Source organism: Myotis myotis, unplaced genomic scaffold (genome assembly GCF_014108235.1).
Source record: "Myotis myotis isolate mMyoMyo1 unplaced genomic scaffold, mMyoMyo1.p scaffold_m19_p_10, whole genome shotgun sequence".
In the NCBI taxonomy this organism is placed as follows: domain Eukaryota; kingdom Metazoa; phylum Chordata; class Mammalia; order Chiroptera; family Vespertilionidae; genus Myotis; species Myotis myotis.
In genome coordinates, this window is record NW_023416314.1 from 61299360 (window position 1) to 61371448 (window position 72089).

At 40.1% G+C, this 72089-nt stretch overlaps 2 protein-coding genes and 1 non-coding gene across 13 annotated transcripts; all 3 read left to right on the plus strand.

The window, feature by feature from the left end:
* The first annotated feature begins 18532 nt into the window (after window positions 1–18532).
* FSHB (follicle stimulating hormone subunit beta) lies at window positions 18533–21231 on the plus strand. Its single transcript, XM_036326893.1, has 2 exons — window positions 18533–18691; window positions 20983–21231. The coding sequence occupies exons 1-2, from the start codon at window positions 18533–18535 to the stop codon at window positions 21229–21231; spliced, it is 408 nt and encodes a 135-aa protein (XP_036182786.1).
* A 19454-nt stretch (window positions 21232–40685) lies between these two features.
* On the plus strand, window positions 40686–51769 carry LOC118664952 (ADP ribosylation factor like GTPase 14 effector protein). Of its 11 annotated transcripts, none has more exons than XM_036325706.1 (7): window positions 40834–41076; window positions 41427–41506; window positions 41670–42555; window positions 45562–46063; window positions 46639–46752; window positions 47783–47910; window positions 48971–51769. In XM_036325706.1, the coding sequence occupies exons 4-7, from the start codon at window positions 45638–45640 to the stop codon at window positions 49197–49199; spliced, it is 897 nt and encodes a 298-aa protein (XP_036181599.1). In that variant the 5' UTR covers window positions 40834–41076; window positions 41427–41506; window positions 41670–42555; window positions 45562–45637; the 3' UTR covers window positions 49200–51769. The 11 variants fall into 11 exon arrangements, with proteins under 11 accessions (XP_036181596.1, XP_036181606.1, XP_036181605.1 ...); XM_036325709.1 differs by having other exon boundaries at window positions 42461–42555; XM_036325708.1 differs by lacking the exon at window positions 41427–41506.
* A 2007-nt stretch (window positions 51770–53776) lies between these two features.
* Window positions 53777–53959, plus strand: LOC118665617. The gene has a single exon (XR_004970709.1). It is a non-coding gene; the product is annotated as a U2 spliceosomal RNA (small nuclear RNA).
* The last annotated feature ends 18130 nt before the right edge of the window (window positions 53960–72089 follow it).

Genomic DNA, 72089 nt, shown 5'->3' on the forward strand with positions numbered 1-72089 from the left:
TGAACAAGGACTGATCCAGAGACGGAGAGGCATTGATTGGACTGTCGGGCTTTGGAGGGAGGGTAGGGAAGTGTGGGGGTAAGGGGGAAAGATCAACCAAAGGACTTACATGCAGACATATAGGCCTAACCAATGGACACGGACAACAGGGCGGGGGGGGGGGTGAGGGCATGAGCGGGGGGGGGGGGTAGAGGGTAACGTGGGGACAAGGACACATATGTAATATCTTAATCAATAAAAATATATTAAAAAAAATAAATAAATAAATAAAATAAAATAAATAAATAAATAAAATTCAATAGAAGTCCTTTCAAGAAGTGAAATACATTTAAATACTTGCAGACCTTGATCTCAGCTGAAGTAGGTGTCAAATCTCAAATTGGAAAATCTCCTTTTTTGGTTAACTCCCATTGGATTTAGCTGCAGCACTTCCTGTTATTTGTATTGTTGGAAGAAAAGTTTTAGTGTAAAAGCTTCAGTGTCAGTGATGGAAACTGACAAACCAGTAGAAAGCAAAACATAAGCACTGAAGACAGAATCGAATTCTTTTGTGCTCTTAAAAAAGGAAAACCATTTCTTTATTTATTAACTAAAGCTTTATGACAACATTGTTATCAAAGATGGAAGGAATGAATATTAAGTCCCTATTATGCAGCAGATATACATACAGCCCATGAATTAATCTTCACTGAACCTTATAACAAAAGAATATTATTCCTAAAATGGTTCAGAGACTCAGAAATGTGTGTAACCTGTGCTCACATAGCTAATGAATCCACAAGTGGATTCAATACACAGAGCCCAAGCCCTCTCAGCTATTTTAGGCTGTTCTTTTTATTTATTCAACAGAAGTTTACAGAAGTATATCGGGTTTTCCCCCCCCCATGCTTTTTATTGATTTTAGAAAGACAAGAAGCGAGAGGGAGGTGGGAGAGGACAGGTTATTTGGAGGCAGACATGATAGTTAGGAGTAATATCTGTAAAAGTAGAGTGAGAATGGGTTGTACAGAGGGAGCTATCTCTGCCAGCTCATCCAGCAGCTCTAGAGCATAGATTGCCACTTACAGGCGTCCCAGATTGAGAAGAAATGGCAGAGCCCTTATACCTCAGCCCTGCTCGGGGACTGGAAGGGAGCCACCCAGAGAAGAGTACAACCTCAGCTCACAAGCTGAGACCGCCCCTGAAGGACCTAACAGCAGAAGGCCTTAACCAACCATACTCTTGACAGGTGGGCAGCAAGTCCTTTCCTGCAAGGAGGCCTGAACGACCATCTCCATGTTGGCCACAGCAGTAATTGTCTGGGACCCTGGATCAGAAGGTATTCTGAGGAAGTATTAAAATTCAACAGACAACCCAAGTGGAGATGTCATGATTGAGATATGAGCCATGGACCTTAAGCAAGAAAGAGAGGCCCACCTACCAGGAATTTGCCCTACTCGAATAGCTTGTCTCAAAAGGTTCCGCCACCTCTGACAAAGTCAGTTATTTATTCCTTCTTCAGTGGTTTCTCTCACATGTCAAGGCTGGCAGGAGGGCCCTCATCCCTAAACATAGTACTGTGTGTACCATGCTCTTCTAAGGGTGGGAGGGGGGCTGCCAACTGTTCAGAATGCACAGAATCATGGCACCTTGCTCAAGGCCCCACCTTCAGCTTTGGCTCTGGATGTCCTTCCCAGGACCTCCTCCAAGACTCATAGCTTCTCAGCCTCATTCACATTGTCAGTCCAGATCTTGAAGAATGACAGCTTGACCTGGGCACTGCTAATCATTTACACTCCACTGTCTTCCAACATGGATTTACAGCATCTTCAAAATCAATATAACTAGGTTACTTCTACTAGGGGCTTTTATCTAAATTAATGATGCACTAGGGAGGGGACTAACAAAATATAGACAGAGTACAACTGTGGGGAAAGTTTCTGTAGAAAAGAGGGCTGGATACAAGTAAAATGCTATCAGAGAACAGAACCAGTTATCAGCTCAAACAGGTAATGGATCATTGAGCACTTAAGTATTTTCTTGTTTTGCAACTGTGCTTTCAGCGGGGGGGATCTGTGATTTAGTAATAGAGCTCATTTTTGCTGTCCATCCTTTTTCATTTTACGGGTAAGCACAGTGAGGATCTGGGCTGAGGCGGATGTTCATTCAGCTGCACCTGGCAGAGAGCAGGCAGGCTGAGCAGCTGAGGGCAATCTCTCACCTGGTGGCAGCCACCTGCAGTGCGGTAAATCTCCTAGGAAGAAACTAAAAGTCTCAGTTGCAACTTTAAAGTCTAAAACCTCCAAACTCCAAGCGCACAAGGGAATTAATTCTGAATTTCAGATTTCAAATGTGTTTAAATTTTTAAAAATATTTCTTCATGGAGCACAGTTGGTGGTCATGAACAGTCCTAGAATGGAGCTGGGTTCTCAGCTCCATAAATGCTTGCGGACTGTCCAAGAGATAACAAGGCAAAGCTTGAAGTTCATAAAGCAGATTTATTAAGTTTAAGACCAACATCCCTCATACACTATGTGTTGGGCATAATGTCTTCTCTATGATTCCAAACGATGAATTCATCACTCTTCTCCCACTTCCCATTACCCCTAAACATCGACTTCTCATTCTCTCTTATGCCCTTTAGGATGCCTGTGGCTGATCCTTGTTCCAAACAGAGACACCCATCAGAGCCCCAGATTTGAGCTTCTCACCCCTCAAGTAGCCTTGGAAATGAAGACTGAAACTCACTTTAAAGGTCAAGTAATCAAGAGGTGAACCTTGGGAGAATTCCAACTAGACTGCTCCTGGGATTACTTCAAAATGCCACAGCCAGGGCCAGGGGTGCCTTTCCTATTTCCAGGCAACAAAACACCAGGGAATACTCCATGACTCATCCTCAGCAGCCGCTTCAAGGGCACCTGAGCTCTGCAGGCTGAGCAGGTGGTCTGTCTTCTCTCATTTATTTGACAGGCTTTTTTGCATAGGTAAATGCCAGGAGAAATGAAAATTATATTACAGATCATAAGACTCTCCTAAAGAAACACAGGGTTGGCCTTGGGCAAATACGGATAGCAGATAATTGGGCTTTTAAGAGCTTCCATTTATCTTCTTGCTCAATGGTGCTCTGATTACCATACTTCATTTGCACTTTCCACTCTCCTCTAACATATATTCTCATATCAGAAAAATCCCCTATCAGAAAATCCCCGTGAATACCTGATAAGGATGCTCTGATCCTTGCTGAGACTAGCTTCGAGCTTTTCTGTGATTTTATTGGAACATACTGTAGCCCAAAGCATATTGTATTATTGCCTATTATCCATGTGTATCCTAACTTGATAGATTGCAAGATCCCTAAAGGCTGTGACCTGGTATTACCCATCTTAACCTAGCACAGAGTAATAAGCTAGCTCCGTGGTCGGCAAACTGCGGCTCTTTGGCCCCTTGAGTGTGGCTCTTCCTAAGCCTTAGGAGTACCCTAATTAAGTTAATAACAATGTACCTACCTATATAGTTCAAGTTTAAAAAATTTGGCTCTCAAAAGAAATTTCAATCGTTGTACTGTTGATATTTGGCTCTGTTGACTAATGAGTTTGCCGACCACTGAAGCTGGATTATAACTGATTTGCATTGATACAAATGAGTACTCTGCACTAAATAAATGGCTCATGTCTCAAATGTCAGCAGCCTCAGCCATGGATGCTGTTAGATACAAAGAGATGAAGCCCAGTAGCTTTCATGACAAGATGTGGGCATGCTCCAAAGAATTCCACTAATTGTATCCAGACTTAATTGGCAGCACCTCGGAGATGACATCAGCCATTTCCCCACTGTATACTACCAACTTAGGGCTAGTTTCCCCTTGATCCATCCTCTTTCAGACCTGTGTTCTGTAGAGGAAGAACCAAGGCCTTGCTCCCTAAAACCATAACACAAAAAGGAACAGAAATGCTCCTTCAGGCCTCATGCTTATACCAATAGGATTTAAAAGCTCAAGTCAGTCTGAGCCAATCTACAGGAAGCCTCCATCACCAAACATGTATATATAATCTCTTCTACATTTAGGAGTCTGAGCTAAGAAAAAAATCAGAGATGCAGATAAAGAATTGTATATAATATTTTTCACACCTCCTAAATTGCCTAATTGATATTATTCACTTCTGAGACTTTGTCTTAAACCACATTTTCAGCAGAAGTAGCTTCTGTTGTCACACAGCCTTCCCTTTTATAAACCTTTATGACTCTCTTGTTTCCCTTTATAAGGACCTTGATGATTACATTGGACCCTCCAGGTAATTCAGGATAATCTCCCCATCTCAAGATCCTTAATCAGACTTGTATACACGCATATAAGCCAAACCAATGGACATGGACAACAGGGGGATGGGAGCATGAGTGTGTGGGGGGGAGGGGGGGAGGTTGGGGATTAATGGGGGGGGGGAATAAGGACACATTTGTAATACCTTAACTAATAAAAAAAAAATCCTTAATCAAATTTTCAGTGTCCCTACTGTCATGTAAGGTAACATAGCGAGCTAAGGGAATTAAGATGTAGAAATTTTGGGGAGGATGGCGTTAATAGCCTACCATGGTGACTATGCAGCCTCAGAGATCATTTCCATGCCTGACTCCATAGAGTTCCTTATTATAGTCCCATGAGGCAGAAAGAATGCCTCTTTCTGGGCACATAGGAAGACCCCAGAGAGCTCCCTTGCAAATATCCCTTGTGAGGATACAATGAGATGGCCACCTATGAACCTGGAAGCAGCTTCTCACCAGACACCAAATCTGCCAATGCCTCAGTTTTGGATTTCTACCTTCCAGAAATGTAAGGAACACATGTCTGTTGCTTATAAACTACTCACTCTGTCATCTTTTGTTATAGAAGCCAAAATGGACTAAGAAACCCACAAAACCTAAAATATTTACTATCTGTTCCTTTTCAGATTTTTATATAATCCTAGGACTAGAGAATACTGATTTACCTCAGTATATTCATTGACCATGCTCTACCACTACTATGCCTTCTTCCACTTTGGCAACAACCACAGAAAATTCTTTGATAACTTACTATTATTAACTAGAGGCCCGGTGCACAAAATGGGGGTGGGGGGTGGGTCCCTCAGCCCGGCCTATACCATCTTGCAATCTGGGACCACTCAGGGGGTGTCTGACTGCTGGTTTAGGCCCAATCCTGCTGCAGTATAGGGCCTAAACCAGCAGTCAGACATCCCTCTTGCAACCCGGGACTGCTGGCTCCTAACCGCTAGCCTGCCTGCCTGCCTCATTGCCCCTAACCACTTGCCTGCCTGCCTCATCACCCCTAACCACTCTGCAGAAAGAATGCCTCTTCCTGGGCAAATAGGAAGATCCCAGAGAGCTTCCTTGCAAATATCCCTTGTGAGGACACAATGAGATGGCCACCTATGAACCTGGAAGCAGCTTCTCACCAGACACCAAATCTGCCAATTTGCCTCATTGCCCCTAACCACTCTGCCTCCCTGCCTGATTACCCCTAACCACTCTGCCTGCCTGCCTGATCGCCCCTAACCACTCTGCCTGTCTGCCTCATTGCCCCTAACCACTCTGCCTGACTGCCTGATCATCCCTAACCACTCTGCCTCCCTGTCTGATCACCCCTAATCACTTACCTGCCTGCCTGATCTCCCCTAACCACCTCTGCCTCGGCCCCTGCTGCCACAGCTTCGTCCAGAAGGACTCCCGAAATGACGTTTGACTGTCTGGTCTAATTAGCATATTATTATTTTATTCTTATAGATTCTTTGAGTATTTACTTACTAGTATGTCCCTAGTAAGAGCTATCTATTATCAATTATGAGTCTTTCCATATGGAACTGGAAAGGTCCTTGGGAAGCAATAAGGAGTTTCAAGTGTCAAGTTTTTAGACCTAAAGAGTGCCAAGGCAAGAGGGTTGTATGAATGAAAACCAGGCAGTTTCCAATGCTATGAACTCTCTAGATTACCTCATGACCTCTCTGCTCAAGGTACAAGTCCAAATGGGCTTTTATGTCTTTCATCATTCTATGGTTAGTGTAGTTTATTAAAATTGAGATAGCTGCCTGTCATCTTCCAGAATGCTACACAAGACTTCAAAAACCCTATGACTGATTTTTTAAAAACTCCTTAAATGTGCCATCCCACACAAAAGCACTTTTTCCCCCCAACTATTCTTTCAGGCTTGCACCTTTTAAAATAGTAATATCTGAAGAAATGTCACATCAAAAGAAATTGCTCAGAAATAAAAGTACTTAACTCAAACTGCTTTTATTAGTATACTAGAGGCCCAGCGCACTAGAGGCCCTAGGGCCTAGCATCCTGCGATCAGGGCCATCTTCTGCCCGTTCGCCAGTCCACAGGCCGAATGCCGCCTCTGCCGCCAGGCTGTCAGGCCATTGGGATCACCAGCTCATCCCCAGCTGCCCGGGGGCTCAGGCCTATGGGAAAGCAAGCGCCAGCAACTTCACCTCCATGTGCATGCGCAGGGTTGGCCGCTGATGGAATGTGCTGCCCGCTTGGGGCCACTCACGCCACCGCCGATGCCACTGCTGCTGGGGCTTGAGGCACTGACAGAAGCTACAGGGCGCGCCCACGACCTACCTGCCCCAGTGTGAGTGGCCCCAAGCGGGCAGCACGTTCCATCAGCGGCCAGCCCGGTGCACGTGCATAGGGGTGAATTTGCTGTTGCTTGCCTTCCCGCAGGCCTGAGCCCCTGAGCAGCCAGAGATGAGCTGGTGATCCCAACGGCCTGACAGCCAGCCTGGTCCTCCTGCCACCCACCCTGATTCCCCAGTTCACCGTCGCTGATCCATCGGAGCCTGCGGGCCAGGGACAGGGACCAAGAGGTCAGCCATTCAGCCAGCTCGCCAGTCCCCAGTCCCGCCTTGCCCTGCTCACGAGATGGGGGTGGGTGGGAGGGGGGTGTGGGAGGGGGGAGGGACTGAGGGACGCTCAATGCACCTCATGGTGACTGGTCATTTGGTCGTCACAGACACTGGCTTTTTATATATATAGATTAGAGGAAAATTGCTGGTTTGAGAATGAAAAAGGGACTAGTACTGAATAAAAACACTATAAATGCAAAAAGGGAGGGTTTTTTTGTTTGTTTGTTTTGTTTTTGCTGTAAAATTCCCACAATCTAAATAAGAATATTGACTGTAGTGGTTTCTTTTTGTTTTTAAAAATAATAACCCTTTTAGAGTCTCCCCAGAATTCTGGTTCCTAAATGAAGCCTGGGGCTAATCAATCAGTTGATTAATTGGCACTTATACTAGTCTCTATATGGAGTCACAGTCTCTGCTACACAGTTTTCAACTATGTCAATCCCCCATGTGCCCCTTTAGAGTTACTCACACCAGAGCTCTCAGCAGACATTGTGTCCTCACTTTCTTCCTCTTTGTCTGAAAAACCTTAAGTCTACTGTTTCAGTGAATCTCCATTCTGCTACCTTATGACTCACCATATGTCCAGATTTTGATGACCCTTAGTCCCTTCCTGTTCCCACCATCTCAGGAAGAATCCTACCACCCCCCAAAGTGTCCCCAATATTTAGGAGGTACGTAGAGAGACGCCATGTATGCCCACATACCAGTCATCCAGTTTCACTCTTTAGCCCGTTCCATTCTGACACATTTCTTCTCAGGCTCTGGATTACCCTGTCTAGGACTTGAGAGCAGTCCCCACTGCAGATGGTGCCAGACATATGCATGCCAAAGTCCTTGCCATGGACATTGTCAGTGAAACTGCTAAGAGGGAAGGATAGGGATGCTGGCTTTCCTGCTGAGGTAGGAAAATGTTCCTCTCCCTCTAACTCTATGCCACATTTTGTCACCAGAGCCCCCCCAAAAACATTTATTTTATTTTCCTGGAGCAGGTCCTCGAACAAGAACCCACACATCTTTCTCCAAAGTTGTCAACTATGCAACAAAAATATGCAACAATTCTTCCTCCTCAGAATAGTCCAAAACCAGTCACTTAAAATGCTCATTTTACCAACATGGCATATTCCTTCCAATCAGCTCCCCAGCCACAACTCCATAAACATGTCCCTTTAAAGAAATGCTTGGCTTTATGTAGCTCCTTCTTCTATGGCTCACAGCTTTGGACAGACATAAAGACAAATAAATATACTATCTATATATAAAAAAAGCCCAGCGACCGGAACGGCAGAATGACCAGAACGACCGGAATGACCGGTGGCTATGATGAGCACTGCAGCAGCCAACCAGCCTGATCTGGGCCCCAATTGGCACCCCCCCTCGGCTGACCCAGGGGCGGGGCAAGCCACCAACCGCCCGTGGCCCCTTACCCCGGCAAGCCTGACCCAATGGGCCCCCACTGGGGCAAGCCAGCCAGACCCCACCATGCACAAATTCATGCACTGGGCCTCTAGTTTGAAATAAACATCTTATTAGTCCCTCAGGAATATTCATAGAGAGGCATCTAAATACTAACATCTCTTCCCTCAGTCTGATCCCTTTTGATCCATACTGAGTCAGCCTCAGATAAGCATCTGGGAATCCTCTCTCCCTGATCTTCCTCTAGCTTCTCTCGGTTTCCACACTTCTGCCCTGGCTGATGGTTTTCATGTTCTCTCTAAAATCCAGGCCATACACACCTTTATTTCTGGCTCTCCCACAGTTGGAGAATAAAATAAATTTTTCAAATTCTTCATAGTGAACATCTATCAGCCAAGCATTCCTTTTTGTCGTTAATAACATCACATTGATACATTATGCCAAAAGAAACCTTTTCCACCAGCACCAAGAAGGAAAAACAATGAAGACAGAAAATTCCTCATGTCACTTGTATATTTGTCTAACTAAAAAAGTTTCTGCACAAGAGATGATTAAAATCTCCATACTTTAGAAGATAAAAACATACATTATGAAATGGCAATTTCTCCAGTTTTGATCTTTCCAAGATCTCAGCGCCAAGCTTTAATCTCAGGTTCACCTTAAGCTACCACAGCCATCCTTTGCCCTCCACAGACTCAATAAGCTAGTTCTTCTAAGTATTTGGCCAAAAAATCTGAGGTTGGCCCTGAGATAACTGCTTTGACCACATGAACCAGTTAAATTCATTCAGCTTCAAGTAATGGAGACCCAATATAATAATGGCCTAAACAAAATAGAGATTGTTTTCTCTTTCAAGTAAAATTCTAAAGTCATACAGTACAGGGCTGGACTGGCAGCTTTGATCCAGAAAGTCCTCAGCAACTCATGTGCTTTTCAGATTACTGGACCCCCAAGAGGATAGCCTTCACCCTCTTAGCCCCAAACACCCACATGACAAGGAGCAGAATGGAGGAAGGATAAAAAAGAAGAGGTTAAAAGTTGCTTGCTGCCTGACTCCTGAAGTTCCTAAAAGCTGTCACACATTTTAATTACATCTTTTTTTGTTCACAACATGGCCATTTCTGGTTGCAAGGGAGGTGGGAACATTTTACTCTTTGTTCTGGACAGCCATAGGGCCAGCTAAAAATTCTATTCCTATGGCAGGACAGAGGGAGAATGTCTCTGTACCACTGTGCTCCTAAAATCACTACCTTTTTCTGTGATAAAAATAAAGTCTGGAGGTACCTAAAGTAGAATGCTTTTAAATTCAATTTTTGTAAAAATTTGAGGTATGAGTCAAAATTATGTCACTCAAAGCAAATATAGGTAACTGTGGTTTCACTCTTTGCTTTATGATGTCTGTCTTGCCACTTAAAAGAATTGTTCTAAAAATTGATTGAAAATAAACTCAGATAACAAGGGTGAAAGTAATTTTTGAAATGTGAATTAAGTAACTCTCAACACAAAGCATAATTAAATCAATCAATTATCGTTTGTCTCCTTTGAATATATATGACTGTCATTCAAATTATTTCCATTCTCCTTTTAGGTTTTTTAATAAAATGTGGCAGGTAGATATCAAGAAAGCAAAGGACCAAAAACAAAGGTATGTGGTCTAATATTAGGTGGTTCAAATAGGGTCAGAGAACGAAAAGGAAATTCTCTAGAAATGGCCGTTTATGAAGACTCTCACCAGCAACCTGGCCTTCTCAACCATCCCCCTGTATTTGCTATTATTATATATGGGAGTAGATCTTCATAACAGAAGTTATTTTTTTCCGGGCAAAATTCTAGGTTCTAGCAATTGTTTTGCAAAAGAAGCTATCCTGGTCATTTAGGACAAATAGAGCAGCTATAAAATCAGCTGGTATTTTGCAATTTTCTGGAACGTTTAGTTTTACTGCCATTATTGTTGCTTCTGTTGCTGTTTGTTGAAAAGCAGTAGAAATATGGAATGTGTGCAAAGTCCTGGTGATCTGAACTGCTTCAAGGGAGGAAACAACTCCAGGCAAAGGGGGATCTTACTAAAGGTAACTTGTATAGAGGCTATGGTTTTGTCCTGCTCTGCCATTCACTGCGACATTGAGCATCTTAATGCACTGCTCTGACCCTCATTTCTTTATTTGTAATATATAAACGATAGAAATATGTACTTCACAAGGCTGTTGAAAACACTCAGTGACTGGTACAGAGTAAATGTTCAATAAAGGTTTGTACTCTGTAAAATGAGAACAATTACACTTTCCTCAAAGACATGCATGAGCTTAAGGAAACTATGAAAGCACCATAGGTGAGACTGACTTAACATATTTGTGGCCTAATATATCCATAATGTCATCTGTAGTCTAATATATCCATAATGCTTTATCAGTGTTTTCTATGTATGTCTATATGTAAATGTGTGTGAGTTTATGTATGTATATACACAGGGTGGGGCAAAAGTAGGTTTACAGTTGTGAGTATGCAAAATACATAATTTAGTCTTGCAGTATTATTTATTAATTCTTGTATTATTTTCCATATGAACAACTGTAAACCTGCTTTTGCCCGACCCTGCATATAAGATGCTCTTTCCTAAAACAAAATGATGTAAAAATAGTTGGAATGTGCATTTTGTGCTGGGGATAACTCTAGGCCCATCAGTCGATTACCTTTTCAGCATAGCCTATATCAAGCATCAGTATATTGTTAGTTACTTGGATGTACATCCCATTCTAAGTGCTTTTTGCTTTAGTTTCTAGAAACTTGCCAACCAGCATCAAAACAAAAATCATATCCACAAGTATTTACTGAATGTTTACCCTATGCAAGATACAACTGCTGCAAAGCCTAGGAAATATTTTTAGCTTCATGCATTATCAGTTGACTGATACCAAATGTACTGACTTCTTACTGGAACATCATCATGGAATATTCTGAATGCCATTACTGCTTTAAAAGGAACTATCAAGAGAATACCATGCCACTTTGCTCCACCTTGCTGTAAGGAAAAGAAAATGCGGCAGAGATGAGTATTACATTTCATTTCATTGTTCACAGTGTGTTACTCTATCATCTGATAAAATGAAGTTCCATCTGGCTGCTCCAGGGGATGAGAACAAGCTGTTTACTTGCTAATATGAAAACTAACCCTCCTGACTCCTCACTAAAAACTATAGAATACCTTATTATATTTTCATATTCATAAACATTGGCAACCAGTGGGCTTTTCCCTTTTTTTCCCCTTTTTATATCAGTTGACCTACCATGGGATGCATAATGCACAAGGGTCAGATATTAGGCCAGAAAGCAGATCTTGTGACCTCTGCAAATTTACCCAGCAAGTTCAGTGCAGAGCAATAGAAATATAATGTGAGGCACTCATGTGATTTAAAATTTTCTAGTAACCACATTTTAAAGTAAAGTACTTAAAAATTAAAAAGAATAGGTGAGATTGACTTAACATATTTGTAGCCTAATATATCCATAATGTCATTTCAATGTAATCAATACACAAATCATTGAGATACATGCTTTCTTATTCTGTCTTTGAAATTCAGAGGGTATTTTATATTTCCAGTAAACCTTACTTTGGATTGGCTGCATTTCAATTACTTAATAGCCACAAGTAGCTGGTCACTACCATATTAGAAAGTGCAACCCTGTATTACTGTTGGATAAGTTGGTAGGGTAAAAACAATAAAAAATTAGCACTTTATATGGGAATATTATACCCTACATGTTATATATTACTTTGTAATTTAAATAAAGAAAATGAATTTAAATGATAATAATGGATAAATTTAAATTAGAAAAAATTAAAGATACTGGGGTTTTTTCGAATGAGTTTATTTAATTCCAGGTGATACAGAATTCAGGGAAGAGCACACTGTGGCAGGATTCTGGACTGGGTTTCCTCTGACCTTACAGCTAAGGTTGAAATGGCAGAGTGAGAAGAACTAAAAAGATGAGCCACTGCATGATTATTATTGTTATTTTTCACAAAAGTTTATTGTTAAATGTACAACAGGCTCCAAAACAACACTTCAGTCTAGCTCTAGGTGGCAAGCAATGTTATAACAGGAAATCCAGATGTTAAAACATGAAGGGAATTAAGAACCACCAATGCCCTAGCACAAGGTACAGCTCACTTTTTGCCAGATTTCTGGAATTCCACCTGTGGCCAGAAGGCCCTTCCCCAAGCCTTCGCTTTTAGCTCCTCAAGTTTCTTCTGCACCTCTGTTTGCTTCTGCTTGAATGCTTTATCTCGTCCATCTCCTTGGCCTGCCTTTTGGGCTGTTTCAGGGGCTTCTTGCTACCTTTGTTGCTGGACACCCCTTCCCCAGAACCTGCCAAAGGAAGCTGATGAACTTTTTTTACATTAACATTACAAAACATATACAAACACAGGAAAAAGAAAAGGATACCAGACCATAAAAGGCAAGTAACTTGTTAAGATATGAGCACATATACAATTTCCTGTTTATAAATATGGACATAAAGAAATGATTTGCAGACAAATTATTTATAAATGAAAAAAGATATAGGTCATTGAGTATATGCACAGGGAGAAAGTCTCAGGATCCTCACACAGTTAAGACCATTACTTGACCAGAATTCATGAGAAGTTTGTTGTGCTTTTTTAAAAATTATTGGCTGTATTTCTTATGCTGTACTTTATATCTCCACTAGAGGCCTGGTGCACGAATTTGTGCACAGGTGGGGTCCTTCAGCCTGGCTGGCAATCTGGGCAATCGGGGCCATCTCCCCCAGTCCTGATAGGGGCCGATCAGGGCCAGCTGGCCGTGGGAGGTTGGCCGTGGGAGGTTGGCTGTGGGAGCATACTGACCACTAGGGGGCAGCTCCTGTGTTGAGCATCTGCTCCCTGGTGGTCAGTGGGCATCATAGTGACTAGTCAACCGGTCATTCAGTCGACCAGTCGTAACAGTCGCTTAGGCTTTTATATAGAGAGATGACTATTTTGCAACTGCCAATGTGTACTTCTTAATCCCTTCACCTTTTCACCCATCCCTCAAACCACATTGCATCTGGTAACCCCAGTTTGTTCTCTGTATCTATGAGTCTATTTCTGCTTTCTTTTTTTTCAATCATCATCCGAGGATATTTTTTGAGAGAGAGTGGAAAAGAGAGAGAAAGACAGAGAAATCTCGATTTGAGAGAAACACATCGATTTGAGAGAAACACATCGATTGGTTGCCTCCTGCATGTGCCCTGACCAGGGCCCAGGCCGGAGAGGAGCCTGCAATGGAGGTATGTGCCCTTGACTGGAATCAAACCTGGACCCTTCAGTCTGCAGGCCAATGCTCTATCCACTTAGCCAAACCAGCTAGGGCTCTGTTTTCTTTTTTTCACTTATTGATTTCAGAGAGGAAGGGAGAGGGAGAGAGAGATAGAAACATAAATTATGACAATCATCAATTCGCTGCTTCCTGCATGCCCCCTCTTGAGGATGGAGCCTGCAATCTGGGCATGTGCCCTGACCTGGAATCAAACCATGACCTCCGGTTTCATAGGTCGATGCTCAACCACTGAGCCACACCAGCTGGACTGTTACTAGGAATTTATCCATTTCTTCCAGACTGTGCAATTTGTTGTCATATGGTAGTTTGTAGTATTTCCTTATAAGCATTTGTATTTCTGCAGTGTCAGTTGTCACTTCTCCACTTCATTTATTTTACTTATTGGGGTCCTCTCCTTTTTTTCTTGATAAGTTTGTTTAAAGGTTTATCAATCTTGTTTATCTTTCCATAGAACCAACTCTCAGTTTCATTGATCATTTGTATTGTTATTTTTTACCAGGGGTGGGCAAACTTTTTGACTCGAGGGCCACAATGGGTTCTTAAACTGGACTGGAGGGCCGGAACAAAAGCATGGATGGAGTGTTTGTGTGAACTAATATAAATTCAAAGTAAACATCATTACATAGAAGGGTACGGTCTTTTTTTTTTTTTTTTAGTTTTATTCATTTCAAACGGGCCGGATCTGGCCCGTGGGCCGTAGTTTGCCCACGGCTGTTTTAGACTCTATTTCATTTATTTCTGTTCTGATCTTTGTTTTCTTCCTTCTACTCACTTTGGCCTTTGTTTGTTGTTCTTTTTTCAGGCCTTTAGGTTTAAGATTAGATTGTTTATTTGAGATTTTTCTTGTTTCTTGAGATTTTTTTTTTCTATGAATTTTCTATTCGAACTTTTACTGTGTTCCATAGATTTTGGGTTGGTGTGTTTTTATTTTTATTTATCTCACATATCTTTTGATTTCTTCCTTGATCTCCTTGTTAATCCATTCATTTTTTAGTAATGTTATTTAGTCTCCATATATTTGTGTTTCTCAGGTTTTTTTTTCCTTGTAATTGATTTCTATTTGCATACCACTGTGGTTAGAGAATATGTTTGATATGATTTCAATCCTCTTAAATTTACTGAGACTTGTTTTGTAGCTTAACATGTGGTCTATCCTAGAAAATGTTCCATATATGCATCTCTCCCTGGTGAACAGAAACCTTGCTGCTTTTCATAGCCAGATATTATGCGGGCACCTCTTCCAGCTCTGGTGCCCTGGAATGTGAAACCTGGTTTGGGGTTTAGACCCCACCCTTCTAGGGGGAAACCCTCACAGCTGAGATAAACCTCGAACCTCAGCCATAATCCTTGGAAGGTAGGTCAGCCCTTTTCGCATCTCTGCCCTTCCTATCAGTCTTGATGTGGCTTCTTCTGTAAATCCTTGCTTATAAAACTTCTCTTCAGCTAATCTTCAATTGTTATTCAGGATGACTGTTCTCTAATTAAGTTGTAATTCTAATTGGGGCCTGGAGGAGGTGAGTGTACCTTCCGCCTACTCCACTGCCATCTTGGATCTCTCTCAAACTATTTCTTAATTCCAGATATCACTTACATAAATGTCGTATTAGTACTTTCCATGTCAGATACTTTGCTAAGTTTTATTTTTGTCACATCTTTGAAAAAAATCATAATCCTGCATAAATCCAACTTTTGTCACCCATTTGCCTGAACCCCTGTTGTTAATTTGGACAAAAGAAAAATGTACATCCATGTTGAATGGTCTTGTGTTAAATTTTTTACCATAAACCTAAAATGGATCCTTAATGCTGATAATTTACTACACTACTCCTAACTCGTTGCTAACTCAATCCCTCTCCCAGTCTCAAACAAGTATTCTAATCTTTTCCTCTCTCCACAAACTCTGGACAATTAATTCACCATCCTTATTCTCAGATAATAACCTTACATTCTACATTACTGAGAAAATAAAAATAATTCCAGGACAATTTGCACAGAGCCTTTAACCCACTGACCACCCTCTGCACTCACCACACCTACCTACCCACAGCATCTGCATTCACCACACCTATCCAATCACCATCATCCATACTCACTACATCTCCCTAACCACCAGGATCTGCACCCACATTTGCCGCCCACCTGACATTGGGATGCACTCTCCATTTTCTTGTCTAAAGCCAGTCCCTCCAATTATGCTCTAAAACCCATCTCTTCTTACTTCCTCAAGAACACTCCAGAAATTCTCTCTTCCTCCAACATCATGATTTTTCATTCTCTACTCCATCATTTGCCTCACCACGCAAACATACCATTATTTCTCCCATCTTAAACATAAAAAGAAAATGATCTTTACCCCACTTCCACTTTATCAAATCATCCATTTCTTTACTGATCTTTGTTGCAAAACTCCTGGGAAAAGTTGCCTATGTCAACTTTTTAAATATTTATCTCTTTCCAATCACTAAAACACACACTAATCAAAGTTTTGATCCCTTTCCTCTAAAGGAACTTCTCTAGCCAAGGACACTAGTGACCTTTACATTGCCATGTACATTGCACAATTCAAGGTCCTCATCTTATTTAACCTGTCAGCAGCATTTGGCACAGTTGTCACTCATTCCTCCTTGATATACTCTCTTTTACTTGGCTTCTCTTCATTTCATTCTTTTCTTAATGGCCCTTCTCAGTTTCCTTTGGACAAAGGAAGAAAAAAACTTGATCTTATCCTTAACCTCTTGATGTTGGAATATACCAAACTCAACTCTTGGTTCTTTTACCTTTTCTACGTATACCCACTCTTCTAGGCTCATGTCAATGACTCCCAAATTTACATCTTCAGCCAATGTACTATTTCTCCCAAAATCCAGATTTAGCATTCTACTTATGTCTTAAAGACACCTCAAGCTCAACATGTCCATACTGAACTCCTTATCTTTTTCCAAAAACTTACTACCTCTATAAACATCCCATTTCAACTGACAGCAAGTTTATCTTTCAAGATGTTCAGGCCAAAATCCTTAGAGTCATCATTGTCTCTTCTTTCATTCAAATTCTTCCATCAGAAAATTCTGTTGGCTCTACTTTCAAAATATATCCAGAATCAGATTATGTCTGATTACCTCCATTGCTACCACACTAGTCTGAACAAATATCATTTCTCACCTGGTTGCTTCAATACCATCTAATAGGTCTCCTGTTTCTGCTTTTGTTCCCTACACAGCAGCCAGAAGGATACTTTTAGACCCAAATCAGATCATGTCACTCCTCTACTTAAAATCCTACAATTGGTCCCTTCTTACAGACAATCTCCAAAGTCTTTTCATTGGCCTAAATGGTCCTACATGATTTTACTCCTGTTGTATTTCTGACATCATCTCCTAATGTTCCCACCATTGTTCTTTTGCTCCAGGCACAGTGATTAGTTAATAAATATTTTAAATACATTAAACCCAGTCTCCAAGGAGCTCACAGTCTACTGGACAAAACAGAGGTAGAAGGTGGTAATTAAAGTTCTCTTCTGTTTCCCATTCAGAACTCTGGGAGGTGAATGTTAAAGGTTGAGAAATTTGCAAAGGCTGGGAGCGATGTTAGAGAACACAGAAAGGAAGGAAGGAAGGACTTTTCAGGTAAGATAAGCATTGCAAGTGCAAAGATCTGGAGAGATGAACCAGCAGCATATTTATAGAATTACAAATAAAGCATCAAAAAATAACATTTGAGATAAGGGAATCTAGATGTAGGAGGCAAAAATAAATATGGTTTATACTTTAGCTAGGAGTCAGATCACAAAACACTTTCTATTTGTTTCTTTCCTAACAGTTTTCAATATGATCACAGAGCAATTTATTAAATAACCAGGTAATTTTGATGCACCTCCTCGACAGGGCCAAAGCAATATTTGGAAAGGATTCTGAATCCCCCAAGTTAAAGATACAAAGGAAAAACCTAGAGTCACATTTAATTTGACAAGGTAAAGGAGTGGGTGTGCTACTATATCAAATTTAATTTGTATAAAATCATTATCTCTGGTAACATTATTTTTCTTGATCTATTTCGTTTAGACTACATTAGTAAGGCTTGATCTCCCTGTCTATCTAAACATCGATTCACTTACAGCAAGCTTCAGGATAACACTGGTCTTATTAATTCCTGATAAATCCACAAGGTGTTAGTTGCACACAATATTGTATAAAAGGTGAACTGAGACTTAACTCAGTCTACAGCTTTCCCCAGACAAGGCAGTGGACCACAGGTGAGTCTCAGCACCTATAGTTATCAAACGGTGACAGTTACTTTCTAAATTATAGATTTTTCAGGATCTGGAAAAAAAATCTAGAGCTTTTGAACTGTCAGGTAGGAAATTTGGGTTTGTCAACCTAGCTTCTTAAATATGGTTAATACAGCATATACTCCCTGTTAGCATGCAATTGACTTTGTAGACCTCTGAAACAAAGGTGAGTAAAAGCAAATGAAAATATTTATGAGATGCTAACAATGATGAACTAATTTTGTAGGACAGAATTTTCTTCTTATTTTTAAACAAAAATAATCTTTAAAATGATAACACAGGGACAAATATGATGATCACAATTATTTTCTTCAGAGTAAACATTTTAAGACAATTAGGAGTAATACTCTAATCTTTAAAAACTGCTTTACTTACATCATTATATTGGAGTTTTGACCTATGTTTCTACTTTGACCAAAAAAAAATGAAGAAGGAGGAGGGTAAGAACAACTGTTTGTTCAACAAACTAGGAAGAAAAATAATTGCTGCAGCAAATGTGACTGGAGCATATGAGTAAACCAATTCATTTTGGTTTGGTCCGCTTATGTAATGATTATAACTCTTTGGGTTTTGTTTTCTCATGGCTTCAATTGTTTGCTTCATAGTCCAGGATGAAGCCAGTCCAGTTGTACTTTCTTCTCTGTTGCTGGAAAGCAATGTGCTGCAATAGCTGTGAGCTGACCAACATCACCATCACAGTGGAGAAAGAGGAATGTCGCTTTTGCCTGAGTATCAACACCACTTGGTGCGCAGGCTACTGCTACACCCGGGTAGGAACTCTGCTTTCCGGGAAGTGAGGGTGCTGAGGGTCTATTGAAGACAATTTTTATTAATTCCCATTTTATTCATACTTTAAGTTTTCAAAGTAATAGCCATGAGTCCCTCAGCCAAATACTGTCTGTGTTATGATTAAGGTTAATTACCATGATATCAGTTAGATATTTGGGTTTGAATTTGATTAGGGTAAATTTAGGGATGCCTCAGATCTGATTTGATCAACCAGGCAGTATGCCAACTCTGTATTAAAATAAAAAGGAATGTCAAGGAGGAAAAAAAGAAGACATATGTAATACTCTTTGTAATACTTTAAGCAGCAAAACAAAACAAAAAAAACAACAACAAAAAAGAAACTGCAAGTCAAAAATAAAATAAAAAAGAATTCTATGATAGATTTTACATATAGAGAGGTAAATATGCAAGCATACATATATTTAGTAATAGAAGATTTACAATATTCGCCAAAAGCTAATTTCTAGGAAGATGTATTTCATGTATGTCATGTATTTCTATTTCTACGTAACTGAAGCTATATCTTTGCAATGGAGATAGTACCAAAATATGTTTCTCAGCCACATAAAAACACAAACAGCCACATTATAAACACTGCCGTATTGTCCCTCCTGAATACAAATGCCAGCAACCATCCTGAGAACACATTCAATCCTTGCAGACTGTTACAACCAAATGAATCTGCAAACCCACTCACTTCTTTATACTGTTGAGAAAACCAAGGCACAGAGGCATAAAACTACTAGTTTGTAGTCATACAGTTTCTTTGCATCAATCCAAGTAAGAAGGCAGCTCCTACTTTTTCTTTATTTTTGCTTCCTATTACACCTGTTTTTTTATGCAGAATTCCATAGTGTGTGTGTGTGTGTGTGTGTGTGTGTGTGTGTGTGTGTGTGGTGTGTGTGTTTGTTTGTTTGTTTTTCACTTTTTTAATCCTCACCCATGGATATTTTTTCCATTGATTTTTAGAGAGATTGTAAGAGAGAGGGAAAGACAGAGAGAAATATCAATGTGAGAGAAACACATAGATTGATTGCCTCCTGCACCAGCCCCAACCAGGGCCTGGGCCAGGGAGGAGCCTGCAACCAAGGTACATTCCCTTGACCAGAGTCAAACCTGGGACCCTTCTATCTGCAGGCCAACACTCTATCCACTGAGCCAAACCAGTTAGGGCAAAATAGCAACTTTTTAATGAAATATACTTTATTGGTAGCAAATAAGTATGATCAACCTCCACTTAATGTACAGTTTATTGTACCTTCTTAGGATATACATTTGGTAGCATGATACTGAAATAAACTAAGCAGCTGTGATCATTTCTTCCCTCAGTGCAAATAATTTTTTTATTCAAAAGTGTTAGGCCACACCTGTTCTCCCTGGATTAAAATGTCTTATATGCAAACCATGTACCCTTTGAAACTGAGAGCGCTGTAAAATATAAAGCACTTAAGGCAAGAAAATGTCTACAGTTCTTAGAATATTTAAAATCTTATATGAGCCTTTATAGTCATGTTAAACTAAGCATTAACATTCCACATTATGTCTCTTTGACCTTCTAAAAACACAGGACAATGTATTTGGAAATGTTTACTGAGAAATTAAACCTCAGTGTTTTATGGTTTAAGTTTTCATTAACACAGCTTTCAACTAAGTACAAAAAGTCAACTTAAGCCCTAGCTGGTTTGGCTCAGTGGACAGAGTATTGGCCTATTGACTGAAGGGTCCTGGGTTCAATTCTGGTCAAGACCATGTACTTCAGTTGCAAGCGCCAGGGCAGGTGCAGGAGACCACCAATCGATGTGTCTCTCACGTCAATATTTCTCTCTCTGTCTGTCTCTCCTCCTTCCTTCCACTATCTCTAAAAATCAATGCAAAAATGTCCTCAGGTGAGGATTAACAACAACAACAAAAAGTCAACTTAAAATGTCTGTCATGTCTCCCTTGCTCATCATTTTTCTATATTAAAAAATATATTTTGATATATTCAAAGTCTCTCTATGGTTTGAGAAATAATTAATATTTTGATATAGACAGAAGGAGGAAAAGGAATGAATTATATTTTCTGTAAGATTTCCAGAACAACCAGGAACATGGTATAGCATATAGGTAGGTCATTTATGAGATCATGTTCCCTTAGTTAGGTATTCCTTAAGTGAGCTTTAATGGGTAAATGTTAGAGCAAGCAGTATGAAATTCCTATCTCATTTTGATTAAGCTAAGCAGAAACTCCCAGAATACTGTAACCTAACTCTCTCCTTCCTAAACTCCTCAGGATCTGGTGTACAAGGACCCAACCAGGCGCAATACCCAGAAAGCATGTACCTTCAAGGAGCTGGTGTATGAGACAGTGAGAGTGCCTGGCTGTGCTCACCATGCAGACTCCGTATATACGTACCCAGTAGCCACTGAATGTCACTGTGGCAAGTGTAACAGAGACAGTACCGACTGCACCGTGCAAGGCCTGGGGCCCAGCTACTGCTCCTTCAGTGAAATAAAAGATAAGGAGCAATGGACATTTTAGGCTGCATACCCCTGTCCTGAAGGACCAAGATATCTGAAAAGTCCATGTGTATACAACATGCAAAGGCTGCAAGCCACTGTGGGCTAGGGGAGCATCAGACCCCACTGACCCCGGCCTTTCCAGAGCTTGAGAGTGCAAGAATTGAGAGTGGTGGAGCCAGGAGCCTGGCACCACTCCATCCTGTATCTACATTGGGTTCCTTAAGTTTTATTTAGTCTTACTTAACTTATAGACACATGGGTACCTTCTGTTTATTAATCTTAGAAACCCTCTTAGTCAATCCCTTCCCCTTTGGATAGGGATACCTACACCCAGAAATGAGATGGGAGTGGGTGAAAGTACTAGATGCTGCATTCTTTTGATGGACTCTTGGGCCCTCAAAAGCAGGGCCATCCCATCATCTACTTCATCATTGTAGCCTCGGTACTAACACCATGCCTGGGATTTAGTAAGAAACTCAACGATGGCTTCCTTAAGGAAAGTAAGAACAGAAAGGTAGGGGGTAGGAAAACACTGAAAAAGGATGGCTGATGAGGCTGCCCCAACAATGCCAGTCAGTCCATGGGAATGAGGGCATCAGTTCCACCCCATCTCTCCTCCTCTGGCACATGGGACAGGTTGCACCTCTATGAATTGCTCGGTACAGATGGGAACTAAGATTTCCAAGCTATTACTACCAAGCCCTTTAGATAAGGGCAAAATCAAGAAATGTTAATGTGGGCCTATGGAAATTAGCCCACATCTATTCCAACATTTAAATAAATTGAACAAATTCTGCCAGGCTCCCGCAAAACTCCCTTTGGAAAGTAAAACAAAAGAAAACAAAAATGTGTTACCCTGCCTTCTGGACTGGATTCGCTCCTTGGAATAGAAGGGAATTTGAAAGTAGGTTTGAAAGCAATTTCAGCAACTTATTAAGTGCATTTATCTTATCTACAAATACATTTGTGTAAATAAATAGCTCTTTTAGAAAGAATTTGCCATGAAGAAAAAGAAAACCTGCTTTCTAGAATCCTCTGTATCAGTCTTCTCTTTTGTTTATTCACGTTCTCCCAAATCTATGATTTCTTTCAAGAAGGTACATATTGAAACTGTTTCATGAGTTGATTTTTTTTTAAAGATGTTACCTCTCTAAGTTATGTACTTGTTTCACACTTAAAATGTTTTAACTAACTTATTCAATCCTACCTTATTTTTTAAAATAAAGATGCTAGCCACTAGAGTCATAAATTTGAATTTTTTCACAAACAGCTAACATATGTGCATGTTTATAATAGTAGCAGAAAAAATCTTAATGTATAATTCCTAATGCTTCTGTAAATATTTTATGTCCTCACCTTTGAAAATATTAAAAATGATTTGGTTGCATTTCTAAAAGTACTTCTTTAAATTTCCTGTCATTTTTTGAAGTTATTTCCTGATGTAATAGAGAAACAAAGCTAAGGGAGAATCACAGAGTGGGTGGGGACCCTGGTGATTCTCCAGTTCATTTCTCAAATGTTTGACACGGAAAAATTAAAGATCAAGGATGTTAAGATCACAGTCAACATCACAAAGACTGTTCATGGCAGTACCAGGTTTAGAACCCTGGCTTCCTAGCTCTTAGTCCACCTCTCCAGTGACTCCCTCACCATACTAAGAAGTAATCATGGCAAGGACCGATGCAAAATTGTAGGAATTAATAATCAGCTTTGTCCACTCAAATCTGGTATTGAGTGTGGTTTACAGGTATATTCTCTACAATATTTTGACACATTGAAATTAGGGCTATAATAACAAAGTTCGACAAGATGCTTTAAATTACAGCATAGTCTTTTCCTTCTCCCTATGCTTTTAGAAGTCAAAACAACTGCCTTTCCATTAGAGGTAGTATAGGGCAATGGCCCCAGAGTTGTCATCTTAATCTTCTTGACCAGATGTGTCATCTTGAACAAGTCATTTAAATTCTCTGGACTTCAGTTACCTCTATGACAGGTTTAGATGTTTCTTCCATTGACACTACATAGTAATTAGTTGTCAAGTCAGATTTCTATGAAACATTTACCACACTCTCATTCAAGCTATCTTCTGGCCTGTCCTAGTCAGTTCATACTGCTATAACGGAATACTACACACTGGCCCTCCTATAAACAACAGAAATGTATTTCTCACAGTTCTGGAGGCTGAGAAAGTCTAAGATCAAGGCATCAGCAGATTTAGTGTCTGGTGAGAGCCCACATCCTGTTTCATAGACAGCTGTCCTTTTTGCTCTATTTGCACAGTGGCAGGGAGGAAAGGAGCTCTCTGGGGCCTCTTTTATAAGAGCATTTATTCTATTCCATTGATGAGGGCTCTGCCCTATTGACTAATTACTTCTCAAAGGCCCCATCCAAATACCATCACATTGGGAATTAGGTTTCAACATATAAATATGGGGGAAAGGCAAACATTTTAGTCTATAGCATGGCCTGTGAGAATGAAATATGAACAATCTTCCTTATGCAAAAAAATGGAAAAAAATCTATAGTTCAAAATGGTTGGCAATTTCAGCATTGAGAAGACATAAACAAACAAAATCTTAGCTGAATATAATTGAGTATGAAAGTTGGGTCAATGATTAATATAAATAAGTTGCTAGAAACATTTTTAAACTGTCTTAGGAATTTGCATTTAATTCATTTATATTCACTATAACAAAAACAGTACTTTAATTTATAAGGTACCTCTAGGCATTTCATTTGTTAGGCTGATTTACAGTAAATTGGCTTATTGCAGCATAATAAAAAATAGTCCTTGCTAGATGCCACTACAATAAATTAATCAAGCAATTTAAAATTGAATTTTCACACTACAATCTTATTTTGTTTTCTCACATATATAAAATAATAGCATCTAGCTTCATTTAAAACCAATAATATGATTCGTGCTTTGCAGAAACCAACAACAAATTAAAAACCAAACCTTTGCATTAGTAGCAACAGAAACAGCCAAGAGCGTTTGAGAAATGAGTATGATTTTCCCTTCACTGTTACTATAGCACACGGAATCTGGGAACAAATGGAGCCTAGTATAATCGTGTGGTTGTTTTAAAGGCTGTAACACTTCAGGACAATGCAAATGGCTTCTCACATTAAAAAGACATTAAATCGCTCATCAATTTAGAAGAAAAGGCAAACGACTGCTCTCAAATTTTAAAATACATTTCTGTGAAAAATTACCTCTGAGCTGCAGGAGACCCTGAGGCTATTGTGATGTACCTCTTCGCGTGTGCTGGAAGTGATGGTAGCCCTCCCCAGGGTTGAGAAAGGCTGCTAGCAGTTCTGTTGTTCAAAATATTTAAAGTGAGTGATTAATTATGAGCTGTGTCATAGGCATGTGAAGTGATGGAAGATGGAAAAACTGAGAAACCAAGTGGCTCTGCAGAGGAGGTGCAATCAGCCCCTGATTAATTGTGCTAATGGGAAGGAATGTGTGGATAACACAAACATCATTAAATGCCAAATAAAAACTAGCCTGAGTTTGTCCCAAAATACATAAATTGAAATTTTAAGATAGGAAATTTTCCTCCCTTGGAACTGTTATCCATGATGGTGGGTCTATAATTTAACACAAACAGTATCTTCAAAAGAATGATGCCTTGCAGTGTTAAAGGAGTTGGAATAACAACATCTGACAAAGGGAATGCACTCCAGACACATCACCTGTAGAGTAAGCATAGTTCTCTATGTACTGCCCCAATGCCGAGCCACTAGCCTGAAGATGGACTGAATACTGCAAAGGCAAAAGCTTATTTGTTCAAAAAATGAAAGTTCTGCCAGGGTTGCCCAGATGAGTCTGATAAAACAGATGAAAGTAATCCAGGTTTATTAAAGGTTTCCTTTTACAGGTATACAAACAGGGCTGCTTCATAAAGACACTCAGTAAAACAGGGAGAACAGCCCACTATTCATCAGCTATTTCCATCTAGCCTTGCAGCATGGGTGTTTATTCAAGCTTTCAAAACATAAAAGTCGGTGGGCATTCTGTTTCAGACAGAATGCTAAATACTACTGAGAATGGACTATGGAAAAAGCATGCCTGGTTACTGCCCTGATGGAATAAAGCACCCAGCAACTCTTAGCACACAATAAATGCACAAGAAATATAACTGGATTTTCCTTTCAAATGTTCACTGATTCTGAAATCTCTCTGGGCTGAGAAGTCAGCTGCTAAAATATCAACTTAAATTTTTAAAGAAGGGTTGGGGTAGAGCATAAGTATCTCGGGCTCTATAATGGAAAGTACAAATAAGAAATCATACCTGGTATCAAATCCATGTGGAATGATAGGACTTTAGGAGTTTGAAGATTGTCAATATTTAAGAACATTTAAGAAATGAACTGAAAGGGCATCAGATTCCCAAGGAGATTGTTCTAAGTTTAGTGCCAACACAGAAGAGTCCAAAAAATTTTGGGGAAATGTCAAATAAAAAAGATACAAAATTAAAAATGATATATGATTACACCAAGTGAACTTTGGGAGTTGGGGAAGAAGGCAGGAAAATGCTTAGTCAATAAACCAGAGATTGTTCTTAAATATTTTATTGTATCCCTAATTATTCACACTTATTGGTTTTTATCACTGTAGAAATAAGAAGCACAAGAATTTTGATAACCTACACACAAACATCCATGCCTCTAGAATTTCATCTTGAGGATTTTGTTATTTCTTGTATGGGACCACTGAATTTCCCAGACTCCCACAACCTGTCATTCTAAGCATACAAATCAGTTATATTCCAAATGGTCTAGTACCCAGTTGAAATAAACACATATAGCTGTTAAGCTTATGTGTGAAGAAACACAGGTGAGAAAAAGCAAATGTTTCCTTTTTAAACTGGGTACTTTTTGAACATTTGGTTTTCAATTACAGTTGACATACAATATTATTAGTTTCAGGTGTGCAACACCCTAAGTAGATATTTATATATCTTACAAAGTGATCACCCTGATAAGTCTAGTACCCATCTGACACCATACATAGCCTAACTTCTGTCTAACCATTTTACCAACCGTGATCTTATTTAGGTCAATCATAAACTCCTGGTTTTTAAATTCAATGGTCAACTTTCAGCATACATTTTTCCAGGAACTCTTTGCTGCACACAATCTGATCATTCCCTCCTCCCTTCTTAATGTTCCTATTTCCTTTTTCTCCTATGGCACTCTACTCTCCGGGTTCTCTTGTCTCTGTCAATCACTTCTGTGTCTTCTATGTAATATCTCCCAAGGTGCTCTCCTCCACTCAGTACTCACACTTTCCCTGATAGACCACTTAATATCTTTCACTGACAACTTAATGACCAATGAAGCAAATTCTTTAGCAAAGGCTAGACTTTTTTTTAACCCATGCCCATTAACTTGCAGCTGAACACTGTCTTGTAGTCATTCCACAGGCCTCATTCTCAATATGCCCCAAATCAAATTCATCATCTCCATTGCAGAAGTACTCCAGGTCTGTATTCTCTACCAGTATCCACCTGTGATTGAAAGCTAAGAATCATTCTCGACTCCCTGCCTCTTCCTCACATTTCACTTCTAGGTGCAGTAGTGTAAATAGTATGGTGATTCAAAGATTAGTACTAAACAGGTCCTTGCTCCTGATTCATTAACTATATTGGCCAAAGTTATTGGATAGAAATTTCATATAGTTCAACCTAGTACTTCAGTCTTTTTAAGCTCATGTTTCCCATCTGTATAATGGGAAAAGGTATGGTACATATTACACAGATATTTGTTTTAAAGATTAAATAAGGTAATGCATGCAAAGCATTCAGTTTCTTGCTTAATACATAATAAATGTTCAATAAGTGTAGATAGTTTTATCAAATTCATTAAGTCCTGACTATTTACCTCCAAAATACATCATGAATTTATTTCCTCTACCTTATCACTGTTTACTCCACTCATTTGTTCACTTAGCAAATTTTTATTGAATGACCATGTATCCCAGGTACTACAATAGACCTTGAGAATTCATGATGGACAAAATAGGCATAGCCCCTGCTCAAGTGTACTTTCAGAATGGAGGGGAAGACAGACTGTTACACAGCAATTAAATGGAAGTCATTAAAAGTCATGACTGCAGGGTTTCCTCTGGTTAGTGAGAGAATACATTTTCCATGACTCACCCTCTTCCCCTAGCCGTGATCGGCAAACTGCGGCTCGTGAGCCACATGCGGCTCTTTGGTCCCTTGAGTGTGGCTCTTCTTAAGCCTTAGGAGTACCCTAATTAAGTTAATAACTATGTACCTACTTATATAGTTTAAGTTTAAAAAATTTGGCTCTCAAAAGAAATTTCAATTGTTGTACTGTTGATATTTGGCTCTGTTGACTAATGAGTTTGCCGACCACTGAAGCTGGATTATAACTGATTTGCGTTGATACAAATGAGTACTCTGCACTAAATAAATGGCTCATGTCTCAAATGTCAGCAGCCTCAGGCATGGATGCTGTTAGATACAAAGAGATGAAGCCCAGTAGCTTTCATGAAGAGTCTCAACTGGGCTAACTGGGCATTTCAAGTCTCTGCCACGTATCTGTTCCATGCCAGTAGGCTACCTCAGGAATGTCCTCATGGAAATGACAGAAACACAAGAAAGAGCAAGGCCTCTCGAGTTGTAGACTTAGAAGCACCATACTTGCACTTCTGCTTCATTCTATTACCCAAAGCTAGGCACATGGTCAAGTCCAGAGACAGAGGCAGAGGACACTTCAAAGTTAAATGCCCAAGAGGATGGATGCAGAGAGGGTAAAAGATCATTCAACCCATCAGCAAGACCTATCAATTCTACCTTGGAAATACTTTCCACACCTGTCCAATACTCCTTCTATGTTACTGCTACTACCACTTCAGTTCACCATGATCTCTCTTACCTATCACCACCTGACTGCTCTGTCCAAATCTTTCTTGTCCGTTCCTTCTCAGACCATTCTCAATGCAGCAACGAGAATACACTTAAAAAGAAAACCTGCTGAAACCGGTTTGGCTCAGTGGATAGAGCGTCGGCCTGCGGACTGAAAGGTCCCAGGTTCGATTCCGGTCGAGGCATGTACCTTGGTTTCGGGCACATCCCCAGTAGGAGATGTGCAGGAGGCAGCTGATCAATGTTTCTTTCTCATCGATGTTTCTAACTCTCTATCTCTCTTCCTTCCTCTCTGTAAAAAATCAATAAAAAAAATATATATATATATAAAAGAAAACCTGCTCTGACCACTCATTTAATTAAGTCTGCCAAGTGGTTTCCTATTGTTCTCAGGATAAAGGTGAAAATCCTGACTAAGGCTTGAATTGTTTTCAATTTTCAAATGAGGGGTTATTTTAAAGCAAATAGGTGAACCTGGTGAAAGGGAGAAAGAGAGTGAAGAGGGAGTGTGGGAAAGAGAGGGTTTGTAATGACTTCCATGTGAGGAGAGCCTAGGACCCCTTTCTCCAACCTCATCTCCTTCCTTCCTTTCTTTCACTTTATGGTTGGAACACATCATAATTTCCCAACTTGTACACTATTTCAAGCCTCTGGGGTCTTACTTGGACTGCTCTGTGTCCAAGTAGAGTTCTTTATCCGTCCTTTTGGTATGGACTCAAACCCTCTGCCTGTCCACTTTCCTTCTTCCAGGGGAAAAGTAGAGAGGAGAAGAGCGCAGATTCATTTGGCTCAGTGGATAGAGTGTTGGCCTGCGGACTGAAGGGTCCCAGGTTCAGTTCCGAGAGAGAGAGAGAGAGAGAGAGAGAGAGAGAGAGAGAGAGAGAGAGAGAGAGAGAGAGGAAGATGAGGGGGAGAGGAAGATGAGGGGAAGAAGTGATGGCCATCTCTTGTAGGAAACATTAGAACCAGAGGCTTGAATGCTGGGAGAATGGGTTCTCTCCACAGCTGTCTCTGCTTCTTCCTGTATATGTCAATGTAATTTAAGACTATTGTTATTATTGTTTCCCCCTACCAAAGACTAGAAAACAAAGTAATTGACAGTCTCAAGTTTTACTGGGTCCCATGTTGAAAATAACCTAGGGAGGCTGCAGCAATCTTGAGAAAGAACAAAGTTGGAGGTATCATGCTACCTGTTATCAAATTTACTACAAGGCTATAGTAATCAAAACAGCATGGTACTGTCATAAAAGCAGGCACATGAATCAATGGAACAGAATAGAGAGCTAAAATAAACCCACACCTATAGAGTCAATTAACATATGACAAAGAAGCAAGAATATATAATGGGGTAAAGACAGTCTGTTCAACAAATGGTGTAGGAAAAACTGGACAGATACATGCAAAAAAAAAAAAATGAAACTAGCCCACCTTCCTACACCATATACAAGAAAAAACACAAAATGGATTAAAGATATAAATGTAAGACCCCAAACCATAAATCTCCTAGAACAGTGGTTCTCAACCTTGGCTGCACATTAGAATCACCTGGGAATCTTTTTAAAATCCTGATTTCTGGGCCTCATCCCCCGGAAATTCTGTTTCTTTGTTACTAATGTTGTGGCCCCACCCCATGACAAAGAAACAGAATTTCCGGAGGATGAGACCCAGAAATCAGGATTTTAAAAAGATTCCCAGGTGATTCTAATGTGCAGCCAAGGTTGAGAACCGCTGTCCTAGAGGAAAACATAGTAAACTCTCTGACATAGCTCTTAGTAATATTTTTTCCTGATATATCTCTTCAGGCAAGGGAAACAAATGGGACTATATCAAACTAAAAAGTTTTTGTGCCGCAAAGAAAACCATTAACAAAACAAAAAGATAACTTACCTATTGAGAGAAGATATTTGCCAATGATATCCAGTAAGAGATTAATATCCAAAATGCATAAAGAACTCATACAACTTAACACCAAAACAAACAATCCAATTAAAAAACAGGCAGAGAACCTGAATAGACACTTCTCAAAAGAGGATGTACAGATGGCCAATAAACATATGAAAAGATGTTCAATGTCACTAATTATCAGACAAATGCAAATTAACAAAAAAAACCCACAATGAGATATCATCTCACACCTTTCAGATAACAAGTGCTGGTGACAATGTGGAAGCCTCCTGCACTGTTGGTGGGATTGCAAATCGATGTGGCCACTATAGAAAACTGTATGGAGGTTCCTCAAAAAATTAAAACCAGAACTACCTTATGAGCCAGCAATTCCACCTCTGGGTATTTATCTAAAGAAATCCAAAACACTAATTTGGAAAGATATAGGCACTCTTATGTTGAATTAGCATTATTTACAATGGCCAAGATATGGAAGCAACCTAAGTGCCCATCAATAGACGATTAAAGATGTGATACATATATACAATGGAATATTACATGGCCATAAAAAATGAAATAGCATTTGCGACAACATGGATGCACCTAGAAGATATTATGCTAAGTGAAATAAGTCAGACAGAGAAAGACAAATATCATATGATTTCACATATGTGTGGAATATAAAGAAGAAAATAAACAAATAAAACAAAAGCAGACTCATAGATGCAGAGAACAAACTGATGGTTGCCAGATGGAAGAGGGTTTCGGGGACTGGGTAAAAAGATGAAGGGCTTAAGAATTACAAATTGGTAGTTACAAAATAAATACAGGGATGTAAAACACAACATAGAAAATATAGTCAATAATATTATAATTACAATGTATGGCACTATGTGGGAACTAGAATTACTGAGATCACTTTGTAAATTATGTAAATGTCTAACCACTATACTGAACATCTGAAACTAATATAAAATAATACTGCATGCCAACTGTAATTGAAAAAAAAATGATAATGCAGTTGCTAAAAAAAAAAAAACTACTAGGGAGAAACACTGCCTTAGTATATTTCAGGTGTCTAATCATGGACAAAAATTTGTGGCAAGTACACTGAATGGCTGCTCTTGCCATAACCATGTAGATGGGGGACAGAAGACCCTAGAAAAGCTGAGGAAAGAGGTCAGGGCAAATTAAGAAATATATTGAGTAGAATACATCCCTACTCAACCTTTATGACTTAGTTCAGGTGGCCCTCCTCCAGGAAGCACTCCAGGTTTCCCTGACTGGGTTGGATGTCTGTGTTCTTTGCATTACTGCCCCATGGGAATGAAAAAAAACACACACTTACTCCTGTGTTTTCCTTTACACTACATAATCCTTTACTTCTGACACCAGATGTGTAGGTTTTCCACACACCAAATGGTTCTGACACCAACTGGGTGTCCTATTATATTAACTGAATTCTGACACTACCTGGAGAGAGCCTCAGATCCCAAAGGCTAAGGGTTCTGTCCTATAAGAATGCCCCTTCTGCACTTCAGACTCCAATCATATGTCCAGGTTGTTACATATGCTTCTGACCCATGGAAATTTGTCAGTTTCCATGACCCGGCCCCTCATCTCCCCTGCCCCACCCCCCGAATTAAATTACAAAAGCAGCTCAAAGAATTCAGGAAAATATTTTACTTACTAGATTACTGGTTTATTAGAAAAATATATAACTCAAAAACAGACTGATGTAACTGATGCACAATGTTAGGTCAGATCAAATAATTGAATCCATACTCCCGCCCCTGAAAACTGAACTTTAGACCACTTTACAACCGACATTCCCTTTTTTTAATGTTTTTTTTTATTGTTGATAGTATTACAGATATCTCCCATTCTCCCACCCCCCACCTTTCTGACATACCCTTTTGCTTAGACCATATTTCACTTGTTAAGACCACATTCCACTTGCTAAGATCATTATCTTTCCCCTCAGGACCTGTGAGAGAATTCCCCACCCAGATAAAGTCCACCTAGAGTCCTTTAAAATCTCAAACTCCCTGTCCCTGGGTGCTACAGCCCATCTGACTTCCAGATGACCTAATCTATACTAATAAAAGGGTAATATGTTAATTAGAACGGATAGACAGGACATCTTCCGGATGTCATTCCAAACGTCCTTCCTGACAAAGCCGGGGCCCAGCCAGGGGGAAGCCACCCGCAGTCCCAGTTGCCTGCAGCCAGCCAGAGGGAGGGAAGCCCAGATCCCAGGTGCAGGGGCCAAGGCAGAAGCAGTTAGAGGCAATCAGGCAGGCAGGCAGACAGGCAGTTAGGAGCCAGCGGTCCCAGAATGTGAGAGGGATCCCGCAGGGACTGAACCAGCAGTTGGACATCCCCGGAGGGGTCCCAGATTGCAAGAGGGTGTAGGCCGGGCTGAGGGACCTCCCTCCCACCCTCCGCCCGCATGAATTTCATGTACTGGGCCTCTAATACATTTATAATCCCTTACCACTTTGGCCTCCTGCATTCCTCCTTTGGTGACCCTAACACACTGGACAAGATATGTGGGAAGAGGTGCAGAGCCTTCCATGCCCTCTCTAGGGTACAGCACTTCTCCTGGAACCTTACATGTGTTTACTTACCTGACGGGCTCTCTAAACCCCATCCCTTTGGACTTTATCAGGCTTCATTAAGTAAGTATGATTGATTAAGTCATCGGCCATTAGTGAATGAGCTCAATCTCTTGCCCCCTCCCCCTCTCAGAGGTGGGGTGGGGCCTAGGTTCCAACCCTCTAATCACATGGTTGGTTCCCCTGGCAACCATCATTTGGGGCATTTTAATAGTCTCCTCACTAACATAAACTCTGGTATTGTTGTAAAGGTCTTTTTATGAATAACAAAGACACCTTTATCATTCTTATCTCTTAGGAAATTCCAAGAATTTTAGGAGTTCTCTGTCATGAAAGGTGACGAAAACCTACTATAAATTTTTTTATTGGAGATCACAATATCCTTCAATATATACTAGTATGTATACTAGTATGTATACACCTCCTTCATATATGCATATGTATGGCATATAATAAGCTCTCAATAACTGGTAGCTATAATTATTCTTGCTACTATTTATGGATGTCTATTATATCTGGGAACACTGGAATAATCAGCTCACACTTCATGACACGCTATATTTTAATCTTGAACGATGGCTATTACACTGAGAAGAAGTGGAGCTGTTATTTGATCCTGTATTTCCTGTCTTCCCTCCCACTTTGTATCCTCATTTCTTGCAATAGCGTTTAAGAGTCAACTGATCTAAAGAAATGTGATATAGAGAATTTAACTAGTGACTGGGCAGTAAGACAGATTGAAACTGCATTTTTGGTTTTTGGTTTTTCTCATTTGAAGCAAACATTTCAGACTGTTGTGGGGGTGGCATGGGGAAGGAAATACAGATCTGTTCACAGCTGCTACTCAAAATACTGGCCATATAACCAGGAGAGAATTTGGCTCAAATTAAAACCCCAGGGCTTTTTTTATTTTATTTTATTGTTTAAAGTATTACAGATAGTAGTACATATGTCTCCTTCCCCCTCTCTCCCCCCACCCCATTGACCTTCCCCCGGCCTCCCCTACTCCCCGGCACATGGCACATGTCCTCACCCCATCCCCCCAGTATCCATTGGTTATGCTTATATGCATGCATACAAGTCCTTCGGTTGATCTCTTACCGCCCCCACCCCCCCCAATACTCCCCAGCCCAGGGCTTTTTTTGCCATCATAATAATTATCAATTAAAATTCATTTGGGCGGGGGGATAAAATGAACACATATGTAATACCCTTTGTAATATTTTAAGCAATAAAAAAATAAAATAATAAAAAAATATAAATAAATAAATAAATAAATAAAAGCGAACTTTTGGCCTTTAAAAAATAAATAAATAAAAAAAATAAAAATAAAATAAAATTCATTTGGGTGTCCACAGTGTGTTTGGCACAATATCAAGGAAGGAAGGTGATGATAACAGGAATGGTTTTAACCATTTTGCTCATGTCTGAAAATGATCCAAATGGTATAAAGAAACAGCAGAAATAAATCATTAAATTTTTGTAATTCAACAGCACTTAGAATAACAAAATATTAGAATTAGGAAAGTAGCCAGAATTCTGTTGCATAGCTTCAGAGGTTGATTAAACTTAGAATGGTAATGTTACACAACTAATATAAAAGCAATTGTTCCTAAAGTTTGCACAACCAGTAAGAAATAAGGAAAGCCAAGACTCATAACCAAGCCTTCTAATTCAAAACTGCAGTGTTTACATATATCTCATTTCTTTCTAATTACTCTCTAGGAAAATTAGGAGTCAAGTCATTAATATCTACATGTTTTGTCTTCTCTATATTAGCCATTATTAGCAATAGTAAGAGAAGATACTGATGGCTTTGATGGGGATGCTCTGAATTGAGGGGCGAGCTTCTTTACAGAACAATATGAACAATATAAACAATTCTAAATATTCCAGGGATTCCATGAGAGAACCCTTATTTGGGATATTAGGCAGAGCTTTGAAGAGCAATACTGCCAAGAAGCCAGCAGAGGGAGACATACAAGTTTAACCATTCCAACCACTCAACTAACAGTCTGGGAATGCTATAGTAAGCCAAACCAACATGGCATCTTCTTTCATAACTCTTACCATCCAGTGACTTTCTTGACAAAATTCTAAAGTCCGTTGTCCCTTCTGATGCACCTGATTGACAATTCCTCTACCTTGAATTAATCCAGTTATTTGTCCCTCATAAGGACACCTTAACACTAGAAGAGGAATTGAAATTTTCACATCATAGATTTATGTCTCTACCTACATATTCATACTCTCTAACTTCATATAGACTCTGAATGTTGCTTTTATATGCCCCTAGTTATAGTTATCTCTTTATTCCCCTAGCCTCTAAATGAAATTGAGCATTTCATTTACTAACAAATGCAGACAACAAATTATAGTTTGCTAGCAGTACCTATTAGCACTGTAGTATTAATAACTGTGTTTACAGTACCCATATAGAATCACCAATAGAAATCACAGATTATTGTGTATGAAATTATAGTTGTTACAGATAACTCAAAATATCATTTATAGTACTCATCACTACTTTGAAAGTATGTCGTTATTAGATTTGGTACTAGACTACACCATTTTATGCATTTTGAAAACGTATCTGCAAATTGTTTTATACTTCTTCCATCAAGAGGTAGAAGCTATGTTCCCTGTCCTTGAATCTGGGCCAAATCAGTGACTCACATATAACCAACAGAACAGGTGGAAGTGACAATTCATGACTACAGGGGACGGGTCATAAAAGATGAAGAAGCTTTCACTTTGCTTGCTGGAGCATAAGCACCAGAAGCCTTGAGCCACCAAGCAATAAATTCAGCTCCCTTACAGCTAGCATGCTGGCAGGGAGATGGGGAGAAGGAGGAGATAGAGGAAGAGTAACATTCACTGGCCAGGCTCCCCTGTTTTTATTTTGACTGATAGGAACAAAGTGTTTATTACAAGAACCCTCTACTCTGGAGGATTGGGAACACAAACTATTTATTCTCAGCATTAGAAATTGTTTGGCCTACTAATTTTTTAAAAACTATATTTTATTGATTTTTTTACAGAGAGGAAGGGAGAAGGATAGAGAGTTAGAAACATCGATGAGAGAGAAACACCAATCAGCTGCCTCCTGCACACTCCCTACTGGGTATGTGCCCACAACCCAGGTACATGCCCTTGACCGGAATCGAACCTGGGACCCTTGAGTCCTCAGGCCGACGCCCTATCCACTGAGCCAAACCGGGTAGGGCTGGCCTACTACTTTTTGGTGCTTCTTTCACGCACCTCCCAGAGTTTCACTCTTCCACTGCACAGATCAATACCCAGGCAAAGATATAAAGCAGGGATGGGCAACATTTTTTCTGCCAAGGGCCATTTGGATATTTATATCATTCACATGCCATACAAAATTATCAATTTAAAAGTTAGCCTGCTATATTTGGTCAAACATTTAATTAACTCACTCCTAATGCCTTTGCAGGGCCAGACCAAACGATTTCTCGGGCCTTATATGGCCGGGGCCGGGCATTTCCCACTTCAGTATAAGGGAAAAGGTTCACCTGGGGAGACCTCCAAGACTCTGTGCCACTTCCTCCTCTCTGATACCTGCCCATCAGCTTCTCTGAATCTCCATCTCCGTCTCCTCCATTTGGTGAAACCACTAGTCTCTGTTTAGGTTCCCCTACCGGCTCTATGACCTGAACTCTGGTTCCAGGCAGTAAGCTGGGATCACTATAGGACTTACCTTATTTTTTTATTTTTATTTTTTTGTTAATTCTTACCCGAGGATATGTTTCCACTGATTTTTAAAGAGAGTGGAAATGAGGGGGAGAGACAGAGAGAAACACTGATGTGAGAGAGACACATCACATGCACCCTGACCAGGGCCGGGGGGATCAAGCTGCAAGCAGCACATGCCCTTGATTAGAATTGAACCTGGGACCCTTCAGTCCGCAGGCTGACACCCTATCCACTGAGCCAAACCAGCCAGGGCAGGACTCACCTTAGTTGTTTCTCTTCTTTCGGGATCACAATTCAAGTATTTAGATATCCTCCAATATCTAAAAATACTGGTTTTCAGTAGGAGGGCAATCTGCCGAAGCAAAAGTCCAAATATAATTGTTAAAACCTATTTAAAAAACTGAATTGTGTTGTTTAATCTTAATCATACTCAAAACTGAAAAAAAAAAAAGCCCTTCATACTATAGTAATCATAGTAAAGGCTGTTGAAAATGTTCTTTATGGTAGCTATTATCTCTAACTTCCCACGCTTTAACTGGGTATATTCTGGCTTCTACCCTCCACTTCACTGAAAGAGCTCTTATCACACCATCTATAACCATCTAATTGCTCTAAAGAATATATTTTAGTCTCTTTTTTACTTGATTTTATACAGTTGTGCAATCCAATATGGTAGCCACTATCCACATGGAGCAAGTGAGTACCTGAAAAGTGGCTAGTCCAAATTGAAAGGTACTGGAGGTATAAAATACACACCAGATTTCAAAATAACTTAGTATTGAAAAAAAAAGGCTATAACATACTTTATTAATAACTTTATATTAATTAAATGGTGAAATGATAATGTTTTAAATATTTTGGGTTAAACAAAACATATTTATAAATTAATTTACCTATTTCTTTTTAAACTTTCTAATATTACTACTAAAAAATTTACAATTACATATGTGACTCTCATTGTACATCTAAAGGCCAGTACTGTTCTGCAGCAACCTCTCCCTCTCATACTGCTAGAGCCCTGCTTTCAACTCTTGCCTCCCTTGGTAGGTGGGACTTTGCTCTGCCTTTGATTTCTGGCTACCTCACTGCCTCCTCCTTCTGCGACTTCCTTTGAGATCTAAATCTATTGTTTGCAAATTTTAGCATGCTGCAAAATTGTGTAATTGCTTGCCAACATCTCAGATTCTTTCTTTTTTAAAAAAATATATTTTTATTGATTTCAGAGAGGGTGAGGGAGAAGAGAGATAGAAACATCAATGATGAGAGAGAATCATTGATTGACTATCTCTGGCACATCCCCTACTGGGGATCAAACCTGCAACTCTGGCATGTGCCCTTAACTGGAATCGAACCCAGGACCCTTCAGCCAGCAGGCTGACACTCTATACACTGAGCCAAACCAGCTAGGGCTCAGATTCCTTCTTGAAGCTTATCTGTAAAGACTGATCTAGTATTAAGATTTACCAAAACGGATCTTCAGCTCAAATTCCTCTCATCGCCTTCCTCTTCTTTCCAACGGCATACTGTGCATCTTCACTTGGCTGTCTTAGACTTAACATATCCAAGGTTTAATTCCTTCTCTCTGTTCTCCATAACCCATTTCTCCTTTTGTCCTCCCAATTACCCAAGCCAGAACCCTAAAATTATTCTCTCCTTCTTCCTCACATCTATAGCTAATCAGTTACTAAGTAGCCTGCTTGCTCTCTATGCTTTCTTAAGTCCCTTAGTTTGGGGTATGTCAATCTTGGCACTATTGAAATTTTGAACCAGATCATTCTTTTGTGAGGGGTTGTCTTCCACAACATAGCATGTTTAGGAACTCTCCTGTCCTCATCCCACTAAATATCAGTAGCACCCCCTAGATGGAAAAAAAATGTTTCCAGACATTACTAAATGTTTAAGGAAGGGGTAGGGGAAAGAATCATCTCACCCCATAGAGACACTGAGTTGATGGAGGACATCATTATTAATCTCTGCATTAGGGAAAAAGAGAACTGGCTCTCCTGCTCAGTACTGTACTTCTTCCCTATTCTCCATACTCCTCACAGTTTTCCACTTCAGTTCAGAATAAAGTTTAGTCTCTCCTATACAACATAAAAAAGAGCATTATCTGTCCTCTACTTACCTTTCTCAGCTTCCCACTCCAGCTATACTGAATTCCTTGCAGTTTCCTTAGGGATGGATGAAAGTCATAAGAAGTGTTAGTCAGAAAAAGTGTTAAATACACTGGCAGCTTATGAGATAAATGCAAAATTTATAGGATGTTTTATATAGAGAATATGAGTAAGCATGTATTTTGTGAAACATAGGCAGAATTCCATTAAATATACATAGTGAGTACACTGTAAGGCATCCCAAGTTGCAAATATCATGGAACAGAGGGACATTTATAGTAAAAACAAAAAAGGGGGGGGGGTGGGCAGAAAAACTAAGCTATGAATAATTATGCCATCTCTGGGCTGACAGCCATGTCACCACCAAATCATTCATCCAGAGGTGACACCTGGTATAATCTCACATGTGCTCAATCCCAAAAATAAATTAATTAATAAATTAATTAATGCAAATAAACCCATGTCTGTTTAGGCTAATTAGTGAGCCCTGGTTGTGGCCAGCCATGTTTCCCCGCACCTAGCCAACAGAGCAAGCATGTGGGCCTCCCTTCTGTGACCTGAACTCTGGTCCTCAAAAGCATATCATCAATGGAAGAGGTTGACTGGATATCTGAACGTTGTTTAACTCCAGATCCAAGCGATGTCCTTCCACTTGTTTGCATCCTCTCCTAAACGTGTCAGTGTATTCCTACTCTTTTCCCTGGGTATTAAAATGGAGTCCATAAACCCTTTTATTCAAGCATCTTCATTTGGTCTGTGAGTCTTCTATTTCATTACCTCTAGGACAGCCTGCCTCGCAGCAGTTTGCCTGAAAGCCCCCATTGCATCGGGTTAGTTTTCCACAGGACAGCTCAGTCAATGCAAGCAATAATCTCCTCTCAGAATGCCCCTGCCTCAGTAATCTTCATTTTACCCTGTTCATGTTCTGTGTTCCCCTTGTGGCATTTATCACGCCACCCTGGGGTTCACGCTTGCCTCCTTTGTTTCTCTCTCTGGCCTGTGAGCTCTTTGAAAGGAGGGGTGAGTTTTACTCGTTTGTCTCATTTTCTCTTAGCAAAGTGCCAACCATAAAGTAACTACTAAAAAAGCTACTGCATGCGACCTCCGGAAGAAACAGCTGAATGGGTTACCTGCTGTTTTTGCCTTTCTCTCATTCCCCAGTTCCAAGACTGGTGTAATAGGGTGAGTAGCAAAACCCAGCCTGCTTGCACGGCAACATGGAGGTGGTGGAAGAGCCGCAGGCGCCCTGCAGGGAACAACCTACATCAAGTGTGTACAGCATTGCTAGCAAGCTCGGGCCTTGGTGGACTGCATCTCCCTGTCTCACTTTTATTTTTTCCTTCACTTCGGTGGCTACAAAAACAGTACTGGGGGGCTGGGAGGCTTTTCCCTCCACCTCCCACCTGAAAATGGTTGAAGGCTGAGTCCCTTTAGCCTAGCAGTGGTTCTCAACCTTCCTAATGCCGCGACCCTTTAATACAGGTCCTCATGTTGTGGTGACCCCCCCAACCATAAAATTATTTCCGTTGCTACTTCATAACTGTAATTTTGCTACTGTTATGAATCGTAATGTAAATATCTGATATGCTATATGTGTTTTCCGATGGTCGCGACCCACAGGTTGAGTACCCCTGGAAGGGGTCTTGAGCTCTCAAAGACGCTAAATGAATGAAATCCACTCTAAAATGAATGAGTACCTAAACTGTGGCAAACATTAGAGATACAAGAGAGTGATTTCTCCCCTCAAAACATTTACAAGCATCTTCTCGGAGCCCATATTATACTCAAAGTAATAAACACCTATTTTTTTTTTAATAGTTTAAAAAGAGATGCATTTTGGAATACTTTTAGCTTGAATAAAATTAATGAAATAAAATGTGAGACCTTAAATAAAGGGTCTGTTCTTGAGGTCCTTTTAACACAGGTCCTTCTACTCCACGGGTTAGAAAGATTGGGGTGCAAACATTTGGCTTCACGATCAGGCGTCGAGATTCGCGAACAGAACCCAAGTTAGCCAAACCTGCACCCGGGAAGAGGCGGCCCCCGGGACCGAGCAGTTCCCGAAAACAACAACATCTCGCCAGCGCAAGAAGCAACTGTTGCCTCACCTTGAATCATTCATCCGCCCATTGACGCCGCCTCGTCCTTTCCGCCGCGGGGGGGCGCCAGGCTCCTTCCGCTCTAGGCTCCCCCCGCGTCGCTCTCTATGGTCGCGCCGGGCCCCTCTAGCTCTCGCTCGCCGACCTCTCGGTGGTAGTGCGAGGGCGCGCCGAGGAGCAGGCCGCGGAGGTGGCGGTGCGTGGTTACAAGTTCTGTGCGAACCCGGGCGGCGGAGCTCGCGCTCAGGTGGAACGGGCCGCGGGGGAGGTTCTGGGGGAAGAAGCGGGGGCGGGGGCGTGGGCGTGGAGACGGGTCCCTGGAAAGGAGGGAGACTCGGGCCGGGTCACGGAGGCCGGAGAGGAGGCCCGGAAGCGGGAGGGGACTTTTCTGCAGCCTCCCGATCCGCCGATCTCCGACCCGGTTCATCCGACGCCCCTTGGTGCCCAGGCCCTGCGCGGTGGCCGCCGCATCTGTCGCGTCTGCGGGTTGTCGCCTCTCGTCCGGAGCCCGGGAGTCCTCAAAGCGATGGGTTAGTGGATGAGGTTAAAATATGGTGGCCTTCAACCCCGTACCCAGCGTCTCTCTCTCCTGTTTTGTTTTTATTCTTTGTAATCGGAGTCCTCCCGGCCCTAGATGTGTGGTTGAGGCCGGAGGCGGAATAGTAGTCGTTTTTTTTATCCCGGTACCATGAACATAGTAGGTCCTCCTTGGACGGATCTGGTGGCCTGAAACATTTGGATAGAGCCGCTCACAGGGGCGTCAGGCCTGTGACCTCCACAGGGTTGGGGTGGGAAGGATTGCCGCATCCTGGGGACTTAGTCGCATTGATTTGGGGAGATTTAGGCCTCTTGGGGTGAGATTCCTATCCTTTCTGGACAGGTATTCGTTGAAAAGACGTTGTGAAGAGTCTACTAGGTGTCAGTGTTGTGCTGGAGACGTCAAGGGTACAGGGGACCCAGGTGATTTCTTGCCCTCACAGAACTAATGTGTAAGGGGGGGCGGGGGGCGACTTAACAAACAACGAGCCTGTGATGAGTGCTATGCAAAGGGAAGCCCCCGGAGTTCTTGTTCCTCCACCGGATGATAAAGAAGGTGATGCCATAGAGTTCTGTCCTCCAACAGCTGAGAAAGCACCGTGAGGTCAGCTCAGCTCCCAGGGAAGTGCAGCCAGAGGAAGGAGGGCCTGCAACCCTGGTATCTGGGCGAGGCCCCGCAGATCGGGGGACACTGGCTCTGTCCGGAAGGATGCCTCAGCCCGGGGAGCCCTCGAAGCGATGGGTTAGGACTCAGTGATGGCGAACCTATCACATGCGAGCTCATTTTTTTGGTTGATTTTTCTTTGTTAAATGGCATTTAAATATATAAAATAAATATCAAAAATATAAGTCTTTGTTTTACTATGGTTGCAAATATCAAAAAATTTCTATCTGTGACACGGCACCAGAGTTAAGTTAGGGTTTTTCAAAATGCTGACACGCCGGGCTCAAAAGGCTCTCGCCATCACCTACCCCTTAGGTGGATGAGGATTGAAATAGGGTGGCCTTGAACCCCGTAACCCGGGTAACCTAAGCAAAGAGAACAATATAAAGGCATACAACGGAAAAGAACAACGCAAGTAGTGTAGTTTTGACGGCAGTGTTGTGGCATTTAGAACACGTGATGGCATTCTAAAGAGCCCAGACTGTATTTTCTACAAAGTGGTAAGAGAAAAAAAAAAAGTGTTTTCCACAGATTACAGTTCCGTTTCACAATCACTTACTCGGCATCCATAGCGGGAACCTGGGATTGTTTGACAATCTTGGTCTCATCCAGAATAAGGTAGAGTGAGGAGAGCTTTGCGCATGACTCTCGGTCTGGAAACTACCTCTCAGTTGTTGCAATCCCTCCTCACTTCCTTCCCTTTGGCCTTTAAGGACCAGAGGAATAGTGACAAATTGCAAATGGATTCCAAAGATGATCTGAAAGTACACTGGACAGAGCATTAAAAAATCTGAGGGAAGTGCTTTGGGTGAGCCTAACTAATGGATTCTTCATATAAAGTAAAATTTGGTTTGGATGTGTGTTTGGATGTTTAATTCATTTAGCAAATACATGTCTGATATATCAGCCATTGTGTTAGCTTGGAAACTAGAGTTCTAAACTTCAGATTCTTCATCTGTAAATGGGAATGATAGTACCTCAAAGTTGTAAAGATGAATGAGATGATGTTTGTGTTATCGCTGTGCCTGGCTCTCACTAGAAATATTTTAAACTAGAAGCCCCATGCAGGAAGATTCGTGCAAGAATAGGCCTTCCTTCCCCTGGCTGCCGGCTGGGCAGAAGCCTGCTTCATTGCCATGGTGATGAGGCAAGTGGCCCTGCCTCCCTCATCTTTGTCACATCAATTTGCATATTCCCTCCTTATTGGCTGTGGGCGCCACCATCTTTTGTTGTGGAGTGCTGGTTAATTTGCATATTCCATCTTCATTAGATAGGACAGTACTATGGACTATATATTTGTTTTAAATTCTCTTTACCTTTCTTATTGGCTCTAGGCCTTTACTTGAGAATTGAGATTATCTCGTCTTGGCTCTTTAGTCCTTGTGTTAGTGACTACGTAATGTACATAGTTAATATTTGAAGGTAATTGGCACAAAAGTTGACAGTTACAAGAGGCATGACTTTTTTATGTGTGCTCATAACTAAAGCTGCTGATTTGCATAGTAGGGGTCGATGAAAATATTTTCATTAAATAAGAGATGGCTTAGAAAATGCTTGACAAATTATAAGAACTTATACTTCACCCCTACTCCCAAAGGGCATTTTTCATGAAGGGAAGGATTCTTGACTTAACTTAAAAACTCAGAAAATTGCTCTAACTGGTTTGGCTTAGTGGATAGAGCATCAGCCTGTGGACTGAAGGGTCCCAGGTTCAGTTCCGGTCAAGGGCATGTACCTTGGTTGAGGGCATATCCCCAGTGGGGGTTGTGCAGGAGGCAGCTGATCCATGTTTCTCTCTCATCGATGTTTCGCTCTATCCCTCTCCCTTCCTCTCTGTAAAAAATCAATAAAATATACTTTAAAAAAAAAAAACTCAGAAAATTTTTATTTGGTTAAATTTCCTCTTAATACTACTTTTCCCACTAATTAGGAGACTGGTCAAGTAAAAAGCTGTATTAATGAGAAATCAACATATTGGAACATAGTATTACTACACTTCCCCTAAAAATTTTGGGAAGAAAAATAATTAGTTTCCTTTGTAATCTGAACTTCCCTCTGCTATTGTTTTCAGACAGTTTCATTTTAAACTGAGCAACTCCTATAATTTGTTCATAGGAAGTTCGAATTCCTTTTAATAACAGGTAAGAGGTGGAACTTAATTTGAAGCTGGCACCAAAGAAAGATCTCTACTTACTAGAAAATGCCAAAAAATAAATAAATAAAAATTGCATAGTAAATGAGGTTGCTAGAATTAGCAAATAAAAATATGGGATTCCCAGTTAAGTTTGAATTTCAGACAAATAACAGCTTATTTTTTAGCAATATTTGGAACATATTTAATGTGAAAATTATTTGTGCATTATCTAAAATTTAACTTTAACCGAGCATTCTGTATTTTATCTGGCAACTCCAATAGCAAGTAATTCTAACCCCACAGTGACACCTAAGGAATGGATGCTTAGAAAACAGTATAATTGTGCAGACAGTTTAATTCCTTCAAGTGTTCCTCCAAAAATTACATACAGTACTCAAAGTGTGCCAAAAACAGAAGACTTTGTGATACTGGGACAGAGAAGAAATTCTCAAACAAAAATGCACATATCAAACGAAATATATCACAAAGTCTTCTGTTTTTTTGTAAATATACTTTCATGCTTAATTCTTTAATCCAACTGGAATTGATTTTTGTTTGTGAGAGAGAAATCTTATTCTGCCTTTTTCCACATGGTTAGGCAGTTTTCCAAGCATCTTTCATTAAATTCTTCTTCCATTAATGTGTAATGCCCACTGATTTATAATACCATATGTTATACATCTTCCTCTTTTCATGGATCTATTTGTCTATATTATGCTGATACCAGCTTTCATTATAATAGTTTTATAGTAAATGTCCTACTCTGTTTTTCTTCACGATTCTCTTGGCTTACTTGGACCTTTACCCTTCCATGTAAACCATTTTACTAAATTCCAAGAGGAAGTAGGCGGAACACCTAATGGGATTTTGATTAGAATAGTTTTGAATTTATAAATTCCTGGAGAATTGACATATTTACTATAGACTTTCCAAGGCATATTTCTTCAGCATTTATTAAAAGTATCTTTTTTGCCGAAACCGGTTTGGCTCAGTGGATAGAGCGTCAGCCTGCGGACTGAAAGGTCCCAGGTTCGATTCCGGTCAAGGGCATGTACCTGGGTTGCGGGCACATCCCCAGCAGGAGATGTGCAGGAGGCGGCTGATCGATGTTTCTCTCTCATCGATGTTTCTAACTCTCTCTCTCTCTCTCTCCCTTCCTCTCTGTAAAATATCAATAAAATATATTAAAAAAAAAAAAAGTATCTTTTTTGTCTTTCTGTTTGATAATTTTGCCATAAAAGCCTTAGGTGTCTTTTTTAAGTTTTATATGTTTTGTAAGGTATCTTAAAGTGCTTTTGGTTTCCAATATTTTTGTTGAATTATCTTGCTACTTCTAATAGTTTGCTAAAACCTCATATTTTCCATGTAGATAGTTAAATAATCTTTGAGTAATATTTCTTGTTTCTTTCTTTTCAATTCTGATACCTTTTAATATGGTGTTAAATGGAAGCTGTGACAGCAGGTATTATGTAGTTCTGACTTTAAAGGAAATGCTTCTGATGCTTCATGATTAAATATAATAATATTTCTTGTATACTTTTTGTTAAATACCTTTCTTTTCCTTTTTTGCTAAGAGTTTTCTTTCTTTTAAACAAGTATTGAGTTTTATCAAATGCCTTTTCAGTTTCCCAGATAAAACATTTACAGCACAAATCTGACTCTCTTTAATATTTTCTTCAGGGTGACCAGCATATCACTTATTGGAGAGAGGTCAGTTGCTCAACAGAATTAAACAGGAAATTTGCTAGAATCAAGAATGATGGATCCGTGTTCAGTTGGAGTTCAGCTTCGTACCACAAATGAGTGCCATAAAACCTTCTATACTCGTCATACAGGTTTCAAGACTTTGCAAGAATTGTCATCAAATGATATGCTTTTACTTCAACTTAGAACTGGAATGACACTTTCTGGGAACAATACAATTTGCTTTCATCATGCAAAAATTTACATTGACAGATTTGAGGATTTGCAGAAGTCATGTTGTGACCCCTTTAACATCCATAAAAAACTAGCCAAAAAAAACTTGCATGTAATTGACTTAGATGATGCCACTTTCCTGAGTGCAAAATTTGGCAGACAGCTTGTACCTGGTTGGAAGCTTTGTCCAAAATGCACACAGATAATCAATGGAAGTGTGGATGTTGATTCTGAAGACCGGCAGAAAAGAAAACCTGATTCAGATGTATGTATAGTAGTTATTTTTTTTTGCTATGTTATTTCTACACCATGGGGTTTTGTTTAACTATAAGGAAGTCATATTTACATTATTGTTTACTAGAGGCCCAGTGCACGAATTCATGCACCAGTGGCGTCCCTCGGCCTGGCTGGCGGGATCAGGCCGAAACCAGCTCTCTGACATCCCCCAACAGGTCCTGGATTGCAAGAAGGCACAGGCCAGGCCAAGGGACACCACGAGTGCACGATCGGGACCAGGGAGGGATGCGGGAGGTTGGCCAGCCGGGGAGGGACCGCGGGAGAGCTCCAGGGCATCTCCGGCCTATCTTGCTCAGTCCTGATCAGCCAGAACCCAGCAGCAAGCTAACCTACCGGTCGGAGCATCTGCCCCCTGGTGGTCAGTGCACGTCATAGCAAGCGATTGAGTGGCCTTAGCATATCATTAGCATATTACACTTTGATTGAACAGATGACCAGACACTTAGCATATTAGGCTGTTATTGTATAGGATTATACTAATCAGCATGCAGTGAATGTAAAGTTGGGGAAGTGAAAATAAATGGTGTTTCTAAATATTTCTAGATACCTAGATCAGCGATTTTCAACCTTTCATCTCATAGCATACATAAAGTAATTTCTAAAGTTCTGTGGCACGCCAAAAAAGATATATTTTTGGCCAATGGACAAAATACACAGGTATAATTTTTATTTCATTTACACTGGACAGCTGTTGTTGTGTTGGCTGTTGTCGTTTCTTTATTTGACAGTTTAAGGGGAAAGAGGTCAGTTCCCCTGACTACATAGTCCAGTATTGCATGTTTTAAAAATTCTTGCAGCACACCAGTGTGCGGGGGCACACCAGTTGAAAATCTCTGACCTAGATTGAATGATAAAGAAAGTAAGTTTGGGAAAGGAATAACATAATATGCCCAAGACTCTCTTTAACCATATCAAAACAACTTAAGATTTCATAAAGCTCTCTTTGGTGTAGAACAAGGACAAATATGTCAAAGGAGCACTGCTTAAAATTTCTATTTGTAACTAATTTATAATTCTTGCAGCTGGGAAGAATTGTAATTTTTCATTATATTAATAAGTCAAGAGGTAACTAAATTTTAAATTATGTATAGTGCTTTCCTTTGTATAGTGCTCCCCCTAGAGGCCTATCTCCGGGACTCAGTGGTATCTTGCAGTTCATACTAAGTACTTGCTGCTGTCACTTCACCACTTTATTTATCGTTGCTCTTGAGGAACGTATCACATAAAGCTGTTTCCCCCAGGTAACAAACTTAAACTCTTCACCATCAAAATTTGTAATGCATTTTAGGACTTATTCTCTGCTTTTGAAAACATAATAACAAGAGAAACTTTTCTGAAGGACTCAGGATCATTAGTAGGACCCTCAGGTTATAAAGCAGTTTTTCTGACTTCTCTCACATGTTGGCAACAGCTATTTCAGTTTTCACCGTGTCTGTGCCCTTCCTCTCCTATATGCCAGAAATTAAAATTAGGTAAGGAAAATATTACATGTAAATTACCAATAAATTTTTAATATGGTCCAGGGCTGTAAATTTTGTTGTACTTGGGCTCTAAAACCTTTTTTTTTCTTTTTTTTGTGAGTTCCAGACTGTCTTCCAGGTTAAGGAATAATCTGGATTAACAGTAAGTGAAATAGTAATAAAATATGACCTGATGTCAAATTGGTAATTTGTTTACCTTTATTCAGGGAAGAACTGCTAAAGCTTTGAAATCATTACAGTTTGCAAATCCAGGAAAGCAAACTGAATTTCCTCCAGAAACTGGTAAGAGAGAAAAAAGAAGGCTTACAAAAAGTGTAACCTCCAGTTCAGACAGGTAGGCTATGTGTTACTTCCGACATACGTTAACTTTCTGACTCATATCTGTGTTGTTCCCCTATCTTTCTCTTAAGTTTTGAATTTTCTGGGTTAGTATTTTAAATTGGATAATCTGGAATTGGTAAGAACATCTGAAGGCCTCATAAATAATTGACATCTTTTTCAACTTGAAAAATTTGTTTCTAAGAAAGTATCAATGAAGTGAACAAGATAATATTTTTGCATAAGAATTAAAATAATTTAAACAAACTATTCTTAGAATTAAAGTAATTGAATTTTTTGAAAAGCATTGATGTATAATTGGTATATCTGCTGTATGAGTGGCAGCAGGAAAGTAAATTTTATGAGAAACTTTATAGGTATGAAATGGAAAAGTTATGGTACAGTCACCAGAGTGAATGAGGAAACTAAATTGTTTAGATGTGACTTTTTAAATTGAGCATTTCTAAAATATAAATTGATAAAGAAATATTAGTATAATCATTCAGAATTTTCTACAGATTGCATTTATTCTATCTGTTAAGGTTTTCTGTTGAGTCATATAAGTATTTTTAAGTCAGATTTGCTGCAATCCATCAAAGAACTTGAAACAGATTAGTTGCAGCATAAAAACCAGTAGGGTAGTACACTGTAATAAAAATAAAATGATATTCACAAAGCAGTAAAGAGATTGGTAGCCAACAAAAAGTACCTCTATTAACTACCCATTTTCCTTTTCTTAACGGTAAGGGAAGTTTTAACAGAAATATACCTATTTTTGGACAAAGTTCTTGTCCATTCTTTTGTTGAGTTGATTTTTCAATGGACTTTGAGAGGAATTTTAGGCTTATTGTATTTGTGTCAATTCTTCAGAGTAGGGTCTCTTCTGACGAAGAGTTCATACTACTGCTAGCTGTAGAGTAGCCTTGAGTCTGGTAAGTTATGTACCAGTTTGGTAGGACTTCATCCCTAATTCAGAATATTTTATCTCCTTAAATTTTTCCATTACCTTATTTTCAATTAAGTATTCAAAAAGTGATATACTTGTGAGGTGTAATTCGCCTTTGTTTATTTTACAGACAAGTGATACCAGCCAAGAGTAAGGTCTATGATAGCCAGGGTCTCCTGATTTTCAGTGGAATGGACCTCTGTGACTGCCTGGATGAAGATTGCTTAGGGTGTTTCTATGCTTGTCCTGCCTGTGGTTCCACCAAATGTGGAGCTGAATGCCGCTGTGACCGCAAGTGGCTCTATGAGCAAATCGAAATTGAAGGGGGAGAAATAATTCATAACAAACATGCCGGATAATTTGTAGCATTTCATTATGGGATCTTTAAAGTACTTTCTCTATTTCTAAAATTCTGTCATTCTCAAATGCATTTTAAAGTTGATTGCCAAATGACAAAAATTTGAAAACTACCTTAACATGCACTCAACCAGCGCTAATATTGTGAATTTATTTCAGCAGCCACTTAGAGCCTATCTGGGCCAATGTAAACAAGTAAGGCATAAGCACTCCTCAATTTGCACAATTCACAAAGCCACAAATTCCGATAACAATGATTTAGTTGAATAACACCAGTTCCCTAACAGTACAGTTCAAATTTCAGTTTCCAGGATATATTAACCATGAGTAAAGTACATGAAGTAGTCACTGTGAATAACAGATGTATTTTATGATCAGTGGCCAATCACATTACTTCTCAAATTCTGCTGGAGGTTGGTCACTGCACATCTGTTAATCAGTCCACTTTCAGACAGCAAAGCATACAGGTATATTTCCTTGCCCCACATGTGACATTTTATAAAAGTAGGTAATGGAAAGAATGGGCAAATAAATTAAAAGTGATAATGCCAGACAGAATTGAGATTCGAGGTGAACGTTAATGGAGTTGTAGAAGTCGCTGATCATGGGCATGTTGACAGTGCTGCTTTTCAACCTAGAGCCTCTGGATATGCAGCCAGAGAAATTTAGTGGCAGCAAACTTCCCAACATAAATGAGGAAAGGTTTTGTCCCCGAGGAAGTGATGTTAGAAACTTCACATTAAAGGAAATTGCAGAAATATTTTACGACATTCAAAGTACAAATGCTGAAATATGGAAACTAATCCAAATTTAAAGGAGAATGACAATTTGCTATGGTATAAGTTACTGGACAAAAAAAAGCAAGCACTGTTTAAATGACTAGATTAATTTTTTACAATGAAAGAACATGAATTCTCAATCTTTCTAATGTTTTAAATTACAGTGTACTAAATACTTTTATAATTTTTCCATTTACATTTTAACTGAACAGAACAAGTATCATTTTCCTCATTGATTATTAACAAAGATTGGCCATTTTTTTATGATCCCATACTATCATGCAAGGCAAGAACTGCCTGTAACTGAGAAAAGTGCCTACTTTAGGAAAAATTAATTTTGATGCAGTGGTTGAGTGCTAAACTGTTTTTGGAATAATCCACATACCTGTACTAAAATATGCCATTTCTTCTCCCCACTTAAACTCTTCAAATAAATGTTTTAATACTGTAAACCTTTCATTGTTTAGACCATGCTTTCTTGCTGAAAATGTGTTCTTTGTCGCAAAAATCTTATTTCTGTATTTAAAGCAAAAATATACATAAGTATATAAATAGATGTTGATTGCAATTAGAGGACTAAAAAAAGACTCCTTAAGGGAATAATAATAACAAATAGAGAAACACTGGTTGAGACTATAAATTATTTGGAAATTGAAACTTGATGTTGGGATTTGTATGGGTGTTGTTTGGAGGATGGAGGTGGGTGATAACTTCTCTCTGCCCTTTATTTTTTTAAAACATAAAAAAATATGTTTTAAAATACCTGTTCTAAATCTTTCATTATCTAGGATACTGCCACTAATCTAGATTTTTGTCTTGTCTTCCCTAAATATAGTACTTTAGTTGAATCAGATGAGCTTAAAACAACTTGAGATATTTTTTAGCCATTGAAACTATAAATTTATACAACCAGTTTTATTGACCAATAGAGATTTATTTTTATTTTTGTACACTCTTAGTATCTCTTTACTTTGTTGGAATGCCATTTTCAACCATGAAATTAACAGTCATTTTTAAGATATAATTGTTCACTGACCTAGTTATCAAAAGTACAGTTAATTCCTTCATTTAAACGTTTCAACAGCACTGGCAAAAAGAATATTTTAGCTTCATATGCTTAAATAGCTAAATTTTCTTAAATTAAGGAAATATGTTCTTATAAAGGACTTAAACATAGACTCCAATTTTGTCTGAACTTCCAGGATCATTAGACCTTCTTAATTGCATTTCTGCCATCATTTCTTAGAGACTCTGTTTAAAACGAATATCTTTTCAACAGAATACATGACTTTAAAAAATTCAAATATTTTAATTTCAGCATTACTTAGTAGAACACTTTTGTGTTATTTTCAAAGATAGTAAGTTTTTCAAGGGAAAATTTTTTGGAGAACAATTATCAATTATGCTAATGTTTCTTTATTGTGCCTATTTAGGAGACCAAGTTTTTAACGAGCATGCTAAAGGTTTGTAGAGAACGATATATCTGATTTTTATCACAAGTCCACTTACTGTTTTTTAATTTCAGAAATACAGAAAACAATAAAATTGTCTAGACCCTTTTAACATTTTGCGGATGATTCAAGGTGGCTAAATTGTTTTAGAATGCTATTACTCTTTTAAAAAGCAAAAATAAAAGTTCAGTAACATTTAACTTCTGCTGTATGTGGCTCCTGGTGGAGAAGTTAATATGAGACCACAAACATTGATCTTACACAATGTTTTGGCCACAAATGTTAAAAGTAAAAATGTGTGTATACTTTATATTTGAATAAAATAAATGGCATCCCATGTGATTTTTCTCGTGTCTTTTTCAAATATAAGAAAATAACTTTGGAATATTTTATGTACGATTCTTCTGTTTTTAAAATATTACATCTAGTTCAATGTAACAGGCTATTCTAAAACTGCCTGGCATGGATTCAACTAAGTAATTTTTAGCAGATGTATTTTGGAGCATACATATACGTATACATATATAGGCAGTGATTTATTAATACAGAATATAATTTTAGTAAGTTCTAGCATAGTTCTTAACTTTTTGGAGATCAGAGACCCCTGTGAAAAGTTGATGAAAGCTATGAACTCTCCCCAGAAAACTAATATTCATGTACAGTAGGTCCTCCGGTTACATAGGAGATCCGTTCCTACTGCGCAATGTAACGCGATTTTGCCAAAAGTCGGAACCACCTACATAAGCACCTACTTCACTCACATGGAGCACATACACAGTGCCATGTGATGAAGTGAAACAGTAAAAAAAATTAAAAGATAATTCCTGACCTTTATTTGTGGTAAGTAATAGAAAACATAAAGCACATACGTACATACATCTAAATGATGGAACTTTTTTTATATAAATACTGTAAATGGAAGATGGCGACGTCACCATGAAACAACGTATGTCGAGTCCGATGTAACCCACATAACCCGAGTGAAGCATCCATCATATATAAAAACTGCTGTTTGAAATTTTAACCCTGCTATTTCTGGCTTCCGTAAATGCTTGCTGGCTTAAATAATAAGGAAAATAAGACTACTCCCATTTCGGAGACGTCATTAAACCTCCAGACGAAGTTATTAGTGCTGGCGTCAGGCCAAGCCTTTGGTTGAGGTCTCAAAGCCCCAGCACATAGGGCCCTTTAAGATCTTGCAAAGGGAACCGGAAAAACCCCATATTTGAGAGACAAAGGTAAAATAGCATAAATATGGGAAACTTCGTGTGTGATGGCATCCAGAATTTGAGAGACATTTTCCTCTGGGCTCGCGCGTAATAATAAATGTAACTCCATCTCTCTAAGCGTTGCTTGGTTCTTCTCTGGTTTTTTTGTAACACGAGGATTGTTTGTACTCACAAATGTTCCATGTTCAGAATCCCTGAACATGGATTGGAGTTCCTGAGTAATAGGAAATATTCTCTAAACCAGTTAGTTTTTTTTTTTTTTTAAACCAAAGGTGGCTGTCTGAAGTGTACTTTGGTTTGTTGAAGGTAGCTTTTTAAAAAAAAAAAAAAAAAAAATTGGAGCAATTCAGTTTTTTGAAAGAGCTGTTCCAAAAACTCAGCTCCCACTGTGGCCTCTCATTCTCACCCCTGCCTCCGCTACCCTTTCCCCCGCCCCCCCCCCCAAAAAAAAAAGGAAATTTACAAATCAAGTAACAATGTAGAAAACTGAGGTGTCTTCAGTGGACTAGGCTCTAGTAATTAGAGATTTTCCATTTCACTGTGGGTTACCCTACTACAAAGAGTTTAACATCCTCCTTGCAAATGCGTGTGGTACTGCCTTGGTTTTTGCTGACATCTGCTGGTATCTTCATGAAAATAAACCACAGCTACTACTGGCCACTTACTCTCATCTCTTCTAGGTCAAACTTTAAGCACTGGTAATTACATTGAAGTGGGAAATTAAAACAAAAATTCTAGAAGTAGAAAAGCTTCTCCTGTTAGCCTTCTTAGGACTTGCCCAGCAGTTGTCCACCATGGTAGGTTTAACTTTTAAAAATATGAGTGAGGATGCAAAAGTATGCATAGGCACTTTTTGGGTTGCTTTTATTTTTATAAAGTGGCAAAACTTAGAAAAATGATGTTTTTATCTACGTATCTTTTTTAAATTGTCAAACACTTCATTGAATGCTTTCTTGATTTAAAAGGTGTAATAGGCTTCCATAGAATATGTATCCCAACTTGTAAATTTTTTGTGATGGTAAAGTGCTGAGGTTTGACTCATTTTACCAAGATAATTTAACTTCTAGAAGATGGAGGAAATTGACCAGATAAAGCAATTGGGTTAATAATGCTATATCTTATCGCTTCTCGGCCTTTTGGCTAAGATCAAGTGTAGTATCTGTTCTTATCAGTTTAATAATGCTATATCTTTAAATGCAATTTGAAAATATTTAACTACAGCTTATGAAGTGGCACAATTAAAATACATTGTTTTTCCCCGTGATTGAAACCATGAGGGACTACTTCCTTCGTGACACCTAATGATTAGAAACTTCAATTTTTCATTTCATCTCACTACAAGCAAACAACTGTTTTATTCAGGAGTTGCCAGAGTTTTATTCAAGAGTTTCTAGGCTATGGTTTTGAGATAAACGGGCTTACTAAAAATAAAGTGTGTGCAAGCATTGATAAAACTGCCAAAACCTGAAACTATCAACTTCAACAGCTAACATTTGCAAACACAAAAGAAGTTGTAGGCTCATGATCTTCATTGGAAGCATGCTGGATAATACTTTCTTTTACCCAATTCTTTTCACAGGCACATTTTACTTTAATGAAATAACATAAAAACCAGACGTTAGCTCAGGGTTCAGGATCTTTGTCCTTTCAAGAGAAAGAAAACATCTAAAATCAAGTTTGAAAACCTTAAAACAGTCTTTAATTGGAGACCGTTTGAAACAATTCAAAATGTAAATAGGGGCTCTGTAAATATCTTGTTATCAACAAACAATCAGAACAATGAGATAAATCCAAATTAAATTGGTTTTAATTGTTTTAAATTCTGGTAGCTGAAATTTATTATTTGGGCTTCAAGGTAGTATTTACTTGTATTCTTTGATGGACTAAGATAAAATAAGGGTGATACTGGTACCATGTAAAAGGTTTTTATGAGATTCTGGGTAAAGCACGAACTTAATTTTGGCATTAAGATAGGTAAAGTTGAGTCCTAGCGGGTTTGGCTCAGTGGATAGAGCATCAGCCTGCAGACTGAAGGGTCCTGGGTATTTCAGTCAAGGGCATGTACCTCAGTTGCAGGTTGGATCCCTGGCCCCAGTCAGGGCACATGCAGGAGGCAAGTAATTGATGTCTCTCTCTCACATCGGTGTTTTTCTCTGTCTCTCCCCGACTCTTCCACCTGCTCTAAAAATCAATGGAAAAATATCCTGAGGTGGGGATTAAAAAAAAAAAAAAAGTGATTCAGGATGTTCAGTGAACTGTGGCATCATTAAGGTTTTTATCTCAGACTTCCCCAAAGGTTATTTGACCTTTTGATTTGGATTGCACTTTTACTGTTTTTCAGTTTAGCATAATATAGTGAGATCAAATCGCTTAAGAAACAAGAGCTTAGACTGCCAGTCTGAAATGACCTGGAGAGAATTGTTCACTTGAGTTTTTTCTTTTTTTCTTTTTGGGAAATAAGGTTTTTAAAAATGCCAACAGCTTCTAGTCACTCAAGGCTTAGTGAATGAGATTATGCAAAGAGAATTTCTGCATAAAATATAGGCCCTACTATTTGGGGCATGCAAATTAGATTTCTTTTTCCAAAATAATTTGGCTCATGGCATTCCTAAATTGGGCCACAAGAGGACGTTCCTATAGGAAATGTTGAAATGAAAAAAGAAACATTTCCAAAAATTTTCAGCAAAAGTTTGCAACTCATTCCAAAAGGTATAGTTGAACAAATGCATATATTCTCTTTGATGTATTTGTATCAAAGAACTACACATAGATTTAAGCATCAGAGAACAGATGAAGATCCCTAAGAAACCAAGCCTCACAACTGTGACACCCACAACCCACATTAGAAGGCTCCTCTTTTAAAAGAAATGGCCCTAGGAGATTCTTTATACTCCAAATTTCATTTTTCCCCGCTCCCAACTGATTGGGTTGGTGGGAGACCTGACCCAAGGAAAGCTAATCTTTATCTTGGCCAGAAGCTTATAAGTCGGACAAATGTTAAGGAAACACTGCCCAAAGGAGAAGGTGATTAACTGCACCAATCACATTTGGGAAATTAAATTTTTAAAAATTTATCTTTATTGTTGAAAGTATTTCCCATTGACCCCCTCCACCCAGCACCCACCCCACCCCAGGCCTTCACCACCCTATTGTCTGTGTCCATAGGTTATGCATATATGCATATAAATTCTATGGTTAATGCCCCCCCCTCCCCCCGAGCCCCCAGAAGGTGAGGAGGAAAGAATTCAGTTTGTATAAGGAGAGATGAATTGACAGAATAGCTAAGACACTCTAATGGAATGCTAGGGTTCTATACATAAACACTCAGGAGGCAGCAACTGCTAGGGCTGCCACTGAGTTACGGGAGCTGCTACAAGATTTATACATCTGTTATGTCTCAGAAATAGCCAGTCTCAATGAAGCCTGGCCACACAGTCAAGATCCCTCTTATTTGTGTACTAGAGGCCTGGTGCATGAAATTCGTGCATCGCAGCCCCAGCTGCCTTGGCTGGCCCTCGCAGCCCCGGCTTCATCCAGAAGGTCGTCTGGACAGTTGTTCTGCCGTTTGGTCTAATTAGCATATTAGCTCTTTATTATATAGGATGAATACTTCCAACAAACACTCCATTACTAAAGAGAATCTTAAGGAGTTAGTTCATTCACCCAAAGAGCTTTACTAATGAATACTCTGCCCTTCTGGTTTAGAGAGAAGAGACTGGAGGTGAAATGTCATGCTGCTGCATGTTAGTAGGTCTGGAGTAGGAGCAGAACATTTGCATTTCTAGCCAGTTTGCAGAGGAGGTCGAAGTGGCTAGTCTGGGAACCACACTTGAAGAACCACTGCTCTTCAGGGGTGGTTCTCAACCTTGTATGCACATAGAAATAACTTATGGAACATCAAAAAAATTCCTTTACCTTGGCCTTACCTCCCAGACACTTGATTTCACTGGTCTTGGGTTTAGACCCAAACTGAGCATTGAGAGGCCATCTTCCTCATGGCTCAATGTGGGATCACTCAATTCAAGAAGATAACTGTGACGGTTGATTTTATGTGTCTACTTGGCTAGGCCATGGTATCCAATATTTGGTCAAACATGACTCTTGATGTTCCTGTGAAGTTTTTTTTTTAGATGTGGTTAGCATTTGTATCAGCAGACTTTGAATTAAGCAGATTACCTCCCATAATGTGAGGGGCCCTCATCCAATCAGTTGAAGGCCTTAAAAAATACTGATGTGCCCCAAGGAAGAAGGAATCCCACCTCCAGACTGCCTTCAGACTCAAGCTGCACCATCAACTCTTCCCTTGGTCCCCAGAATGCAGATTTTTGGCTTCCCAATCCCCACAGTTTTGTGAGCCAATTCCTTACAATAAATCTTTCTCTCTGTATATACATCTTCTTGCTTTCATTTCTTTGGAGAACCCTGGCTAGTACAATAACCTAATTAGTCTCCATTCCAAGTTGGTTCTCAGAAAGTCCTGGCTCTAAATCAAAGAGTATAAACCCTTAACTAGGTTTTTTTCCCCTATATCTAGCCTTAACGTTAATATTAACGTTTAAATAAAAAAAAAAAAATTGAAACCCATAAAGAATATTTGTGAGTTTATTTGAGCCAAACTGTCAAAATATGTCAAGAAGCAGAACCTCAATGAATTGAGATAATGCTCTGGAGAATGGGGAGTAATATCTTGTTTTTATAAATTACCATGAAAAGGAAAATACCTAAGTGGGCTACATGAAATCCATTGGTGACAGATTAAGGAGGTGGAATAAAGCAAAGCGGGGGAAGCTTCTGGGATAAGATAAAAAGTGAAATGATGGGCATGTGTTTCTTTTACATAGATGGATACAGGACAGTTTAACATAATTAACAGAACAATGAGGGAATGTCCTGGTGCCATTTGTTGTGCCCTGAGGGGTCCGGGGGGTGGGAGAGGGGGGAGGGAAGTTACAAGTTACCCAGACATTTCACAGATATCTTATCTTTGAGGCAAAAAGACAAATGGGCTCAGTAAAGATCTAAGTTGATCTTTGTCAGGGAAAATACTGGCCTAGGATATGACTACCCACTATAACCTGTTTGTAAATATTTAATTTTCAGACCATCTTTTGTGGTTATTGTAGGTCTTTGAGTTTGCACAACCACTATGCAGGCCTTCCCTGAACTAGTCAGGTTAGCATATGGTCCCTTTTGTCCACAATATATAAGCATTCTTGAATCTGTTTTAGGTTTTTTGTTCATTTTTTCTCTACCACCCAGTTAAAAATCTATAGTGTATTTTATGCCCAGTATTAATTCCCCTTTTTGCTGTTAGCACTTAATTTAACTTTGAGCAGCCACCCTTTTACTCTCAGACCATGTAGTTCAAATGGCATTGACCTCTGTGGTTCCAGGGGCGGGCGCAGCACTAAGTCCTGGCCTTTGAGAATGCCGCATCTCCCCAGCCTTAGAGAATGTTTTAAGGGCAGGTACATGACTAGCCAGGCCAATCAAAGCCAATAAACATCAGCTTTGCTGGGGCTAGAGAAAAAGAGATGCTCTTTTTTCAAGGAGGCTTGCTAAGCTTATAGATTTAAGACTGGATCTATTGGTGGCTGATCTGGACAAGATTTAAGAAAAATCTGCCTTAGAATGAAAACATAAGTAAAACAGAAGCCACGGTCCAAGACAGACAGGATCTGTGAGTACCTGGATTTAGTTACATTGGAAGTCACCCTTGAACTCAGTTACATCAGCCAATCATTTTCTCATTTTCCCCACGATTGTCCCTTAGGTGAATACAAGGTAGTGACCAGATGGAGAGTTAGCTCTGTTCATATAAGTATAAAACTCACCAGCGTTCAAAGGTAAAATGGCCTGTTTAAAACCCCTGCCCTTAACACTTACATACAGTCATCCCCCCTTATCCAACAGTTTCGCTTTCTGCACTTTCTGTTACCTGAAGTCAACCACGGTCTGAAAATATTTAATGGAAAATTTCAGAAATAAATAATCTATAATGGTTGCCATTCTGAGTAGCGTGATGAAATCTCGCAGGGCCACTCCTTGCCCCCCCCCCCCCCCATGGGAATCATCCAGCCTCTCCACACTGTGCAGGCCCCCACCCGTCAGTCACTTAGGAGCCGTCGGGGTTCTCATACTGACTGTGGTGGTATCACAGCGCTTGTGTTCAAGCCACCCTTATTTTACTTAATAATGTCCCTAAGGCGCAAGAGTGGTAATGCTGGTAATTCAGATAAACACCATGAAAAGCCCTAAAGTGCTTCCTTCGGTGAAAAGGGTGAAAGTTCTTGACTTCATAAGGAAAGGAAAAGAATCATACACAGAGGTTGGTAAGGTTTAAGGTGAGAACGAATCTATCCAGGAAATTGTGAGACGAACCTATCTATGGAATTGTGAAAAAGAGAAAAAGGAACTTGTGTTGGTTTTGCTGTCACACCTCAAACTGCAGAGTTACAGCCACCATGCATGATGTGCTTAGCTAAGATGGAAAAGGCATTAAACTTTATCATTGGGATGTGTGTATAGGAACAGGCATAGTCTATATGCCTGAAACTGTCCACTGTTTCAGGCGTCCGCTGGGGGTTGAAACATATCCCCCGAGGAATAGGTGGGGGAGGGGGAGCTACTGTACATTTTAAGGAGGGGGAGCAAGCAGCTGTGACCTACAACTATATCTATATTTCTCCAAATCCTTGCAGAATCTTGTCGCTCACGGACCTTAACTCCACTTTCTATTAAGGACAAATGTAGCATACACTGTGGTAATTTGCTACTCAGGTCTGAAATTTTATAATTAAAAATAAGATATTTATAATTAATAATTAATGATAAAGAAACAGACTATCAATGTTTGATATTTTGGTTGGTATTTTTTGCTTTTTAAATATATATATATATATTTTGTTGATTTTGACAGAGAGGAAGGGAGAGGGATAGAGAGTTAGAAACATCAATGAGAGAGAAACATCAACCAGCAGCCTCCTGCATGCCCCCAACTGCAACCAAGGTGTATGCCCTTGACTGGAACCGAACCCAGTGCCCTTCAGTCTATAGGCTGGTGCTCTGTCCATTGAGCCAAACCAGTTAGGGCAGTATTACTTGCTTTCTAAGCACTTAGAGTGTTTGAAAGTTGTTTGCGTACCTGAAGCATTCTTTCTGTGATTCTATGTTTCATAGCTACAATTCAGTTGTAGGGGAAATGATCAGAGATTTTTTAATAGTTCAGTCTGAATTAATTAACTTGTCAGGCAATTAAAGGTATTTAATTGCCTCAAATCTGTGATTTATAATACATTGCTAGGAAAGTTAAATTTAAGCATTAACAGCCTTGATTCTCCTTCCCTCTGCCCTTACAAGACACAATTCTGCGTGACCGAAGGGGAGACTGAGGCAGAGGCTCCCATCAGAAGAAGGGGAACTCAGCACCCGCTCAGCACTTTCTGTGTGTCACTTCCAGTGACAACGGTGCCAGATAATTAAATGTGTAGTGACTTTCTGGTATTTGATAGTCTTTTAGAAAGCTGCAATTCTTACTTATGAGCGGGATATTTAGATGCTTTCATCTTTTTGTGATGTTCTATATTGATGCATTTTTAAACTTTTTTTAAATTTTAAAATTCAATAAAATAAATATAGATTATCCATGCCATGAATTTCATAGGTTCACATCTTTCATAGGTTCACATGTTTCTGCTCCAGATATAATTGATTCCCTTGGAAAAGTATACACCTCTAAAATGTAGATAATTTAGAGAAATATTTGGTTTGTTAAACCTTTGCCACTAGTCAAAACTTCTGTAAAAATAAAGAGACTTCAAGGAAAGAACTTGTTTTTATATTTCTGATTGTTGGCTTTGGACTTCGAAACTTAAAAAGCTGATTCTATGCAATTAACAACTGGGAGAGACCTAATAATGAAATACCCGTTCACACATATTGAGTCCAACTCTTAGCAATGCGCTACCTTTCTTAAGCTTTATCTCACTTCACTTTCACAGGTGGGAAAATCTATTAGGTCTTCCCATCTAAGTCCTACTTACCTGCTACTCCCCCCCCCCTCCTCCAGTTTTACAATACAATACAGTGTTATCAACTATAACCACCATGTTTTACATTATATCCTTAGAACTATTCATCTTATTGCTGAAAATTTGTACACTTTTACTAACCTTTCCCTCTCCACTCCCCCTAGCCCTTAAAAAACCACTCTTTAAATCATTATTTCTAAGAGCTTGACTGTTATTGTTTTTAATTCCACATATAAGTGATACTATGCAGTATTTGTCTTTCTTAGTCTGGTTTATTTCACTTAAGCTGCTGCTTTTATAATTATGACTTAACAGATGAAGAACCTGAGGCTCAAATAATTTAATAACTTGCCTAAGCTCAGATAGCTTATAAATGGAAGAGAGGGAAATCAAATGAGGTCTATTGACTCCAAAGTGCAAATGCCAACCTATATTCATTATATTATACTTTTTTCATTTATCCTACACATATGATATTCTTCCTATTCAGGGTTCATTGGAGCTATTTGATGGTTTAGGTATTATTATAATTTATTACTATAGCATTATTATAGTTAGGTATTGTTATGGGTAGTTAAGGTGTGTTCTGTAGTTAAAGCTTTTACCTACTCCTACCCCAGCACTAAGCCACCTCCATAAAAATTATTGCTCTGCCATTTCCAAAATGTTTTTGTTTCCATTATGAGGAGACACTTTGAAGAATAAAATATACTCATGATAAGTGATAACAACAGCTTTTCATTGTCATTGGGCACATAATTGAATTGTATTTTAGCTCTAACTTAAAAAAAATATTGATTTCAGCAAGGAAGGGAGAGAGAGAGAGAGATAGAATCACCAATGATGAGAGAGAATCATTGATTGGCTGCCTCCTGCACGCCCCCTACTGGGGTTGGAGCCCGCAACCCAGGCATGTGCCCCTGACCAGAATCAAACCTGGGACCCTTCAGTCCACAGGCGTCGGCCAAACCAGCTAGGGCTTAGCTATAACTTTTAAAAATCCTGTGTCCACCTCCAATTGTATGATGCCTATATGTCCAGCAGAGGGTGATATTTCTCTACAAACTTCCAATGAGACTTCTGACCTGCTTTGCAGAAGATAACCATTTAGAAACCAGATTTCTTAAGGTAGAGTCAGAGTGTTATTTGCTTAAGTGCTTTAGGAGGAAAATGTTTCTTCTAAATATTATGTAGAGAAGAGAAACATTTTCTTTCTCAATCACCTCATTTTAATATAAGTAGTTCTTTCACCTGGAAGTCAAATATTCTATTGAAGTTCAGATTGTAGGGGATTATTTCAGAATCAGTTCATACTTCAGTTACAAGTCTTTATAATCCAAAGAGAAGAATGCAGGCTTTGGTGTTAGACAAACCTGAGTTTGAATGCTGTCCCTACTACTTCCTAAGCTCTGTGACTTCTGACAAATTACTTGGTTGCTAGAGGCCTCAATTTCCTTGCATGCAAATTAGATGAAGAGCCCAATTACAGACATTCGCTCAATAAAGGGCAATATTCTAAATTTCTGAATCAGCAGCCAGTCTGGGCAAAAGTATATGAAATCTGCCTTGAGGATGAGCCTTGTCATTTCTGTTGTGTTGCATAAAACACAGTGCTTGGCACATACTACATATTCAATAAATTTTGTTGAATAAAATATTTTAAAATATGAAAAGAAACCAGGAAGCTCAAGATAAAACTAATATTGGAGTATAACAGGTGTATTTCCTTTCCTTCCCTTTCTTTTCCCTGCTAAAAAAAGTTCCCTCCTTTCTTCTTTGAGTGGGGAAAGTGAATTTGACCAAGTAAGAGTAAGGTTTGAAGAATGAAAGAAGGGAAAAGGAAATTAAAGGAGGAGCACAGGTGCCCAGATCTGGGCAGGAGTGAGGCACTCTTGGTTGGGCTATCCAACTCAACTCCCACCGCGGAGGCATGGAGGTGAAGGGGGACGAAAAGGGATGCGAGCCACAACATCAGAGATTTAGAGTAAATGCTTCATTTAGAGGCCCCACAGGAAAATAATGTCAGGAGAATTCCTTCAGAATAAAACAGGAAATAAAGAGCTCCTGTGACTCTCTATGCAAAGGCCACCTGAGCAAAATCTGACCATGGCTGGGTTTACCAAATGCATTTTCCTCCCTGTTGCCCTATCTTATTCCAAAGTTCCTACCTACGCGGCCTGAACCACCAGAAGCTATGTATCTGATTCACTGGGTCCCATCAAGGAATAAATACCCTTCAAGAATTTTCTGAAAACTAGGGTTTGGAGAGAGTCTAAATATAAAGAAACAAACCTGAGCTGTTGTTTTTTTAATTTAGAAGCAAGGTGGAATATTGTTTTATTCTTTTGTATAAGTCTGAGCCAGGTCCCAGTCTTATGAGCTAGGTGCTTCAATTATTTCAATTTGAAATTCCATGCAATAGCTTTATTTTGTTCATTCCTTTGTCTGAGTACCTGCACACCGGCTGACTCAGTAAACATGTTGATTCAATGAATGAAGTTAAGCAAAATGCATAAGCCACACCATTGGTTAGAGGTGAAGCTGGGGTCACACCTAGGCTGGCCTAAGTCCAGAGACTGAATTCTAGACAGTGCCCAATCTATTCAAAAGTGAACAGACAGAGTTTGCATCTCTCTGTGTGATCAGCATCAAGCAGCCTGTGTTGGTTGAAAAGATTCATTACCTGGAGAACTTAAAAGGCAGGATGAACAACTTCAATTTAGATCATTGTTGGATGTGATGGAGTGCTCTTCAAATGGGTTTGCATGGAGTGAGGGCAGGGGTGGGGAGAAGCACCATCCACTAAGCCCTGGAAAAGTGCTCAAAACCCAAGGCAACAAATACCTAAGTGGAGGAAGCAAGACATATGGGATCAGAAGCCCTGAGTTTCAGTTCAGGCTCCATTATTAGCTGAGTAGCCTCAGGCAAAATCACTCAGTGTCTTTGAGGTCAGTTTTGTCATTGGTGAAAGTGGCAATGACCATGCCTAACATTCAGGTTGCAAGGATGCAGTGAGATGGCTGAGGATACCTTGTAAGTGCTCTGTACAAGTCTTAGAATCATCATCATCATCATCATCATCATCATCATCATCATCATCATCACTACACAAGGTTCAACAGAATTACAATATGAGCGAGACCTTGCATTTCCATCCAGTCTTACAGAACCTGAAGTTAGTACAATCTTGAGGGCCCCTTAAAGGAAAGAATATAAAATTATAAGTAACCATTCAGTACACTGTTTGAAAGGGCTTTGTTGGGTCCACAGCAAATGCACCTCTGCCTCCATGAGAAGTGGTGTAAGAGTTGTCAGGAGCATGGACTCAGGGAGGCACACTACCTGGGTTCAAATCCTGACTTAGCTGTAGGACCTTGAGCAAGCTACTAAACCAATCTGTGCCTTAGTTTTTTTATCTGTAAAAAGGGTTGCCATGAGGATTAAATAACATATGTAGTGGTGTTGGCACATAGTATGAAATATATGTGCTCACAGCCATCATTTTTTCCAACCTCCTTTCAAGGATCATTTCACTTGGAAGAATGCAGCATGTAGTGGGAGCTGTAAGGAAGTACAAACCTTGAGTTCTGGGCAGAGGAGAAGTTATATCTGCTTGGACAAATCAGGAAAGACTTCATCAAAGACAAACAGGGAAGGTTTCAGGAGGCAGCACATTTGAGGCAGGGAAGTAGCCCCTACACAGACTTGGAGGCCAGACTTGGTTGACCTATTTTGGAACAACAAAGGTCTACACTCACAGACGAGGGAGGAAGTGAGATGAACCTGGAAAGGTAGATAGGGTCATAGTGTGAGGGGCCTTGGGTGCCGGGATGTGGAGTTGCAGGCAGGGGAGAGGGGATTGGAGCATGTGGGCTTGAGGAAGATTAACCCAGCAGCAGGACGGGTAGAGTGGGGTCAGTGCCACTTAATCTTCCTGGCAGTAGGTAACAACGGTGACTGGAGTCCTTCTGCATTCACAACCCAGACAATGTGAGATATGCCACCAACAACACATTGGGGAAGACAATCATTTCTTTCAAGTCTGACTGGAGAACTTCCAGTTTGTAGTTTTCTCATTTTTCCATTCTTATTAGTGACTGAATTGAGTTTCTCATACCAATTCCATGGATTTGAAAGGTTGGAGGGTTTCTGACTGTGAGGGAATGGAATTGTCACTCGTCCCAGCCCAGGGTCCTTGTAACCTAGACTCTGACCAAAGGCTGAGGAGGGCTTCTCTGGCATGGGCATACTAGTACTCTCTCTCCTCGTGGAAACTTGTCCCATCCTCTCATTAGGACTACCATTTTGCAAGATGTATTTTGCTGCCACCTTTTAGGGTGCATTTTCTTAGGAAATGAAGGGATTTCATGCAGCTGCCTGGCATGTCGTTTTCTCCCCAGGCAGATGGGGCTCTTGTATATAGCACAGTGAGCAACCCACACAACTGTATGTGACAGCCCAGCCATGGGGCATTTGGGGTCGGGGGTGCTCCCACGTGTTTCCACCCCTCTGGGAAAGGCCATTGCTATGTGTCCCCCTGGGGATTCTGCCCCACTGGGCTCAGTTGGTCGGGGAGTAGGCATCTGATCTCAGCCAAGCCAATCAACAACCTTTCCTGGAATGTTTAGAATTGAAATTAAGGAGAGGATCAGCCTCCTTGGGTAGTGGGAGCTGTAGGATTTGAATATTGGGAACACCCACCAGCTAGGTTCCCAGGATATGGAATAAGATATTTGCCAAAACCGGTTTGGCTCAGTGGATAGAGCATCAGCCTGTGGACTGAAAGGTCCCAAGTTCGATTCCGGTCAAGGGCATGTACCTGGGTTGCGGGCATATCCCCAGTAGGAGATGTGCAGGAGGCAGCTGATTGATGTTTCTCTCTCATCAATGTTTCTAACTATCTCTCTCCCTTCCTCTCTGTAAAAGTTCAATAAAATATATTATTTTAAAAAAAGATATCTACATAACAGAGAAGGGTGCTCTCCCAGGAGAAAAGTGAAATGCTCGTTGAATTTGAGTGTCTTTTCCTATTTGCCCTGAGGACTAGCTCCACCCTTGTTCCACTCTAGGTTAAGTGTCTTGTCCTTTCAAAAAGTTCCTTCTTTTTCCCAAACTATTTTGAGTTGGATACGCTTAACTTTTGATCATATACCCTTGCTCTCACCCTGAGCTCAATAATGAAAACTTACCCAACCTGTTTCCCTTCTTTTCAGTGTGCTAAGGGTTAAACAGATAACCTCATCACTGCTAACACAGAGAATGATGTGTTAAATCCTAATAATCACAGTGAGTGCTTTCATACTGCTTTTTAAATTTCAAAATTTGAAGCCAAACATGATCTAAAATTATTCATTTCTTTAATAATCACTCTCCCCTGCCCTGTATCAGTTATCTATTGCCACAGAACAAGTTACTTTGAAACTTAGCAGCTTAGAATAACAAGCATTTATTAATTCACCCTTTTTGTGGGTCAGGAATCCAGGTGTCACTCATCAGGGTGCCTGTAACTTAAGGTATCTCCTGAGGTAGCAGCAGTTGCCAGCTGGGGCTGCAGGCTCATCTGAAGGCTCGACTGAATGATTATTTGCTTCCGAACTATAGGTAGGATTCCGTTCCTCGTGGGCTGTTGGTGGAGAGCCTCAGTTCCTCCCTGGCTGTTGGCCAGAGACCTCCCTCAATTGCCACATGGTCTCTGCATACAGCAGGTCACCATGGCAGCCGGCTTTCCCCAGAGTGAGCACCTGAGACAGCAAGACCAGGAAGCCCAGTGCAGAAGCCCCAAATACACTGTGTAACCTAATCTTGGAAGTGACATCCCATTACTTTTGCCATGTTCTATTCATCAGAAGCAAGTCAAAAGGTCCAGCCCACACTCAAACAGAAGAGATTACAAAAGGGTGTGCCCATCCAGAGACTGGAACCCCTGGATCCATTTTAGGGTTGCCTCTCACCTATCACATGCCCCAAATTAAAACTGCATCTTCAAGACGCCTAGGTGAAATAACTCTAGAGGTCAGGTTATTATCCTTTGGTTTTTAAGGAAAAACGGGGGTTGGTGGGGGGGAGGGTTGTAAAGCAAAGAGGACTATTCATCCAAAAATTATAACTGGCAGCTTGTTTGATATTTTGAAAGCATCGTGCAAAGTGGACACGTCTCCCAGAGGGATCGCTCTGTGATTCTGCCATCCATCTCTCCCTCTCCTCAGAGCATGCTAATTTCATCATTTTTTTCCTTTCCATCTGAACTGAAAGTCTTGCCTTCCAGACAGCACGAGTGAATGGCACTGCCTGCATGTCAGAAATTGCTACTGACATTTCAATTTTGCTTAATTTTTTTTCCTTTCTTTGAAAGTATTATGGAGAAAATTTACATTTGAATAAAAAGCAAATAGTGCATGTCAGAGTAAGCATCAGGGAATGTCAAATTGTTTTTTTCCAATTACAACTCTATTTCAAATAGGGTAATGCAATTAAAGGATAATTACTAGAAGCACAAAGCCAAGGTTACGATCAGAAATGGTTACCCTTTCACTTTAAGTCCTGTCTTGCTAAATAAAATATTCCTGAGGGGCAAGTTACTGTTTGAAAATAGAATACACTCAGCCAGGAACAACCAAACACTTGGCAGTGTTGACCAAAACACGTATTTGTGCATAAATACGAGTGCTTTAAAGAGATGAAAAGACAAAAGGTGAGCCGCATTTCCCTTGGCTTTATCGCTCTGATTAATAATGTGATAAACTAGCTGTAGGATGCAATATTAATTAACAGTATATTAGTTGCATTTTGTTGCCAATACCATAACAAGCTCTGAAATAGTAGTCAGACTAAACTGCTGACGTGGGCTCTTCTGCAAACCGAGCTGTAGTTTGATTTCTCGTTTGTCCAAGTGAAGCATCAGCAACTGAGCAAAACCAATTACCTCCAAACCCACCAAGCCCTGGGCAGCAACTTAGTGCATCTGAGCTTTGCCCAAATGTTATTGCTTTCGAATTAGAGCCCGGTCTGAGATGGGGCACCGAAGAATTTCTACGGCTGAAAATAATTCAATACGGCAGTCTAGTTGTGCAACACTTCTCAGAGGCAAATAGAAAGCGAAGACGCCCTCCCACTTCCAGACATTTTGAAGCCATGGGTGTCCACCCACTTCTGGAAGGCAAGCCTGGAGGCACACAAGTCAGATATGAAAAGAGGGGCGTTTTGCTGACTCCCTCAAGTCACACTGTTGTAGGAGAATTTCCAGGTTGTAGTGTTCATTTCTGAGGGGATGTCCTGGGTTTGGGTGGGGGACACTTTAGGAAAAAGATGCGAGGCCAGGAATGGAAAGGAATGAGGAGGCTCAGATAACGGAGGCGTTATCTCACCTCACTAGGTAGTGAGAAACTCTATAGCACAAACATTCAGGTAAAGAGAGAAATGATTGTGCTAACATACGGTCTGAGTAATTAAAGCATGGCAAGGTGCAGTATAGGTTCCTGGAGGAATCCCTGTTCGTTTATTTATTTACTCCTCTCCCCAACTTCCCTTTATTTCTCAGCTTCGCTCTGTCTCTCCCTCTCGCTCTGTTCCTCACGCTTACACACGTACAGTCATTTTCTATCCTCTTATCTTGCTCAGTTTCTTTCACAGCCCTGACCACTCTCCTAAATTACATTTCAGATCGTTTATTTTTTCACTTACTTGTTTATTGCCTGGGTTTCCACCAAACTATACAGTACACTCCCTGAGGTCAGGGATGGGTCTGCCTGTGCGTTGCAGAACAGTGCCTGGCACATGCTAGGCACAGAACTAGTGGAACCAAAGAATGAACCTGTTCACTGAACTTACTCGTACCAAATGCCCAGCTCTGAGTGCAAAGGATTCCAAGGTGATGCTAATCGTAGCTAATCATTTGCTGGAGTTTACTAAGTGCCCTCACGAGCTCAAAGCTTTACGTACAGTATCCTATGTAATCTCACAGCAACTCTGCAAAGCATGTGTTTCTATTATCCTTTTAAAATTATTTTTAATGTATTTTTATTATCGAAAGTATTACAGATATCCCCTTTGTGTTTTTTTTTTGTTTTTTTCCCATTGACCTCCTCCAGCCCCCCACCCATTATTTTTAATTCAATTTTTTTTTTCAAATAAGAACATAGAGGCTCAGAGAGCCTGGTTTACTTAGTGCCACTCAGCTAGAAAAAGGTACATCCATGAATTAAATGGTGTTTGCCACTCCGACTCCAGGCATTGCATTCCAAGATGAATATGATACAAACATCCTCCCTGACAATCTCACAGTCCTATACTTTGTCTTAGAAGCATCTTTGCCTTGCATGGCCAGGGGGAGAATGCAGCCCTGAATCCCAAAGGACTGGATATGGACCTTTGCCATCCAGGAAGGTCCCCGCTCCTGGCAGGACCTGTTGTCCCATGCTGTTCTGCCTGGGTGAGGTCAGATGCTGCTAGAGGCTCGTGAGAGCAGCCTACATCCTCACCTCCTGCTTCCAGGTCTGTGTGTGAGCCCAGCAGCTGTCAGGGATCCTATTTACTTTTAGTAAATCTAACAAATGGAGGATTAATAAGTGATAAGTCTTCTGCCTCAGAGAATCCAGCAGGGGCAGGACCCAGCCAGGTGCCTGGGAAGCCAAACTCTTTTCCAGCATTTATAGCTGAATTCCAAACAGCCGATACTAGTTCAGACTGCAAAGTTTGTATGTATTTTACAGGTCACAAAACCATTCCTCTCTCTGGTCCTTTGGAATAAAGAAAGTCCCTCAGCCTAGTCATCCTACGAATTTTTTTCTCTAAAAGATTGAAAAAGGTCTCCCTCGGTTACAATGTTGTTCATGTCCTTTGACCAGAAAGACTTAGAGAAAAACTTCAGGATTGATCTGAGGGACGCAGAGCCCAGGTTCCATTAAAGTATATTAATGCCAAGGTCTGTGCAATTAGTGAAAAGTCAATTCCCATTACTAGTTAACACTATTGAATATCTGCTTTCTTTAATAAAAAGCCATGTCCAGCACAAAGAGAATAAATCAATAGGTTGGCTGCATTTAGATCTATTCTGCCTTCTTCGAAAATGCACAGAGAAACTCCCTGTCAGAGCTCCACTGTCTGTCTGCCAAGCTCCGTCTGTGAGCTGGCAGCCAGCCCTGCCGCCTTTGCCTGGAGTCTTTCATTAGCACGATCTCGCCTTAGCTCTCCTTTCTCTAATCAGAAAGTTGAGTTTTACCCTGTGCTTAAAAAAATCCTTTGTGTGAGCTTAACCTTGATCTGCCTCTGATTTGGACTTGCTCAGAAAACAAGCCATCAGCAGCTATGGATATACTTCTAAACCCCAGCGTTGGCTAGCATCAGCCCTTCCTCAGGCGAGGAGAGTGTGGGGTGGACACAACCTCCTACAAGAGGCCAAAGAATCCTTTGCAGTTGTTCTCAACCTTCCTTATGCCATGACCCTTTAATACAGTTCCTCATGTTGTGGTGACCCCCAATTTCATTGTTACAAATTGAAGATAATTAAAGCATAGTGATTAATCACAAAAACAATATGTAATTGCACAGTGGGACCTTGACTTACGAGTTTAATTCATTCTGAGACCGAGCTCGTTAAGGAGCTCATTAAGGAGCTCGTTAACTCAAATTACTCTATCAACTCAATGCAAAACATCGGCTGAGAGACAGCTGGTATCTCAAAAAACTAGTTAGTCAGGACACTCGTAAGTCAAGGCCCCACTGTATATGAGTTTTCCGATAATCTTAGGCGACCCCTGTGAAAGGGTCGTGACCCACAGGTTGAGAACCACTGCTTTAGGGTGTCCCTTCAGGCACACCCTTTCCATTGTTTTACATCTGGATAGCCCTATCCACTGCCAATTTTGGAGGCAGCTGGAATGTTCCAGACTTTCAATTGCCAAGAGAAAAAAGAGATACACCTGCCCCTGAAGTTTCCAAGACCTCATGCAAAGTCAGGACATTCACCCGCTGCCATGAAGACTGCCCCTCCGTAGCTACGCCTGGCTATCCATCTTCCGTGTGGCCCACGAGAAGGGGGAAGCTGCTCATTATAATACTTAGTTTATTACAGATCACAAGGACCCTTGCACTCCACTGTCTCTCATGTCCTTGATGATTATATGTAAGTTACCCCTAAGTTGGTACATTGTATTTCCATGAAAGTGAATCACATTTCCCCAAATCATTTTATTTTATTTACTAGAATGCTCAGTTTTTTATTGAAAGGGGACTAATATCATTTTCTTCAGCTCAGGTTTACTGTGCAGAATTATTTGGTATTCTTTCTGTATCATTTGGTCCTTATTTTTCTCTGTTGGTCTGTATGCACTGGTTCAATACTTCTACACCCATTCTCCCCCCCCCCACCCCCCCAGAGCATGTGTTTGCAGGGGTTAGTAGGCTTGGTAGTGACACTAGTTTTTGTCATGGTTTCAGTGAAAGAAACTATTTGAATCTCATTCCTTTAAAGATTCAGCAAATCAGTATAGATTGCTCTAGGTTTTTCAATTGCTTCAGGCCTATTATTTCTCCACTGAAGAAGGTAGACATATTTAAAGAAGTGAGAGCTGGCTGAACCTATATCTGCTTGTTCCTGCTGCAGGGACCCTCCGTGCCTCTTGCCCTGACCCCATTCACCATCCTCAGGTTTGATCTGCCATGACAATCATCGCAAACCAGATGCTACACCGTGAAACCAAAAAAATGAGCCACACTCCTGTTGTGGATGCTTCCAGAAGCCACTGAAGTCATCCACCGTGGTTGGAGAATTAAGGGGAGGGGTTTCCTGTGCCATCTCATGGAGCAGCTTGTGGGGTAAAAGTAACTGGCGCAAACAGTGGCAATTCATACCACGCTCATACAAGGAGGGGAAGTGTTCGAGCACGAGGAGGCATTGATGGCTACGCCAATAGCTGGTTTTCCTTCGCAATCAAGGCGATAGATTTTGAAAAGGCAGGTTTATTAGGTAACAAGGCAAGATCAGACAGGGGGGCAGAGTGTTCCCAATAGTTCCGATGCATCTGCCAAAGGGATGCTGCCTAAGGAACAGGTGATTGGATCTTTGTCATCCCAAGTAGATGAAGGCTGTCTACTTGGCCGGAAGCAGTGACTGAATTCCCATTTTGGGGTGGAGTTCACAAAGTGATAAGCAGGCATTATCAAGAAATGAATGCAGGATGAAGTATGGTAATTAATGTTGGGAAATGAATAAATGCAGTCCCAAGCATTCTGTCGGTATAATGTATTTATAGGAAAACTGCCTGTTAAGGGTTTGGCAGCTGTCTTTGGTCCTTTAGCAAATCCCCCTGAGATAACACTGCAATGAATAGCAGGAGGCAGAACTGGATTAAGCAATTTCACTTTTGCAAAATATAAAGAGATGTTTTAAAACTTCAAAATTCACAG

Coding starts and splice junctions, on each gene's coding strand:
- FSHB (XM_036326893.1), top strand. CDS start 18,533: ATGAAGCCAGTCCAGTTGTACTTTCTTCTCTGTTGCTGGAAAGCAATG. Junction 18,692..20,982: donor CAGGCTACTGCTACACCCGG/GTAGGAACTCTG, acceptor TAAACTCCTCAG/GATCTGGTGTACAAGGACCC.
- LOC118664952 (XM_036325703.1), top strand. CDS start 45,638: ATGATGGATCCGTGTTCAGTTGGAGTTCAGCTTCGTACCACAAATGAG. Junction 46,753..47,782: donor CCAATGGACAAAATACACAG/GTATAATTTTTA, acceptor ACCTTTATTCAG/GGAAGAACTGCTAAAGCTTT. Junction 47,911..48,970: donor GTAACCTCCAGTTCAGACAG/GTAGGCTATGTG, acceptor TTTATTTTACAG/ACAAGTGATACCAGCCAAGA.